The sequence below is a fragment of the Elaeis guineensis genome, chromosome 5 (genome assembly GCF_000442705.2).
Source record: "Elaeis guineensis isolate ETL-2024a chromosome 5, EG11, whole genome shotgun sequence".
NCBI classification, from domain to species: Eukaryota; Viridiplantae; Streptophyta; class Magnoliopsida; order Arecales; family Arecaceae; genus Elaeis; species Elaeis guineensis.
In genome coordinates this window covers 127,134,531-127,206,619 of record NC_025997.2, presented here as the reverse complement: position 1 = coordinate 127,206,619, position 72,089 = coordinate 127,134,531, and the positions used below count along the sequence as shown (strand labels likewise).

At 37.0% G+C, this 72,089-nt stretch overlaps 3 protein-coding genes across 4 annotated transcripts; all 3 read right to left on the bottom strand.

Annotated features, from left to right (window-relative positions):
- Window positions 1–871: 871 nt before the first annotated feature.
- On the bottom strand, window positions 872–3,679 carry LOC105045837 (jasmonate-induced oxygenase 1). The gene is made up of 3 exons (XM_010924258.4): window positions 3,107–3,679; window positions 2,618–2,948; window positions 872–1,251 (listed from the first exon to the last, which is right to left on the bottom strand). The coding sequence occupies exons 1-3, from the start codon at window positions 3,601–3,603 to the stop codon at window positions 1,006–1,008; spliced, it is 1,074 nt and encodes a 357-aa protein (XP_010922560.1). The 5' UTR covers window positions 3,604–3,679; the 3' UTR covers window positions 872–1,005.
- Window positions 3,680–19,732: 16,053 nt separating this feature from the next.
- LOC105045838 (calcium-dependent protein kinase 3-like) lies at window positions 19,733–34,155 on the bottom strand. 2 transcript variants are annotated; one of them, XM_010924259.3, is made up of 7 exons: window positions 33,072–34,149; window positions 31,648–31,791; window positions 31,266–31,418; window positions 25,244–25,359; window positions 24,962–25,129; window positions 20,348–20,584; window positions 19,733–20,266 (listed from the first exon to the last, which is right to left on the bottom strand). In XM_010924259.3, the coding sequence occupies exons 1-7, from the start codon at window positions 33,751–33,753 to the stop codon at window positions 20,117–20,119; spliced, it is 1,650 nt and encodes a 549-aa protein (XP_010922561.1). In that variant the 5' UTR covers window positions 33,754–34,149; the 3' UTR covers window positions 19,733–20,116. The 2 variants fall into 2 exon arrangements, with proteins under 2 accessions (XP_010922561.1, XP_073114571.1); XM_073258470.1 differs by having other exon boundaries at window positions 19,733–20,584; window positions 33,072–34,155.
- A 1,197-nt stretch (window positions 34,156–35,352) lies between these two features.
- Window positions 35,353–50,305, bottom strand: LOC105046171 (omega-3 fatty acid desaturase, chloroplastic). Its single transcript, XM_010924692.3, has 8 exons — window positions 49,933–50,305; window positions 49,762–49,851; window positions 49,534–49,600; window positions 37,546–37,638; window positions 37,197–37,382; window positions 37,026–37,106; window positions 35,903–36,040; window positions 35,353–35,789 (listed from the first exon to the last, which is right to left on the bottom strand). Exons 1-8 carry the CDS (start codon window positions 50,295–50,297, stop codon window positions 35,598–35,600), a joined length of 1,212 nt encoding a protein of 403 aa, XP_010922994.1. The 5' UTR covers window positions 50,298–50,305; the 3' UTR covers window positions 35,353–35,597.
- Window positions 50,306–72,089: the final 21,784 nt, after the last annotated feature.

Sequence of the window (72,089 nt, the reverse complement as noted above, 5' to 3'; positions counted from 1 at the left end):
AAAGACAGGTGGATCCCCTCATTTGTCTAATCATTCATATTCATTAGCGAGAGCAACGTGCATGAACAGTAATGAATGAATAAGTGAATGCCCTCCGTCATTTCAAGAACCATGAAAACCATGTCTGCAGAAATGGGTTAGGGGACGCGTCATTCACTAATAGCATATTTGGGTCCAAAAGCTGGCACTTCTTTCCTTGAGGGCTTACACGTGGAAGAGGTTTAGAACTCCAGCTCTGGTGATAGAATATATATTATCATCATATTTTTCAAAAGGAAGAATAGTTTACATGTTCATGAGCCTAACATGCATCTGTGATTTATCGCATCTTTGTAAATAATTCACCCAATCATAATGACTAACATCATCTCGAGTGCGCGAATATAGTGTCTGATCTCTTTTGAGAATGTGGAGTCCTTTGACCAGTATCTAGTGACGGAAAAGGAACCATGCTTTATTGTCCACCACAACCCAGCATGACACAAGCGGCCCCCATGCAAGCACAAAAGAAGGTATAGTGCTGAGTGGGAGGGGAGTTGTTTCTACTGTACTAAATGCCCCCACCATATTGCGTCCCCGTCATATTCCTCAAAAAAATACAGGCCATATAAAGAGGACAACGGCTAGTTCAAATTAAGGCCAAGCTCCACCCACGTGCCGTCCATATCTTCCGCCACATGGCTTGTATATTCATACATGGCAGGGATGGTTATGCCACCGTCAAGTGGCCTTACGTGTTCCCCAGTAACATGGTCTGTGAGTTGCTAGTTGAAAACAACAAGCGGCATATCCTGGATGCTCGTTGATCCCACCCTTATATTTGTTATGAGACATTTTTCTTTGGCTCTTTGGAGCCATGAAACACCAATCATAAGCTTGAATGGATGCATGTACTATGGAATGTACAACATCAAACTGATATTTTGTATACAGCCAATATATAGGATCAGATGCATCATGCAGAGATTTTGATATACATATATAATTGAAGAAGTGATCGCATGATTACATGGCCTTCAATGACTCAACCTGCGTTTTGCCCTTGGGGCCATTCTTCCTAATATATAGCCGATACTCATTATAGGTCATGGGTTGATAAAGAGGAGGTCGGTCTGGTGACACAAGCTCACGAGCCGGACCTAGCAGCAGGTCACACTTGGGGTTGTAGAAGAAGGCAAGGGATAGCCGGTCCGCCGATGCATTCGCCATCACTCGGTGCTCTACGCTTTTGTATGTTGCATTGCTCAGCACCTGATCCAAAACCATCAACCATCAATTATTAGTAGACATAATGTCACATAGATAGTTACAAGTTCGAATATTTAAAAGCTTATAAAAGCTAATCTATGTTATAGTCAACACAATAGTGCTTTTTATCATGGAAATTAAGAAATGGATAATGATGTAAAGTATCTTAGTGGTTTAGATGATAAGTTGGAATGGAACATGCCGATGTGTTTGATTGGGGTTCAGCCTTTCTTCTTTGGCTTTTTACAGCCTTGTGAAATGATGGAAGGGACGCAAAGAGCACGTGGCTGGAATTTGGACAGGATCCAATCCTATGCCTATCCATTGCTTGACTTATCCTGTGCACCAGGCCACTTTTCCAAGTAATATATACCTTACATGGAGAACAAGTAGGAATGGCAAAGCTGTTCATCAACACTAGTAAAAGAGATGAGGACACCTTGATTGTATTATATCCCGGAAAAAACAAAGACTTTGATGCTAAGCTGCTCTTTTCTAATGGAAAAGTGTCCTTCCGGTACCACATAAGACAAGGAATGTGGATTTTGATGGATGATACTTGAAGCTTCTAATCGACAGAGAAATCTTTGGGACAAAACAAGACAAGTGGTAACAAATGAGTTTTCTAGCAAAGGTGAGTTCAGCCTTTGGCTGTCATGGTTACCATCCAGTGTAAGGGTTCCAGCACACTTTAGTTACCTCATCATGCCTGTAAATTCCTCCTGTACTCAATGTATTCTTTCATTCTTAATTTAATAAGAGCTGGTGATTAGGGCTGGATCTGCTTCACCCTAATCTCCATTTCAATTAAAAAAAAAAATTCACAAAATAATATAATTATATACACCAAAACAGCTTTTATACGCAGACACTTAATATATTAAAGATTATTATTTATAAGAAATGGATTTTGTATAAGAAAGATCCGTCGGAAAAATTGCTATATAAAAAAATAATTAATCCATAAAATATAACTTTTTCCAGAAAGAAAAACAAGAACTAAAGTAGCATATTTATTCTATGGGGATAAGTGACGTCGTCAAATAAATATTATTACATTTATTATCGTCTTCTGTTATTCTTCATTATACAGGGATCAATATCTCCTTGGGCTTGGCGCAATATTATTTTTTTTAACCTTTCTCCTCGTGGAGGAGGCCTATAATTAGAGTCATGTGACTTATATCCATCAAATTTACAAAAACAAAAAACTTGTCGAATTTTGCAACAAAGAGTCCTTTATAACGGTTATTAACCGTTTTAATCGCGTTTTAAAGCCTTGCAGGTTATTTTGCTGTAGCAACTCGCAATGAACGGTAGACCACCAAAGGAAAGAGGGGAAGGTGGGTGAGAGAGAGAGAGGGATCACCTGAATCTGATCGCCGACGTTGATGATGAACGCATGGGGGAGGGGCTGGACGGTGATCCATTCGCCACCCTTTCGGACCTGGAGGCCCTTGACCTGATCGTCGGCAAGAAGCACCGTCATAACTCCAGGATCGGAGTGTGCCGAGAGGCCGAGTGTGAGGTCCGGCTGCGGGCACTTCGGATAATAATTCGCCCTCAGGGCAGCCCCCACATCATCTCCTCCAATTGCCTTCTGGAGGAACTCCGCATCCAAACCCAGACTTATGGACATTACTTTCATCAATATCCCACACAACCTCGCCATCTCATCGCCATACTCTTCTATAGTATCCCTGAAATAAATCCGAATCAAAAACGTTACATGCGTACCATTGGGAGTTCCAATTATGACATCATTACTATATATATATATATACATATGTGTGTGTGTGTCTACATATATATATATATATATGAGAGAGACATTTCGAGTGCATGCATGTTTTGGTACCTGATGGAAATTGGCAGGAGAGGCCATTTGTCATAGTTCTTCGCCGAGTGAGGAAGGTATTGGAGGTAGTAGTAGTCACCCCAATCCAGAATGGCGCCCTTCTGGACGCCGATGCGGCTGCCGTAACCCTCGTAGGTCGTCGGGGTGTTGGCGTAGGCCTTCTTGGCCTCCGTGGGGAGTTGGAAGAACCCTCTCCACACGTCCCGGATTCTTTCCCTGAGCTCATGGCTAACTCCATGGTTCACCACCTGGAAGAATCCCCATTCCCGGCATGCGTCGGAGATTGCCCGCATGGTGGCTCGGCACTCCGCCGACCCCTCCGCCAGCCCTCCGAGGTCAACGATCGGGATGCCAAGGATATTCTCATCGGCAGTAGAATCCAACGACGGCCGCTCCGATGGCGGCTTGACGTAGCGGTCGGGGATGACGGCGGCGCCGGTCTCGGACAAGGACTGCACCGGGACAACCGGCTCGGGCCAGTCTTTCAGGCAATCCATGGCAACAAATTTTGTCAGGAAACAACAAGTACGGTGGCGATTGGTCCAAAGGCGTGGCTTGTTGTGTTCCAAGTCCAGCATATATATAGAGAGATAGAGAGAGAGAGAGGAGGAGGTATTGATGGTGGAGGAGAGTAAAAGGTTTGAAAGCGAGAGGGCCAGGGGTGGTGGACTGTTTGCCTTGAACCACTGCAATTGTGAAAGGGACGTAGACGCAAAACGTGTTAAAGATGGGGCTTTGAAAGGCACCAACGCTTACCGAAAAAAAAAAAAGGCGAGAAATATAGTTGGTGGGGTCGGGTAATGAATGTATGGGTCGAATTTGGGTTCTTGAGGAGGAGGGTGCGGTTTGCATTTGATGGGAAAAGAATGGAGGGTAGGGGAGGTGGTGACGGGATTCTCTCGGGTTTTGGGGGGGGGGCTCGTGGTCGTGGGTGGAGGAGAGGAAAGAGGCGTGATGCGGGGGGTTTGTGCGGCGGGGATAACGGGATGCTCGTGGTCGCGGTGGTGGTGGTGGGCGGGTGGGGTCTTAAAAACAAGATTAGGAGGGAGAATTTTGCCGACATGATCAGATGTCCCATGCTTGTCTAGATTTATCGTCCTGTTTGATTGTTCGTCAAGATAATTTAAAAAATTAAAAATTAAAAAGATTAAGTTTACTGGTTGTTTAGATTATACGGCAATTAAAATGATATAGAAATAAATTTCTCGAATTTAATTAGGATTTTTTTTTTCAATGGTTTTTGAAACAGTGAAACATGTGAGCAATTATTATATGGACCAGGTCCGAGACATGCACCTCTCATTTGATCTTGAATTATTTAAATATAAAGGGGATAATGTGACGAGTGATTATTGGATTGGTCCATCTAATAATCAGACCAAACATGTTCTTACTTTGTTAGTTTCTTGTCAAGGCTTCATGAGACAATGATTTTGAGACATGGGAAGGTGGGAATATGAGACATTTGCTACTGCCTATGTTATAGGTTAGATGGATCTTGCATGCCATATTTTGTGACATAGATGCATAGTTCTTTGGATAACCTGGAAGTATGTATAAAATTCTTTTTGTCTAAAATTCTTTTTTCTAATTCTAGGTCCAACTGAATAACTTTTCCTACATCCCTGAAACAAATTCAAACGTCCGCGTTAATGAAAATGAAAACCATTCAGATGAAGGAAAAATATATCATAATCCGTGGAAAAATTTAACCACAAAGGAGACTCCATGTTACATGCTAATTGTCGAAGCAACTAAATATAAAATTGTAGTCAAAAAAAGCTGCTTTTTTTTTTTTTTCCCCTGTTTTGTTTCTTTAGCTATATTACAAATATATCTCATGCGTCAAATTCATGAGACATCCAAAAACCACCACTTTAGCAAGGTTACAAGCATCATATTGCTAAGTTAAATGCATCTATACTCTTCCTCGTGAAGTTAAGAACTTATTTGTTTGATAACAATAATTAAACTTAAAAGATAATCGGAGCCGAAGGAATCATGGTAGGTACACTTCCTTTTAATGAGTTGATTTAGTATATGCCTATCATCTATCTTAAATTATCTGTCTCCATTTCAACAAGGTAATCAAAGGGAATAAGAAAACATGGGCGATTGTGCTCGAAGAGTGTGACCTTTAATCGGATGTGGTAACGGGTAAGTAACATATATATTTCAAAAATATCAGAGAAGTCAAAAGAATTTTTAAGAATTAATTATGGGAAAATGGGTTGCTGTAGCATTTTATTAAAGTAGTGGTCCCGTAACAATTTCTAGAAGAGATTTTATGTAATGAAAAAGTATTTCCTTGATAATACATCCAAATATTCAAGATCCTCTTGTTGAAATTTATCCAAGAGGGTAATAAGCCTTGGTCGATAAGTATGTAGTTTACATGGTTGACAGAGGTATCAACATCTAAAATGCAACCGCATAGGAAGTTAATAAGCATCACAACGAAATAGTTGAATTTATCATTGTGTATGTGATATATTGCTGTCACGGTTGCCTCTTCTAAGTTCCCTTCTATAACATCAACTTAATTTGTAGCATTATTTCCTCCTGATGGTGGTATACATGGTCCTGATTGGACAATGTAGTCAAATGACCATATCATAAACCATAGTAAGAGAATACTCAAAAAAATAAAAACATTTACATGTATGCTTATTTATCATAATTATAGTATTTTAGAAATATTATTACAATATATAAATTAGAGATTACTAGAAAATATGATTTTCCAAATATTAAAGAGCTTTGAGTAATAATTAATAAAAAAAGCCCCCCTTTCCTTCCTAAAATAATATGATGCTATTTGTGCCCCCAATGAATTTATTAAGATAACAAGTTTTAAAATGCTCAAATCATTGATATGCTGCCAGATAACTTTTCCAATTGAACCCCTTGATATCCTTCAAAGAACCTATGTTAATCTCAACTTAGAGGTTATTTTGTGTCAGTTTCAACTACTCACCAATATAATTATTTAAATGTCAAACTTTGTTAATCTTGATTTTACTGTATAAATCAATATATATATATATATATATATATATATATATATATATATATAGAGAGAGAGAGAGAGAGAGAGAGAGAATCAGACTAGAATAAAATTGATCGGATTTAGATTCAGATCCAATCAGATCAAAATTCTATAATAAGGATCCTACATCGATGATCTAAGCTGTTGGATGTGATCTACTATCTTAAAACAGCTTACATACAAAAAATCATATGATTTAGAGATCTTTAACCGATGCATCAAGTAGTCAAAAATTAGACAGTCTAAATAAAATTAAATTAGAGATATTCTTTTGATCACTTGATGTATAGATTAGGGGTCTGCAAATCATATGATTTTTGGTGTGCAAGCAATTTTGATGTAGTAGATCACATCTAATAACTTGAATCATCAATATATATATGTATGTATGTATGTATGTATAATTTTGTAAATTAAATATTTCTGCATTTCAACTTGATCTAAATCAAGATTCTGGTTCATCTCGGTATTGGTCATATATCATAATGAGTGATACCTCATTGAATGAAATTCTTGCTTAAAACAACAACCGTGCATTTGCACCCCTAGCTTGGTACACTATGGTCCGGCCATTTTGAGTTGTATACAGTCCTAGGTTTGGCAGATTGCTTCTCAAATTTCAGCGTTACAGATGAATGTGAACAAAAGCCAAATTGACGCAGTGCCAGTTTTGCCATGTGAATGGTTATCATCTTATCATCAGCGACTTTAGTAGCAGTAGGTCTCCTAATAGCCCCAGGACAGCATAGATTATTTTATTCTGAGCACAGGAGTTGGGAACTTCTCCTGGATAGAGAGCAAAATGCCTTGATTAATAGGGCAACGAACATGCATGCATGAATGCAAGCTTCAAGGAGCAGGTGCAGTGCCATTGACTTCCAAGAAAGATTAGGTTATGGACTTCCGTTCAACTGTCCCCACCCTATCACATGGATAATATACTTGTCTAGCTTAGCACTTATTCTTGCCTTCTTGATTTGCCCACATGGGAGCTTTTACCAAGGTGAATTGATTCCTTATCGAAATTGTTTTTGAGTGAATTGGTGCAATCCTTGAGAATCCAGTCTCTTATTTTGCTTTGAGGCATCTGAGTAGAACGGTGCTTAATACAACTGCTTCAGACCATGGTTTTTGAGTAGCGGATTTGTGACAGTGTGAGACAAATGACATAAAATATGTGGATATTATAAGAGTTTGAACATAGCAGCATTTTTAGGAAAATCTGTACATGGTTCCATCATGTATATATAATGGACGCATACCTAAAAGTTGTGATCGTTGCAACAATATTTTTAAGATTGTAATGGTAAGGACCCACGTGGTGTGTGTTTAATCTCATATTTATCATGTATATTGGAAAGTTTTTAGATACTTATATAAGGATCAAAAAATATAAATGATACCTTTTCTATAATCTTAATTTTTCAGATGAGTTCCTGAAATGTTGCAATAACATCAATTATTTGATTGGTCAAAAAATAATAAATTAATATCAAAACATATACAATATAAGATAATGCTTTTATGTACAAATTTTTATATATGGAATTTCTTTGTTCTAATGTGTTGCTATTTGAGTAAGTCACTAGTACCAAAATAATGTCCTCTTTTTTCAAGAAAAATGAAGGGCTGATTCCCTATTTGGAACAAATATATTATGGATACTTGAAAATATGCATTAAGACCGGATTGGGAAGTGCCTCACTTCCTCTATTTCTCCTCAAATAATAATAATAATAATAATAATAAAGAAAAGAAGAAGAAGAATATAAACCAAGTCTTTTGGTAAACATCTCCAAAGCAATGCAAGTATTTTAGCCTCAAGAAACATCAAAACCTACCATGAATTGTACAAAAGATCTGGTTTGTCCTTTCCATGGTGTAACAATGCTATTTTGTAAAAACATAAAATCATAAACGGGGTCAAGCACATTTGCTAATAACCATATACCAGGTTATGATCGCATGGTTTCCAATTGTCAAGGCTTAGGACAATACACGTGGGATGTGGTATAGTTTCAAGTGCTAACGCATGCACTGCACGCGGGTGCAAATGTTGCTTGGTCTGATGCCGATGCCTGGATGGCGGAATTTTGGGCCTCTGGGCCCAAAATGATTGGTTTTATGCAACCTACATGTGGAACCTCCGCATACAAGTCCTTGTAACGGGATGACCTTCGAAATGTCTTGCACTAGTCTTGCCTATCATCTGGCTCGCCAATCATAGAAGGTCATACTGTGAATGCTGTAAGAGATACTGACTTTGCAATGACTAAGGATCTCAATCAAAATGGTTAGCTGAAAGGTATTATTTAGTTTTCTTGATTATGTATAAATTTTCAAGATTTATCCGATGCATAGTCGATCTAAATCCAAACAGATGTCCATACGGGTCTTCGCATTTATCATCATGATGATATATACACTGGGATGATAATGATTAAATTATTCGATGACCTAATTTCCTTGGGCCCACCAAATTGTGGGTTGGTCAGCCCCCTCCATCCACAATCATGAAACTTTTATCTCCCTCCCGTGTATTCTTTTATGTGGTCCATGAGTTCGCGCGTATGCCTCAGTGGTTCTCCTAGCATGCGGCGTTGTCACAATTTGTGCCACTTCAGGTGACGGGTGGAATGCCGCTGTTATTGGCCGACAATGATGAGGAAAAACATGAAGTGAGATGAGTCCGAATACGTCCCCAACTGGTCCTTTGAAGGGGTTTCCAAACGAATGATTGGAAGCTCATGTTCGTCTTGTGGGATTGGAGGAGCCGCCGGCTTACTTTTCTCCAGCCCACTGCCACCTTATAAAGAAATCCACTCTCCGCCCACTTTATGCTGTCACTTCCATCCAATTTGCAACGAATCACTTGTAATCTTCGATTATCAAGTCAGTGACATAAAAAAGACTATTAGATCCTATTTGAGATGGACGTTGGCAGTAGTGTTTTTAAAATTTTTAAAAATAAAATTTTTAAAAAAATAAAATTTTTTGAAATAGAATTTTTATAAAAAGTTATGTGCTGTTTGATAATCATATTGATAAAATATTTTGTCAAAAATAAAATAATTTTTTAATATTATTCAAAAATTATATTTAAAAAAAATAAAATATAATTTTTTTCAAATAAATCATTTCAATTTTCTGACAAAATCAAAACAACGTCTTAACATTTTTATCAAACATCACTGCATCACTCCAAAGTGCATTGTGAAAACAAAAAAATACTTTCTGACATTTTAAAAATTTAACCAAATAGAACCTTAAACATATGCGTCATGATAAACACCCAAAAGATTTTCTCGAAGAATAAACACTCGAAAGGCTTACGTGGATGGGCGCGGGTTATTTCGTGATATGCACAGTTCAATCATGCAATAGCTCCAACAAAATCTATGCACGCAAATGAAAGAAATAGTCTGAAATGCTTTGAGATCCATGCGATGGTCCAATGATTGGTGTTGTCAAAAAGAAAAAAAACCAATCATTCTTTCATGCAAAGAATACAACCCGAACTCTATGTGAATTGATGAGCCATCAAATTGTTAGGCCCTTGCTGCTGCCTCCACCATTTCACATACTGTCACAACCTGACTAAGATGAAGATTCGGGAGCCATTTACGATGGAACTGATTTATCCCGGCATCATTCATAGATTTTTTCTTTTTTTATCAGTCCTCTATGTTGTAAGAATGCTATGTGAATGATTTCCAAGTCCTTCAAGATTCTTTAGCTGATGCTTTCAGCTTACTGATATACAAGAACAAACAAATTAATGCACATCTAGAAACAATAACCTCGAATTTATCAAAACGCATAATCTAATTGTTAGAGCTTGGAAAAACATAAAAATAGTCAAAGATAAAGATAGAAGTCAACCAAGCAACCTTGACTTCTCCATATAAAAACCAAGCAACATAGCGATGCACATCACTTGGTGACCTTTTAACATATATTGTTGACTTACTAAAGCACTTTTGTCCTTGTTGAAGTGCTATAATGTATCCCCTAAAAATATGTAAGCTTGGGTTGGGGTGGAGCTAATTAAAAAGCGACTGTCATAATCCATCATGAGCTCATTCCTCTGCCTCTATCCTGATAAAAAGGAGGCATAGCCGCATATAGGAGACTGACGGTAGAAAAAGGTCACCTTCTCAGATCAAACGCGAGGCTTTACAAAGGAGAGAAGCGACAGCCTGCCGACGGAGTCCCGTAGGCAATTTGTCTTTGGCTTTTACTGTTCAAAGCATTCCAAAACAGTGGTCCAAATTTACCATATCTAGAAAAACAGCATGTCCAAATAGGAAAGTCTTGCTCATGAATTCCAATATTTGAGCTCTGACACACATGTTATTCAAGTAAGATTGTGCTAATTCTTTGATCATGGCATAAACATGCATGCCATCCATTATAGTTCTAATAAGAGAAGAACACTAATAGTTCTACATCGATTGTAAGTTAAGAGAGACTCATATTTATAAGAAAAAAATTTTTTTTCATATGAAGTATCTTTTAAAGGACAAAATTATGAGGTTCATAGACTAGAGCAGACAATACCTCACATGACGGGTCAAATCTTTATTCGCAACAATGGCGCACACCTCGATTGACTGTGGAGCTCCTTGGACTATATACATCGGAGTCCTCTTTGACTAGAGGACTCTGTTGTGATTCTAATAATATGGAGGATACTAATAGTTCCACATCGGTTGTGAGTCAAGAGGAACTCGCGCTTATAAGGAGTAAAAAATCTTTCCCATGTGAGGCATCTTTTAAAGGACAAAACCATGAGGCCCATGAACCAGAGCGGACAATACCTTACATGACGAGTCGAGCCCTTGTCTGCAATAATGGTGCACCAGATAGGGATCGAGGTCCGCTTCGATTTTCTGGGATCGAGGTCCGTCTCGATTCTCTGGGATCGAAGTCTTCCTCGACTGACTGTGAGGCTCCTCAGAATATGAATCGAGGTCCGCTTCGATTCTCTAGGATCGAGATCCGCCTCGACTGACTGTGAGGCTGAGGCTCTTCGAAATACACACATCGGAGTCTCCCTTGATTGGAGGGCTCTGTTGTGGTTCTAATAATATGGAGGGCACCAATAGTTCCACATCGGTTGTGAGTCAAGGGAACTCGTACTTATAAGGAGGAAAAAATTTTTTCCACGTGAGACGTCTTTTAAAGGACAAAATTATGAGGCCCATGGGCCAGAATGGACAATACCTCATGTAACGGGCCGAGCCCTTGTGCGCAACAATGGTATGTCAGGTAGAGATCGAGGTCCACCTCGGTTCCTTGAGGCTGAAGTCCGTCTCGACTGACTGTGAGACTCCTCGAACTATATACATCAGAGTCTCCCTTAACGGAAGGCTCTGTTGTGGTTCTAATAATGTGGAGGGCACCAATAGTCTCACATCGGTTGTGAGACAAGGAAAACTCGTGCTTGTAAGGAGGAAAAAATCTTTTCCATGTGAGACACCTTTTAAAAGATAAAATTGTGAGACCCATAGATCAGAACGAACAATACTTCACGTGACTGATCGAGCCCTTATAGTTTTAATAATATAGGGGATACCAATAGTCCCATATCGATTGTGAATTAAAAAAAATATATATTTATAAAAAAAAATTATATAAAATATTTTTTAAAAATAAAATTATAAAATTTATAAATTAAAATAAATAATACTTTACGTGGTGGATGGAATTCTTATCCGCAACACCATCTATGGCATCAGTCCTATGAATCTTACATCCATACACAGTAGTTTCAGCTTGAAGGCTGTGAGTGATCCGTTACCCGAAAGGAAAGAAAAAAACGGCGGCTGTAAGTGCTCTAAAAAGAGCCTCTTTAGTTGAGTTCCCACTGCCTCCAACAAATCCCCGTAGATAAAAATCAAACACGGAACTCGTACCTTGGGACTCGGCATCATTGCTGTTTCTAGTAGACCCGGATCCAATCATGCTCACCCCGTGATAGATCTCATGTCTATCAATGTGACATGACACGCGGCCAGTTAGAAGACATGCAAGTGGCTGAAATCCTGTGTCGATAAGGATCACCGCACTTCCGATTTTGCTTTTGGGATCTACGTGTCGAAACCGGGCGAAAATAGCCTAGACTCCCGGCCCACAACGGCATCATTCGGGCCACCAAGGGAACTCTTTGGCATCTCTAAAAGGTGCTTTCCATATTTGGAAAGAAACGGATCATGGCTTCGATACCGTTCACCTTCGGATTTTTTTTTAAATATTATTTTTCAATATTTATTTTCATATCTATTCTATTTTTTATCTAATTTTAAAAAATATGATATTTGGATGGGTTCAATTGAGACATCGTGAAATCGCATGTTGAATATGCGATTTCAATTGACGTAACTTCTCATGATGAAAAATTTAAAATTTAAATTTAATTTTAAATTTAAAATTAAAACCACATGTTAAATATGCGGTTTCAGTCAATAAAATTATACTTTCAAGATGCACTTTCATCTTTTTTTTTTTTTTTGTTCCCGTAGAGAAACATACAAATGAATCAGGGCAAATTCCAAAGCATATGCATGGTGGAGAGCACACAATCAAGAATCGGTGAAATACAAAGGATCGTATGGCGTGTTATCCATCGTGAGATTTGTGCTGTCCAATTGCACTTAGTGCATGCAATACCAAGGTCGAGCGGGAGCGGAGGCGTGGGTGCGGACTTCATCGGGGTCAGGGGGGAGGAGGGGGAGGCATGGGGTGCAGGCGCAGGGGCTAGGGGAGGGGGGCATGGGGTGCGGGAACAGGAGTCGAGGGGGTGGGTTTGTATTCGTGCGGAGTGGCAGGGGGCGTGGGGTGCAGGCTTCATCAGGACTGAGGAAAGATGTGGATGTATGCCCTAGAAGCTAATTGTTGGCAAACGCATATTGTAATTTCAGAACATGAATTTGTACTTATAAACTTTATTAATTAATAAAAATATATATTTTATTCTAATTATATTTTTATGTGTCCATGATTCGTCCAAGGGATTAACAGATGATAATGTAAATTCTCAAGATGTTAAGAATTTGAGACATGTATTGTTGATGGTTAATTTCTAAAAGCTCCCGATCGGAGGATCATCATAGAAAACGATGATCGATCCAGTTAGATCAGTGTATAGATCGCCTTCCTTCTGGACAGATTTATCTTTCGTCTGCAGTGTGAAGACACTGAGATGAAAGTGCAAGTGGTTGTTAGAGAACAATTTGTACTGAGCATGACCAACATGAGAAATCACTTGGATGTTAACTCACTCGTCAATAGTTTGCTCAATACTACAATGGTGTGAGTGATCTTTTGACCTACGGTGCTTCGACTATTCATAGTGAGGCTACTGTAGTTTGACTGCAGATAAACTTAGATTCTTAGCTATTTGGATCCTTGTGGTGTATGTTGGCTACAGTAAGTTCAGATTTATTATTAGGAGTAGGATGCACATAGATAGAATCTATCGACCTTGATAGAAAAAAAGAAGTTCTATGCGATTCGCAAGACTAAGTTTAGAAAGTCTTCGATCGAAACAAATATGAATACTGGAAAGGAGTCTTCACAGAATTCATAAATGAACTCGAATCGAACCAATCTAGCATATAACTGATGTTGAAATTTGACAAGTTTTTTTATGACCTCTGTTTAGTCGGAACTCATGATAGAAAGACTGAATCATACGATAACTGTACTTAGAGATTCAATACTTTTAGTCTGCTGGGTTACCTCTATATATTGCTAGGTGTCATTGGTGGATTGTGAGACTCGTCGAGTGCTGTCCTGATAATCGATGGTCCTTGACGGATAGAGTTGAAATCATTCCAATCCATTGAAAAGAGTTTCGATGATACTGTAATAGAGATCATAGTATATCTCAGTACCAGACAGAATAGAACCTATGAGGTTACACAAAGTAGAGATTCTTGTCTGATCAGATGATTGATTAGCTATGAATCGCTATGGGATCTAATCTTCAATATGATTGATAATTAATCCAATGAAAAAGTTGTAATAAAATAATTCACTAAGAGTTAGTGAATTATAGAAGGATTAATTAGTAATTAGATTGCTAATTGACTCAATCTGATTGAGTAACGGGGTTAAGATCAAGTCTAATTGAATTAGATTCAAGTTGGCTTGATTTGGGTTTAATTAAATTAAGCCTAATTGAGTTATAAGATAATTCAATCGTAAGGGAGACCAATTCCTTATTTGATTTGGACTTAGTTCAACTAATTTTCTAATTGGATTAGGATTTGATTAGATTTTTAGTTAGATTAAGATTATTTTCTTTCTTGGATGTAACTAATTCTTAAATTGATTAGAAATTAATTAAACATCAAAAAGAAGAGTCTCAATCTACTGGAACATTTTCTCTCTAGTGCCCCATATTCACGCCCTAGAATTGCGCATGCTAATTCTTTTTCATGCGCTTCTCATTTTTTGTGGGAAGATGTGCATGCCAAAATCCTTTCATCGCCCCCCTTCTCCATGCCAAAGCTAGATAGGGATAAATTAAATTTGGTTTTTGAATTTAAGTCCTTATCAAGATGAGGTTTGACCTCATCTAAACTCCCTAGGATGCCATTCATAAAAAGAATGCTTTTGTGCATGAGAAAGGTGATTTGAGATCAGATTTTCACCGTGAAAATGAGGGAGGGTTAGGGCGTGAGATCCTAGAGGGACGTGAGGGTTTTTTAGGTGCCTTATCTCTTGTGTGGCATTGGGATTTTGTGAGAGAAAAAAAGAAGAGTTCTCTTCTTCTTCCTCCACCTCTTCTTCCTCCAAAATCTTTTTCTTCTCTGAATGGGTCAAAGAGATTAAAAAAGATCTTCAATCAACCATCAGGAATGGATCTCTACAAAGGAGCTAGTACTCTAGGGAGATCAAAAAATCTTCGATCAGATCAAGAGTTTCGTATGGATATCTGTAGAGACCAAATACGTATGCGGCTCAAAGAATCAAGACATCTACGATCATTGACTCTAGTATAGATCGACCCACAAAAAGGTATAGAGATCGGATCTCCTCATGTTTATTTTATTAGGATCAATTTTCAAATGCATGAACATGTTTGCATAATACATCCTGTAGGTAGTTTGTAGATTAGATCTAATGCATGCTAAATTAAAATAGTTTTGATCTAGATTTATTTTCTTCTGCTGTAATAAAAAATTTTAAAAATACATGCATCAAACCACCTAATCCAACAGGAGGGGGAGTAAGGGCGCCATGGTGACAGGGGGCATAGGGTACCAGCACATTGACAGGGGGCATAGGGCACCGGCACAGGGGTCAAGAGGGATGCGGCACAGATAGGTGGCCATGGCAGTGGGGAGATCCGAGCATGGAGCTCAAAGCGGGGGGCGGAGGAGCGGCGGACAGACAGAAGTGCCACACCGTCGGGAGGGTGGGTGCAGGTCAGCCACCGGAGGGGATTTTGGGGGAATGAATAAATATTATTAAAATATTATTATTTTATTAATAAAAATATTATTATTTGATTAGTAATAACATATTATTATTTTATTAATAATAACATATTATTATTTGATTAATAATAAAATATTATTATTTGATTAATAATAAAATATTATTATTTGATTAATAATAAAATATTATTATTTGATTAATAATAAATATCAATATTTGATTAATAAAAAATATTATTTTTTGATTAATAATAAAATATTATTTAATTAATAAAAAATATTATTATTTTATTAGTAATAACATATTAATATTTGATAAATAATAATAAATTATTATTTGATTAATAATAAATATTCATATTATTACTTTATTAATAAAAAATATTATTATTTTTAAATATAAAATAATATTTTATTAGTATTCAATTAATAATATTTTATTATTAATCAAATAATGATATTTTTTTAGTAATCAAATATTTTTTTGTTTTTGTTTCTCTGTTCTCTCCAAAACCACCTCCCCCTACATCCCTCGGTGCCGTCCGCGGCACCTCCGCTCAACCGCCGCTCCTCTACACCCTCCCCTCCCGAGCCCCATGCTCGGACCTCCTCGTGACCATGGCCGCCTATCCGTGCCGCACCTCCCTCAGCCCCTGCGCCCGCACCCCATATCCCCCTCTGCCCCCACTCCCCCTCCCCCTAGCCCCGATGAAGCCCACACCCTGCACCCCCCGCCGCTCCATGCGAACACAAATCCACCCCTGGCCTCGATGCTCGCACCCCATGCCCCTCGTGACCCCACCCCACCCCACGTCTCCCCTCCAGACCCGACGAAGCCCGCACTCCCACTCCCGCTCCGCCTTCGTATTGCATGCACTAGGTGCAATTGGACAGCACAAATCTCACAATGGATAACACGCCATGCGACCCCTTGTATTTCACCAATTCCTGATTGTGCGCTCTCCGCCGTGCATACGCTTCGGGATTTGCATGTTTCTCCCTCGTGGGAATGCAGAAAAGAATAGGATGAAAGTGCATCTTAAAGTTGTGGTTTCACTGAATTCGCATGTTGAATATGCGATTTCAATTTTAAATTTAAAATTAATTTTAAATTTAAATTTTTTATTATAGAAGGTAAAGTCAGTTAAAATCGTATGTTGAGCATGCGATTTCAAATCCAAATTCGCATGTTGAACACACAATTTTTCCATGTCCGAGCCGAGTCAGCCCATATGCCGTATTTTCGAAAATAAATAGAAAGTGAGATAGGTTTGAAAATAAATATTAAAAAATAATATTTTAAAAGAAATTCATTCACCTTCTCTTGCTGCTGCAAACTCCGAAGACTCAAATCATCACAGGAGGGGGTGTTGTTCTTCTTCCTTTTTTTTTTTTTCTCTCAATTTAAATTATAAAAATATCCCTTAAATTTTTTGTAATTTATATTTACAATACATCAATTCTTAATTTTTTCACTTAGATCTCAAAACTTAGATTTTGGTTGTGATGTGGTCTAACCGTCCAACTTCATCAGAATGTGTAAATACATGATAATCACATAAGATAAGTTCCGATACGAATATCAACAAAACTTTTATTAGCTGGACTAGAAGAAGTGATATGTTTTGACAGGAACAAAGAAGATCGCATGGCGATCATGTAAATCCTTCTATTTCTATTTCTTTTTCTTTCTTTCTGAATAAGGGCTTCCCAATCTGATTGAGTCTGATAAAGAGAGAGAAAATGGGGGAGCAAAGAGAGAAGAGAGAAGGAGAGAGCATAGGGAGAAGAGAAGAATTACAAATCGTCAATGGCTTCAAATATGAACTCTCCTCAAAACTCTCTCACCAACATTGCTGTCAACTCCTTTCCATTTTTCACAACTATGAGCTGACGGTTTTATTGAAGACCTCATGGACCACAACCAATCCTCAACATCGGTTCAATAAGGGCTTCATGTACAAGGTAAGGAAAAGATGTAGTTTTTAACTACTTTTTTCCGAGCAAGATCTCTCTCGCAAATCTCTTGAATATGATAATGTAGGTAAGAAGAGGATATGATTTATTCCAATAGCATGACCCTCCATCCTCATCATGTTGTAGAGAGGTGATATGCAAGTTGATGCAGAACAATACAAATCTAGATAATGAGACCCAAGCTTTTAGATTTGATATGATGCCTAATTACTTCTTCGATGGTCATGGGAGATTTGTTAGTACTGAAATAAAGGAGTGGGTTGGGATGGTTAATATAAAGGATTTCACCCGATAAGTAGTTGTAAATGTAGTCATATGAGGGGCCAAGCGTAACTTTTTGAAATGATATTTCTATAATTTTAAGAAGTATTATCTTCAAATTAGATTTTAAAACAAGATGCTAGATAAGTAATTTGATAGTCATTGTTAACGGCATTAGATATCTAGTGGACGGCTGGACTATATTGTAACTAAGACCTAAGTTTTGAGATCTAATTAAATAATTAGAACTCTCGAGATATAAGTACAAATCACGAAAAGTTATAGAGACGTCTCTGTAATTTATCTTTTTTTTTATAAAAATAAAAGAATCATATGAATTTTCTATAAGTACATCCCATGAGACTCCAGAAAAGTGGTTTGCAATATAAGATATAACCCAATCTGCAACTCTATTGGCTTCGTGGTAAACATGAGCAATATGAAAAGAGCTACAGCTTCTGACTATCCTCCAAATATCTTGCAACAAGAGATGTCCATCAGGCATATGGTTTTGTCTTGTTATCCAACTCGTCATTGTCACGGACTTGCCCTCAAGATAAATAGAACCTGCTCTAGGAATGAACTTTGCATAGAAGATCTCTTCCCAAGCTGCTCTCAGCTCCACTCTGGGAACAGAGATATCACGAACATTACCACCACCGGCGGAGGGAGTGTTGTTCCTTTAGGATGCACAATGGGGCCAAGGAACACAGTCCTGGGCTTAGGCTCAAGAAGCACCGACCATACTACATGGCTTTATTCCACCATTATTTGTGGCACTTTTTGATTTTGGAGTTTGTTATAGAGTTTGATGACTTTCACATTGTAGATTTAGCATCGCCTAGAAACGGCAAATGCTTGAAATAATACGTTTGAAACTTCATCCTCTTGTTGGTCCTCAAAATTTACAGTTCACAACGTCAACTAATATGCATTGTTCTGAAAATTTGGATGGGATGGAAATGGATGCAAACCAAATGATCCAAATGTTGTTTAAAATAGGAGACATGTAATATACCAATACCAAATCTTTGCAAGTGAATATCACTTTCTTTATTTATTTATAATTTATTACTGTTACACTAAAACAACCGCCCTCGGCTTTAAGAGACTTTGTCATGCATCTGATGCTTGATGATAGGAATCGTCTACCCAGGGGAACACCCCCACTTTCAAAATCTCGCTTTCTAAACACTTGCTTATTTCAAATATTCTTATAATATCTGCTATCCCGTACCCGCACATGTTCCCAATTCTCGCAGCTGAAATCCAAAATGCTCAAGGGGAGCAGCATTCTGCCAGCCACATTTGAACTTCCACACGAGAGTCATCAAACCAAGTACCATACATCAGCACCTATATCGAGTCTAAACATCGACAGACCCCAGTAAAGGCATTGCTCATTCTAATCTTACCATTAAGGCTCAATTCGTCCAAACAGTGGTCTTGACAACTGCCACGGACTCAACCTTACCAGCATATTTCTTGAAGATAAGGGAGCTGATCAACAGGTTAAAGCAACCAACAGCTCCACCTCGTCCAATGTGTCTGCCAATTACTTCAGATTTCGCTAAAATTACAAACATTAGCTCGATTTCCTCCACTGAATTGACCTTGAAGCCTTTGATTACCTGATCTTTTGCTAGAAGAATCCCAGATGAACCAAATTGTGAAACAGCCTCGCAGAGGCCTTGGCACAGGAATACAACCTCAGCAGCATCGACAGTCTAATAGGACAGCTGATGCTGCATGGAACTTTCACCAGTTACGTCTCATGAAAGACATTTAAATGTTATTTTGGTGAATCCAACTACCATTATGTTAATGAAAGAGACATGCCACTACAGGTCCTATCGTGGATATCCCATAAAACCATTTGCATCCAACAAATCGGTTCATAATTTGTACGACATTTATATAAATGAACAATGGCTGTTAAAACCAATAGCGTGCTTCTGAAAATTACAACAAACCCAACATTGCACAAACAGCAGATACAGCATCAGCGTATCAGACAGCGGCATCTTCACATGCAAACACAGCAACGCAAATGCTTATCGTCCCAGCTGAAGACCTAATTACAGGGTAAGCCAACAAAGGGCGGCCACCTAACTAAATTCCTCCCAAAATAATGATGAAAAATATGGTTCAGTCTTGGAAGGGATCAGCTTTCAACAGCTAACAAACAAGACCTCTGGCTGTCACTTCACTCACCAGCCAGGTTTACCATCCTACATTACTCTGATGCTGAGACTGTTGAATCTTCCCGTCACTTCACTCACCACCTAGGCTTAGCGAACCATCCTTCATTAGTCTGACACTAAGACTGTTGAATCTTCCTCTCGAGTAGTGCCGTGATGCCTTCCTCCAATCTGTTCCAGTCTTCATCATCGCCACAAATTCATCATAGCTGATTCGTCCATCCTGCAAATGTACAAACATTTGGAAGAGCTTGTTAGCAATGAAAAAAGAAGGGATTGATTCCAGCAGCTGGTAAAGAATTACCTTGTCAGTGTCGACTTCCTGTAAGATATCATTTGCTACATCCATGCTGTCGGTAGCCCCAGTTCCATCTTCCACCAGAGCCTCTCGAAGCTCCTCCGGCTCAATGTAGCCATTGCCGTCCTTATCAAAGTATGAGAAGGCTCTGTGGAGATGCTCATCATTTGCCATCCTCTGTAAATGAAGAGATACTGCAACAAACTCCCCATAGTCTAGCTTTCCTTTTCCATTCGTATCTACCTGTTCGCACAAACTTGATCAATCAGAAACTGTGGTTCTTTTCTGTTTTTAAGCAGGTTTTAGAAGCAGAAGAGGATAGGCATCCATAAATCATCAAAGGTTGGCTACCAGAATCTGCAGTTTACTGTTCACTGCCGAGCAAGAAGCATTTTTCACTTGTGAAAAAAAAAGAAATCCAGAAAACCCAGTGTGTGATCAATACACAAGTACAATGCCTACTAGCATGGGTCTATAGGCACAAACATTGAGGGTATGCTTGGAAGCATGGGTAAATCATGACATATGAGACTTCACCTAAATCTTAAAATTACAAGTCAAGATTCTATGACATTAGGTCTTTGGTTGTGCAATCGGTCACTTTTCTTTTTTAACTTTTAAATTCATAAAAACATGATTTTGAGAATTTCCACTTTGAGTGAAATTTTTAAAATTCAAATATCCCATTACTATCTTACTTTTTCCTTTTTTCATTTTTGAAACTTCGCTTTACAGACAGTCAAGCACATTCTAGAAACCTCATCCTCCGAACTTCAAAAATCTCAAAATCAAGGAAAGAACAAAATCATGATTTTCGAATAAAAAACTATAATGCTTTCTGAATATGAAGTAATAAAAAAAAAAATCAGTTACTCTAGAAAACAACTGATATGACCGTGAAAGTGTTATTTGATATATCTTGAGTCTGTCCAAACAATTCAATACATGTCCCAGGGATCTGGGACTGATTTAGAATGAAATGGATGAACTTTGGAAGAGAATCCATAATATATTCACATATAAGAAGATAATCTGAGAGAAACAGATAGAAGATTTATGCTACTTAAAAGGCTAATGAATCAAGTTCCAAAATAGAAACTTTAAAATAAATTCATGACTCAGTACTTTTGATTCGCACATCAATCAAAACAGTATAAATTTTCACAAGAAAACATTAAGATAGGAGATGAACTAATGAATAATGTTGAATAATTTCCAAAAATTCTTGGAAGGAGAAAGCAATTATAACATCAATTGGAAAAGATCTTTTATTGTTTTATGACTTAAGATGATCTTGCTGATCGATGCGATGCAGTATAGAGGCATGGTATCCATATAATATGTCTCGTACATAAAAGGATTGCACCTACTTTGAGTAATGGGAAAATGAGACATAATTAGGTTTTGCAGGCTTCTTTTTTTCCCTAATCAAAACCTTTATCAAGAATTGTCTCAGTGTATGCAAGCCAAATTGCTCAGATGATATAATTTACATTACCTTTTCAGATCAGCAAAATGGATTACAAAGTCATGCTACAGGAGAAAACTAATACCATAAATAAAGTTAAATTACAATGACAAGGACTCTGAAGTTCCTACGTCCATCTTGCCAGAACTCTCCACACTGTCTGACAATCTCACTGTAACACCTTTTTTTTTTATTTTTGTTTGACTAGACTCTCTGCCACCACTTCATTACCACTAGATTTCACAAGTGCAAAGAATCAGTTCCAGGAGTGCATTTGCATGTAGTTGGGTCTCCTTTAAATGATTCTGGCGGTTAACAGATGACCAGCCACCCAGAAGGTATTGATGGGCTATAAGGTAGGACCATGGTGGAGCAATTAGGGTCAAATAATCCAGTAAAAACAAGAATTTGGAATAATCAAGTCGAAGCATGACACTAATAGTGGTGGGGCCTCTAATGCAAACAACCAAGTTATGGTGACCATACATCAGGAATAAGGGGAAAAAGGGGCAAAGAACCCACCACCCCCTCTTTAATGATCTGAAAGAAGAGGGAACAAACCATTCTTTTCACTCTTTCCAGATCCATTCAATGAAACTGGAATGGGATTGGTTGATACGTTTCAATCACACTTGCTCTATACAGGCTGAAATGACCAACTAGTCTACTGTCTTCATTTAATTGTCCTTAGAAGTTATTTCAGTCCCTAGATTTAGTAAACTCCTGAACCAAAGCTTTTGTGAAGGTGCAGCCAAAGGTCTCTTGATTGCTAAAAACCTCACAGTTATACTGTACATTAGGCATATGGGGGAGAGAACAAAACCTGCCTGGTAAGGCTATTAATTTTCCTAATTCAGAAAAAGAGGACATTGCCTTAACATCTTAGGAGAACATTTGGATGAAGGGAGTGGGAGTATGTCTTCATGCCATTGAATAGACAATCCTTAACCATTGCCTAGCTTATCGAATAATTTGGTTTTCTAGATCATTTACAATAGGTTGTGCAAATTTATCTTAAAATGACAAAATTGAGTGACCAACATTCTGTTTGGCATCATTTTCCATTTCCATCAAAAAATAAAACCTTTTTTTTCTGAAAGCCAAAACCAAAAACTTGTTTTGTAGTCACTTGGGTTGTGGCAGTGGTGCCGGTGATGAGTAGCGGCCAATGATCACCACGAGCTGCATCAGTGATGGTGCCAACAGCCAGCAGCAATGGCCACGGTAGTGGTGGCAAGAACCAACAGGGTGGCGGTGGCAGTGTCTATAGGCAATTTCTTTTTTCCAAACAAAAAAAAAAGTTAAATGCTAGTCCTTGGAATTTTCAATTTTTTTAGAAACTTGGAAAGAGTTCTCAAAAAATCAAAAATATTACATGGTAACCCAAAGAATGTTTTGCCTTGATTTTGGCATTTTCATAGACAAACCAAAAGTAGGAAACTAGCAGTGATGTCAAACAGACCCTTTGAGAAAATCCCGACCCCACTCATTTATTGTCCTCTCTAATACCCAAATTCTTTAGAAGGAAAGAAGAAGAAAAAAAGGAGGGAAATAAGAAGAAAACGAAAGAAAACAAGAAAGACAGAAAAAAAGAAGAGGAAAAAAAGGAAGGAAGAAACAGAAAGAAAAAAGAACAAAAGAAAAGCAAAGGAAGCAAAGAAGGATGGAAAAAAAGAAAGAAAGAAGAGGAACACCAAGTGAAGAAAGAAGAAAGGAAAGAAAAGAAAGAGGCAAAAGTTCTAGCGGAGCAGGTCAGCAAATGGGAGATCCCATCCGTGGAACAGAGGCAACGACGACGTCAGGATTATCATATGAAAGGAGTTAGGCTTTTAATTAGGCCACAACACGTGCACGTGCTGCCCATTTTAAAAAGACATAGTTACAGTCTAGTATCTGATCGGAATGCCAAAAAATGTTTAGCTCTTGTTGATTGAGTAATTTATTCCTACTCCTTGGCTTTATAACAATTTTAATTGAAAACCCTGTGTAGGCATGAAAAGATTTAAGTGTGTAAACATAAGGTTTAATTTGTACAAGGATTCAACATTTAGTGCTAACTATGCAAGGACTAACAGCAAAATAGCAACCTGGACAACATGTCCACGTACCGCACCCAAATTTTGGATCCTTAAAGCCAAGACATCATGTCTTAAGATTCGGGGATAAGAGAGGTCTGACTCCTGAATGCAAACCCACACCCGACATGCCGAACCCATGAAACATAGGCTAAATTAATTCAGGAATATGTCCATGGATTTAGACATTTCAATTTGTACTTGATCAACCTGAATTAAACTGGTAATGTCATCTCATCTTGAAAAAATCCACAGTTCTACAGTTGTTAGATGATCATTAATCTGAATCTAATTGAGTCACTGGAATGGAGAACAGGTTGAAGACTGAACGAGTAGTTGATCTATTGACTAGAGAACTCTGGAACGGAATACATACTTTGAAACAACAGAAACTATTATATTCCTTATGAGAATACGACAAACCCTCAAGTTTGTTATGAGAAAGTTGAGCATTGGAAGGATAGACCAACTTGCCCATTCACATTTAACCACTAGTACAATTTCTGATAAGTGAATGTTTATAATATTCTTTCCAATTGAATGTGTTCCTTCAAATTGAATGCGTGCAAATAAACAAGTCGGAAGTTTTCTGGGAACTTGCAGAATGAAATGGGAGCCACTATAGTAACCATAAGGAAGAGGCCTACATCAACTTGGTAGAGAGTGGTCAACTTATCCATCTCCTTTACCATTCTGAGTGCTTTTTCCAAAGTTTGCCACCCCATGGCATTCATGTAATTACTATTTTGGAATAACCAGGCATGAATGCTTTCATGTAAGACAAACTTATTTAATGTCCGGTTTGCTCCATTCCACTTAAACCTTAAAATATATGCTATCTTAATATTCAGAAATAAAAGTAAAAAATTGAAGGATATAGTTTAGATATAGATAATTCTACTACAAAGAAAAGAGGAGGCCTCCCTCATTGATACCCTCCCCCCCCACCCCAACCCCAAAAAAAAAACCCAAAAAAAGAACACCAAAAAGGAATAATTTTAAAAATGTTTTTTCTTTGCATTTTATATACATAGCTAAATTAAAATTTAGCGACACATACAAGTGAAGTATACTTACAGCTTCAATAAGCATCTGCACTTCAGACTCCACAAGATGGGAACCAAATTTTGCAAGTCCATTTTTCAGTTCCTCATATGAAACACTACCATCATTATCAGTGTCCATCATCTTAAACATATCTTTTATGTCTTCGACTTCTTCAATAGACAAATGATCTGCAATGACCTAATTAACAAAAATCCATTAAGGAAACGGATATGTTCAAATCAATCTAAGGACACAAGACAAGGTGTTGAAAAGGCATAGATATCAGGGCCAACAGCCAAAATGCCAACTAACCCTTAAAGCTCTCCTCTTAAATCTATTCATCCTTGAAAACTGTTTGAGCCTTGACTTGACAACATCTCCAAGAGGAACATTTGGAGCTTTTTTAGCATTTTGAAGCCAAGGATGTTCTGCAAGAAAGAAAGTAAGGTATGACAATGGTTCAATCTAGTTACTGATATGAAGAAGGAAGAGAGAAGATCTCTAATAGTCCAATACATCTTCATCTGATATGCAACATACAAAAAGAAAATTTCTTTTTTATGTTACAGCTGGGTGCTTGGTCATATACTTGGTCATATAACTACTATATCCTGACACGCTTGTAATCAAAGCAAAAAAGGTGCATATCCTATATATAACCATGTGCCCTACTATTCTCAAATGTTTCCCTCTTCTCTCTGTCATATCTCTATTTCCCTAGCAACTTCATTTTACCAGCATTCTTCAGGTAGTTTTGCATGATCTGGCATCCGCAGACAGCATGGTAGTAGACAGACTCTTGGGCCTTAGATAGGATAATGAACATAAATCTAGTGCCATGATTGATATTAGGCCTTGAGGCTAGATAGGTTTCCTGAGGGTGATGTATTATCTCAATATTCTACAAGTAATAAAAAAAATTTGGGGTTAGCATCCTACATGGCATCTCATTTCTTGTTTGTAAGGTATTAAAACACCTTTATCTTTGCTATGGGAGATATTATATAATAGCTGTCATGAGTGCGAATTTGCACTTGTTGACTATCCTTTGAGACAATAAGATATACACACAAAAAAATATATAGATTTAAGAAAATTATTGCAGATTCTAGCAAACAAATGTATCATAATTAGATCTATGGAAAGAAATTCCTCGATATTGAGTAGCATTTTTAATGATCAAAATGTGTTGTAAATCTAAAGACACCTATCACAAGCTTTTTATTAACTTAAACCTCTCAGAATAGGGTAAAACTATGCAATTTCAAGGGAAAAAGGAATAAGCATATATAAGAACAAGATCAAGAATATAAGGGGCAACAAACTAAAAATAAGTTTCCGCAATTACTACAATAGCAATAACTATCAAACACCTATCCATCCAAAGCCTAACAAGTAGTCCAATTACTCACACTTCTATCAATCAACCCAGCAACACCAGTAACAAATATTAAGGCAATTAAGGCATGTTAAATCAAAAGCTGCATAAGGTCCTTTGCCAAAATTCCAGTGGATTTGAAAATGAAACTCCCATTTTGATCATCCAATCCTTACATACATGGTCCAGACATTTATCCTGATAACCAGATCTAAACAGCTACGGAAAGTGTGGAAAGTCATGTAAACATGAATCACTGAGGTCCAAGACAATCAGTTGTTTGAATATTAATTGTTGATTTAATCATAACAACAATCCATATCACATGCCAAGGAGGTGAAAAACAATGTAATATGATCGGCGTCCATAAACCATTCCAAGGAGATTCCAGAGACAAAAACAATTTCACCATAGAAAATATTGGATAATTAATGATTCATGAATAAAACAAGGTGCAGGACAAGAATAAGGTTTGCACATGTTTGATAGAAGGGTTCTGTAAATACATAGAGGAACATAATGCAATATAACAGTAGGAATGCCAGTACAAGCATCTGGTGGTCAAAAGTTAAAAACATGACATTGACCACATAATTTTTACAAAATCAACAGGCTCAGAACACTATAATCCAAAGATATTGATAAAATGAAACAGGTTCTAATGGTAACACTAAATATAGAAGACAAACAAGATCAAAGTAGTCAAGAAAGCTCAGTAGATCCAACTTAATCACCAACAAAGAAAAAAGAGAGCTAGAAATAATTAGGCCATGTTTTGGACAGCCAAAGTTCTCTAAAACTTCTGTTAGAAAGAAATCATCACAACCTCAACCAGATAACCTCATTTTTCCATTGGAGTAGAGAAGCATGAGTTAATAGAATAATGGAAAGCTCTCCTAACATTCTTTCGAAAGAAATAAAATATGATAAGCAAATTCAAAAGAAGCAGTTGATGGATGAAGATTAAATTTCAATACTTTCATTCTCTATTAATGTCACTGAAAATTGTTTTGGATACAAAAGAATCAAAAAATTTTGAAACACATAGATAACTTTCGGATACTAGGAACACCTAATTAGAAATTTACACTTCTCTTCCTACTTGCTAGTTGCTATAATAGAATCCTATCTACAAACTGTGAAAAGTACTTTCCATTATCTAAAAATCTAGCATATGATATGATTGGTAATAAAATAATCATGAAATGCATTTATATGAACAGTGAGCAGCTGCTTTATCAATGGGATTATAAAACTATTAGGTGACAAAACTCACAGCTTGAAAAGATTTCAACAAGAATTTGATCCATCACAGGATAGCCTGACGAAGTATTCAACAAAATCATGGTCTAAGTTCTAGCTTGTAAACTCTATCTTCAAGAAATGAATGGTAAGTACCCATAAGGGCTAAAATATTTTTTCTAAATCCAGTTAAAACTCATGGCACAAGTGAAATCTGTAGAAGTTCCCATTCTCCCAAAAAAAAAAAAAAGATTGCAACATCCAACCACTTGAAGTCACCAGCCACACATTCAATCCAGTTCCATAACTGTGGGATAAGACCATATTAAATCCATAGCCAGCATTCACAGAGAAATGGGATCTGCAAAAGCTCTAGCAAAATCAATCTAATGTCACCAATATTAATTCGATTAAGCATTCAACACCGAACCGAGTAATTGAGGCAAATGCAGGCTGACAAAGCTATTACTTTTGAGTTCTAATTTTCCTTCTATGCAGTCTTTAAAATCAGTTATGGTACATAGGCAGCTAAAAAACCAAATTGCACTCAGGCAGTCACACTGATGCCTAAGCAAATGGCAGCCAAAAATCTATAATGTTCATAAACATATAAAAGTAACTGAAAGATAAATCATAACAAGATAAATAAATGATAAATCAAGGAAACAATATTTTATGTGCTTGAGAACTAGTCTTAATGTACTGCATGCTAGTTAGTAAGATAGCAACTTCTCTGACAAACTGTAATTACGTATCAAAACAGCATGCTTAACAATTGAGGTCACTTAATGCTCAAGCAGCACTAAAGAAGAATCAGTGCAATGTTTGCCCACCTAATACCCTAACGCGCACCAAAATAAAGTCCATTTGATGTTGCCACAAGCATAAGCATATCCTGGCTATGAGATACTTGGTGCTTTGTCAATTTAAGTAAAGGATCCATGTAGGCAGTCAAGCCCTAAGCAAGGCACTGAAGGCAGCAGGTGTCCATCTAAATGTAGGCATCATCTGCTTGCTGAGATTTTGCTTATATTCAAGCAACTAATCTTGAACAATTTGATCTTAATATGTCAAACTCAAAAATAATTTCCCTTACATCTGAATTCAACTCATCTCCTGCTATATGTATGCGCACATGCACATGCACAGACCCACACAAAGTGAACTCCAATGAAACATCCATTGGTTGTTCAGATTAGACATCCAACTGTCATGTACCCACAATGTAAGATGGAAAATCCAAGAAAGAAAGGTAAATTGGGATTACTGCTGTTACTGATAGAGTCCCAAACGGAGAAACATCCATCTGTTGTTCAGACTGGACATTCAAGTATCATGTGATCATGATGTAAGATGGAAAATGGGGTTCAACAATTACGAGTCCAACAAAGAACAATTGGGATCTATGTTACATGGGCACGGATTCGGGTGTTAGGTACAGGGATGCATCAAATTCGTCTTATCCCCAACTCTTAGGATTTGAGGACAGAGCTAAGAAAGAATCTGAAGTAGGATACAGGTGTGTGGACACATCACCTCAATTATATTTTTTTAGTCTGAAGGCATATTTATACAAATAAATTTGTTGGTTATATATATATATATATATATATATATATATATATATATATATATATATTCTATTTATACAAATTCATATTATGTTTTATACATAACATAGAAGGCAAAATAAAGTTTCATCAAATAAGGGATATATATTTATACAAATTCATATTTTGTTTTATACACAACATAGGGAGCAAAATAAATTTTCATCAAATAAGGGTCTGATAGTTGACAATAGCGTTAATAAGACCTGACTGTAGATTGAATGTGAAGCAGAAACTGAACTTGTATTTTCTTTTTAAGTAGATGAGATCCCAGCCATGTCATATTCTCCTCTATTTAATAATCCACATGCAATGGGTGTGTCATTGGCCTATTAATAAAAATCCCAACCTTACACCTTTTCCCTTTCTCATGATTCTCGATGGCCTTGACTCAGCAACGACCTCCCATGACATCCGACTACAACATCCTCTTCGTCCATGCCAATCAATCTGTCGGTCTTCTCCTTCATCCACTGATAAGATCGTTAGCCCAAACAAGCCTATTGGCAGCTTTCCTCATCACATGTGGCCACATGAAATGGATGTGTTGTTGGCCTATTAATAAAACCCCCAACCTTACACCCTTTCCCTTTCTCATCATTCTCGATGGCCTTGACTCAGCAGCGACCTCCCGCAACATCTGACTACAACATCCTCTTCGTCCATGCCAATCGATCGGTCGGTCTTCTCCTTCATCCACTGATGAGATTGTTAGCCCAATCAAGCCTATTGACATCTTTCCTCATCACATATGAGCGCCTTGCAATTGCTCCCCTCCCGTCCTCACTTCTTCCCTCTCCTCCATCCCTACTCTTGGAATTTTAGGACCCAAGTCTGTAGGCATTAGCCATGAGTCAGACTCATAACCTGTAGCCATACCCATGTCAACATTGGTATGTGGGGTTGATTGACAAGTCTGGGTATCAGAGACTGGGTCCAAAAAAGCAGGGGGCAGGGGGCAGGAGGCAGAGAGAACCAGAATTTAAATAGATATAAGAATATATGCAAGAATCCATAATACCCAAAGCATTTTCATAAATCAAGGGGACAAGATCATCATGGAAGGAGCCATGTCAACAATGGTTTGGCATAAGGGATAAAATGAGATCTAAGAAAGAGGAGTAGAGAAAAATGGACAGACTTCCTAGTACACCATGCTCCCTGTATCTCTCCATATGTTTCACATATCTCTCCTCATTCTGTACCACACAAATATCCTTTTTATTTGATCACAGCCATCAATCTTTATCTCACATGCATTGCACCGCACAACACAAGCAGTAAATAATAATTAGAGACCTAGAAAGAGAATTGCGAGGATGACCAACACACCATCCATACCACACAGATAAGCATACTTCTGTCTCAACAACTGTTGGCTGTCTAAGGATGGCAGGCAGTAACACTAAGGGTCATTTCTAGTTCTATAATGAATCTCTTTCAGAATTTCTTAGATGAGAATCTTGGACAAACAACTGGAAGTAACACAAGCTCTACTGATCCACAGGTAGAATTTGCCCATCATTTGTTGATCTTCATCAAATAAGAATCATCACTAAGCAGCATTAGGATTGTTATTGTTAATAAAAAATCAAGGGAAAAAACTGTAATGATAGCAAAACTAATAGATGGAGATGGAGACTTGCAGCCAGTAGCCATATTCATGATTTTTTTTTTTTTTTTTTGAGGAAAAAAAAAGGCAGAGCCCAATCCATTCATTAAAATAATGAAAGAATATAAATAAAGTTTTGCACTTCATATTCTACAATGATATTGCATATACTTTATCTTCATTCTGACATTCCTAATTTAGTTGTCAAGGAAATATAATGCACTATGTTCCATTGGTTCCAGTAAATTCCAAGTGGTTATAAGATGAATGGATGTTAAGCAATTGAAAAGTAGATTTTCTAACAAGATTTAGTAATACCACCAGGAATTAACCAATCAACAGGCAAAAGCAACCAAATCAAGGCGAGTAAACCATGAAGACTTCTAATACACAGTCTCAACTAAATTCTGCTTGATGATTACAAATTTCATTCAGCAAAAAAGAAAGATAACTTCAGTACATGAGCCAGAAAAAGAACAAGATATAACATACCTAGAACTTGCTTTGCTGTTAGTCTAAGTTTTGGGTCAGGCTCCAACATCTGTCGGACCAGATTCTTAGCATTTTCTGAAACACTTGGCCATGGTTCACGCTTAAAATCTATAATCCCCCGAAGAATGGCTTGTGCAACCCCTTGTTCAGTTTCTGCAATTTAAACATATTATATTCTTCAACGGAAAATGGTTTTTTTTTTTTTTTACAAAATTATATCACAATTAAACTAAACTAAATAAACTCTAGTTAAGAAGACCTTGTTCTGGTAAGGCAGAAGGAATATCCCTTTCTAGCAGAACAGAAGGAATGCAGGACTGGATATAAAGATAGCGGAGGACAAATTTCTTTGGCAAAGAAAGAGACAAAAAGAAAAACTTACCAGCCCAAAATGGGGGAACTCCACATAATAGAATGTAGAGAATTACTCCTGCACTCCATATATCTATCTCTGGCCCATAATTCCGCTTTAGCACTTCAGGTGCCATGTAGTATGGACTTCCTACAATCTCAGAGAATTTTTCTCCTAGAATGACAAAAAGCAAACATTAGCAAACATAACAAAACAAATGTTAAAATTAGGAAGATTAAAAAAGAAGTCCCTAATATCTGGCAATTTACTAGTTTAAAGGATAATGACTTTAAGGTAGATAATGTGACTAGTCATGCCAAGCAACTTAAGCATACAAAGGCACATGCTTGAGACAGCAACAAGACCAGGATGACTTGTAGTTCACCTGCTCAAATAGGCAAGCTGTAGATCAAGTCCTATCAAACAACCTGGCTGAGATATGAGCAGACATGCTAAAAATACTTGTTGCAAAACTAAGAATAATAGGATAGTGACAAGTATGCTAAAGGAGGTTCATAAGTTGAAATGGTCAAGGATCAAGTCATGGGAAACTAACTTAGATGTTATACGAGAATGTAAATAGAAGGTCTAAGCCCACACAGGGAGGTGCTCGTTTTTATGTCCAGGGGCTAAGAAAAGAGAACAGGACTTAAGATCAATTGAGTGGCATTATAAGAAAGGATATATGAATATCTAGTAGTGAGCAGTGACATCGGAGATAATCCTTAACAGGAAATTAATGAGAAATAATTCATCAAGTTAACGCCAAAGAGTTGGGCCAAGGATTATTCAACACATGGTTATGTTTGTACATTATCTTGGTAGTTCTAAAAAAGACCCTTATTTAAATTAAAAATTATCTTTTCAAAAAAAATAAATTGAAGCAAATACTGGCATTGAGCCATTGACACATCATATTTCACTCAAATCATACCACAATATCGTTTACCAAAAAACAACAATGCCATGCTACTAAACAAATTTCTCCTTAATACCGAAACCTTGTCAAGAGAAATTGGTAAAAGGGGAAAAGAAAAGAGACATTGCATTGAGTTTCCACTTCTTTGCGATCACAATTCACAAGCAGCCACTGCCAGACCAACCAGTCTTCTTCCTCTTTCCTCTTTCATCTTCGTCCTCATTATCGTGCACCAGGCTCCTCAGGATGGCAAATTTGATTTTATAGCATGTTCCAGTTTCTGCTTCTCTTCAGTGTATGCGTCCAATTACCACAGCTAAGCAAATGCAATCTCATTGCAGCAGTTACTGTAGCGGCAAATGCTTCCATTACAAGCCTAACGTCCTAATTAGGCAGGCATTGTCTCCAAAGTAATGATAACATATTCCATCAGGAAGTAATATCACCATAATTCATCGAAAAGGAACCATACTTTTGGCAAACTCAAACAGATCCAGTGGAAAAGAAGAAGGAAGGAAATCGCGCCCGTACTCACCAGGCTTGAAGAATATAGACAACCCGAAATCGATCGCCTTCAACGGCGAGTTCTCCTTCTTGTTGGCAAAGAGGAAGTTCTCCGGCTTGAGGTCCCGGTGGATTACTCCATGCCGGTGGCAGAGCTGGACGACCTCGACGATGGTCCGGGTGACGGCGGCGGCGGCCCGTTCGGTGTAATGCCCCCGCGCCACGATGCGGTCGAAGAGCTCCCCACCCTCGCACAACTCCATCACCAAATGCACCGCATTCTCGTCCTCGCACGCCTCCTTCAAGCTCACAATGCTGGGGCTTTTGGGGAGGTGCCGCATGATCGCCACCTCCCGCCGGACGTCCTCGACGTCGATGGCCGTCCGGAGCTTCCGCTTCGAGATCGACTTGCAGGCAAGAACCTCCTTCGTATCGCGGTCCATACAGAGATAGGTGACCCCGAACTCCCCTCTTCCAAGCTCACGGTCAAGGAGGTACTTCTCCTCGATGCCACCGGCGAGGGCGGCGTCGCAGGCGCCATCGATGAGGACGGTCAGCCGCTTGGGGTGGACGCCGCCGGCGCCATTGTGGTGGTGGTGGTGGTGGTGGTTCTTGGCGCCGGCGCCGGCGGCTTGGTGGTGGTGTGCGGCAGGGAAGTGGGACTTGACGTCCTCCCGTGCGACGGCGGCCGGCGAGCGGCAGCAGTTGCCCATCTCCCGGCGGCGATCCGGCGAGCCCCACTCCTGACTCTTCTTCTTCTTGGAATCTGAGGCCGGAAACCCTATGGGCGAGACGCTAGGGCTTCACATCATGGGCAATAGAGCACCTAGAGAGAGAAGACTCCTCACCGACCCAACTCTCCAAGAAGCCTTATTTTTTGCGCTGGATTAGGCTTTTAGAGAACGAGAGAGAGAGAGAGAGAGAGTTGGGTTCATAGCTTTAGAATGGAGAGGGTGGGGCTGAGACGTTTGTCGGATAACTCACTGAACGCAACGGAACGGGGTTTGGGAGAGCAACTGCTGTTGGTTGGTAGTTCTACCACCCAAATGGCTTCTTCATTCACATGGGAATGCACCTCTTGCAACTCCAGTTTCTAAACTTCCCTCTCACCTTTACATGAGGGAAGAAGAAATTAAGGGGATGATAAGTAACCCTCCCTCTCTCTCTCTTGGTGGGGTCCACCAATGAATGGAGGTCTTTAGGCCTTGGGAAGAGGATTTCATTTTGTATTGGTGAAAGGAGGGGGGTGGGTGAGGGAATATGGGAGTTTGGAAAGGTAGGATGGGGATCGAGGGGCAGGAATGGTGGTGAAAAGGTGTAGTATAATACGGTGGTATTCCTTGGAGCCCGGGTTTCGACTCAGACTGCTGGGTCCATCTTGCTTCCTCTTTTTGTGGTAGCTATCATGTATGTCCTTTTTTTTATTTTTTTTGTTTTCCTTTCTTTCTATAAAAACTCATTAGAAATCTATGTTTGTTTGTTTATTTACTTGCGGAAGTAGAGCGATCACATCAAAGCATGGGCTAGTTTTGTTGTCCTCGATAGTAGAAGGCTAGCTTTTTGAATTCTTCTGAAGAATTTACTTAATAAAATTATTTATATATAAATATTTTGGCTCACCAATCTTTTTCAATTTCCTACCTAGCGATTGCTTACTCTTTAGCTTTTTTCAATCCTTTTCATTTGCGTGCGAAGCAGTAACATATTGAGATCAGCATAGACCAACAATGGTGAGGAAAACCTGATGGCATGCCTGTGGCACCAACAATGGTGATGATAGGTGGTGGCAACAACCATAGAAGGTGTCAATGCTTCATTGGTAAGGAGAAGAGGCTAAAAGTCAAAGAGGGCAAAGAGGAGAGCTGGATAAAAAGAGGTGAAGATTGATGTAGTATGAGGTGAAAGCAAATGAGGCCATTTGCTTAGTTGATGATGATGGAAGAAGAGGAGGAGGGGGAGAAAGTTGAGCAAGAGGAGCATAGTGAAGGAGTCAAACTTCAAGTGAGTGAAATAGAATAATATAGGGAAGAATATGACCCCGAGAGCGACGAAAAGAGGATTTGGGTCTTTGAACTGCTTTGGGTATCGGAATAACGTTCATCCTTCTATTATTGTATTGTACGTGCAACCTGGGTCCTTACTTGACTTGAAACAAGACAGCCCATACGTAGCTTGAAAATTACTGGGGCTTTAGAATCCAAGTCAAGCTACACCGTGGCCAGTCTGATAGTTTATGCTTAGGAGTTGAGTAGAGACCTTTCATAATTGTTATAGGTTTCCATGTAGATTACTATTTCTTTGTGGAGCTTGAATTTGACTAACTGGACTATGTCCATCTGTGTAGCTTTTACAAACCTCAATAGAAAATTGTGAACCATGATACATATGAATGGACCAGAAAAGAATGTAGAAAGCATTAAGTCAATAAACAAAAGGCTTAATTATACTTCTGTTACAGCTCCAATTAATGGAATTCTTTGATATAAAACTCATTCAAACATGAGTTTTTATTTCAGTGCATAACCTATATCTTTTTGCCCGAGCAACATCCGATGCTTCATTCGGACTTATCCTGCCAGCCACCATGCAGTTGAGGGTCGGTCTGGTAGCAGATAACATCTCCTACATCACTCACAAAATGATCAATTCTCAAGCTCCTTGCGAGAATGCCAAATAGGTGAAATGGAAAAGGACCAGACTTCTGAGGTTCTCGATAGTATTTTCCAAGCACAGGTCTAGCTGCTTCCGTCTGAAACATGAAATGAACAACAACAAGGAACAACAAATCACAATTTGAGGCCTCAGATTAATTAGGAATGGTTGGAGAAAATAAAGCGGTGACGGATTTCTACTACTACTCACAGCTTCTACTAGATTGTAATGGGGTATTTGGGGGAAGAGGTGGTGTATCACATGAGTTCCAATATCATGGTGGATGTTGTTGATCCATCCATAGTCCCGATCGAGCGTCGTCAGCGCTCCTCGCAGGTAGCTCCATTCCTAAAAGATGCAACAAGAATGAACTCAAGAACAATGCTACAGTAAGTGATTGCAGACCACCTAATTTTCTTTGACTGTATAGGAAATCACTTTAGATTTCTATCTTTTGTTTTTCTTTTTTTTTTTTCTCTCTAAGAGCAGAGTATTATTTCTTTATAAGAGTGGATTATGTAGTTAGACTGTCAAAATACAAATTGGCATCTAGGGAGGACCCCAGAGTCGTGTCAATGAGCCATGCTATGATTGGGGGCCTCGACCCTCCAACTCTGCTTGCCAATTCGTGCCCACCACCTCAAGATAGGAGGTTGCAATCTGAGATGTGACAAGGGCTGGAATTAGGATAAATCTATCATTGTAGCTTAGTTGTCTTGTCTTATATGATGCTTGCTACAAACTCAATCTAGCTGGCACAGGGTGACACAAAAAGACTTTTTGCTGTTTCGATTTATGCGTAGGACAACTTACTTGCCTAAGACATGCATCCACCATACAATGGACCACATGTAACTCCTCCTGTGATCCTAAGAATTGCACCATTCCCTCCCAAAGACAATCAAAGATGTCTTAGAGGGTGCGAGCGAAAGATATTTGAAGATTAATTAAGCAAAATATATTATAGAGATATTTATCTTTCAGGATATAATAATTTCTTACATTTATAGGTCACCATGTAATCATTTTAAAAAATATAAGATTTTTCACAAATCAAAAACAAGCAAAATTAGATCTTAATGAAAGAAATAATGAAGATTATTTTTTTTTCTAATTAAAAAATAATTAAAAAATTTTCTTCCATACATAATGTCCTATCCGATGGATAAAATATATATCATAGGAAAGAAAAGTGTAACAATCTCATTTTTAAAATTTGAATAGATAATTTCAATTAGTTGAAACTATCCTTCTCTTTTCACTAATAAAATTTGAGCGGGTTCGTATGCTCAACAATATTTAAACTCATGTATTTGTAAGAAGACATGCATACCTTGCCTCGATACCATGGGATCTTCTTGGCGTGGCCATGGTGATGCAAATAGGTGACAAAAGCCAACCACATAATGAAGACCTGCACTCAGAGAGTAACACATTTATTAGACCTACTTCAATGATAATAATACAAACACTTGCCTGGTGCTAAGATTATGAGATCACTTACAATATAGGGTGCACCATAAAGTTTGAGCATTGGGACAGGACCAATCACCCATGACAGACTTAGAAGCATGGCCACCATTGCCAACCAGCAGATGGTAGATGTAATGACATCACTTCTCTCATTTGGATGGAACAAGTCGCTGCCCGGGTGGAAGTGTGAGCCTTGCTTTCCAGGGCTTCTCGACCACTATGGTGCAAAAAAGAGAGCAAACTTTAGGTAGATGGTGTTAAAATAATTAAGGAGATTGGTAGGTAAAATTCAGTAAATGTATCTCCCAAAATCCAAATGTTGATAAGGAATAAAAATTAAATTCAACGATATCCAATTTATTGAAGCTTGTCGTTCTTACCAAATAAAGAGGGAATGCGAACAAGGGAAAAGGTTTGGAAAACCGCAGCTTTCGACTAAGAGAGCCCAAATCTCTGTAGGTCTTCTCAGATAACTGTGAAGATAAGAAAATTAGAAAGTTTTTGCAAATAATTCAACTAATTATTTAATGTGGTCCTCATCAGATAGAAGTCTTAAGCAGTCACTCTGGTCTAGAGCTATCCAAAGGACAGGCTTCCATGAGTTTCGAATGAAATAGAGCAATCTAGTGTCACCATAGCAAAGTATTGTGATCATTTTTTATCCCAATAAGGAACGCTTTGAAAGCTTTCTATTGATAAATACGTTCTCAAAGATTCAATGTGATGAATGTTAAAAGATCTGATTCCATTGCTTTTTTCTCAAACAAAGTCAGCACTTCAAAGACTGATATTTAATCAGAAGTCAAAGCCTCTTATTTTAGGTGCATTTTGCTAGGATAATATTGGCCTTGAAATTGAGAGGCACTCTAACCGGGCAAAAAGTTAATGACGGTTGAGACACACCTCATTTTATAAATCAACTACGTTATTGCCCATTTTTCAAATAAAATATTGGTTATTAATGATCATTATTAGCCATTATAACAAGATAATCGGTAATAACGAAAAAAAATAGCATCATTTTTTTTTTGGTAGAAAAAAATAGCATCATTATTGCTCAGGCCAATGTTCATAAAATATCGTATGTGCAAAAGGTGAGTAATGCTGCTAGAGAAATCTTTGTTATTTCCAAACTAATGAATTACAATTTGAAATAATGAAATGGAAATTTGCCATGAGAATTATTAAAAAAAATTATAATAGCCATTATAAATAATAGCCTCCAAAAATATTCATGAGTTGTTATATTAATTCATGATATTCAAAGTGTATGATATTAATGCCCAGAACCAAAATGGCAGGGGTATCATGAATTTATTTTTTTTTAAAAAGTTTTTTTTTTCTTGGAGAGAAATGCAGGAAGTTCCATCTAAATTATACTTATATAGATCCAAATACTCATAGATGCACCATATTGAAATCTAACATATTTGGTTGTTAGATACTGAGTACAACCAGGGATGGATTTGGGGATGCGGTCCTCTTAAAAATAGACAAATATAACTATGTGTTTTTTCTTATTTTGGATAAAATATAACTATCCTAGCCTTATCGTCAAAAAATGGTCTTTGGCCTGTGGAAGCCCCTACACATCCCTTATCTGTAAGTCAGTCAAGAAAGATTTCCATCGCTGACAAATTTGGAGCAGAAAGTGAAATTCAAAGAGAGAAAAAAATCTGTCGATAGGAGTGAGATTATATATCTTAACATAGGATACATTGAACCCTAGATTTCTCTATCTAATTTCCAATTACTTCTTACTAAAAAAAAAAATTGTGTAAGTCAAGAAAGATTTCCATCGCTGACAAATTTGGAGCAGAAAGTGAAATTCAAAGAGAGAAAAAAATCTGTCGATAGGAGTGAGATTATATATCTTAACATAGGATACATTGAACCCTAGATTTCTCTATCTAATTTCCAATTACTTCTTACTAAAAAAAAAAAAAAAAGGCATACCATAGATTTTAAGAAAAATACATTGAAATGAAAGTTCGAGGAGTCGGCGCCTGATCAAATACCTTACGTGATAAGGGCTTCGAGGTCCAGTGTACATAGCACCGTTGGCTCTTGCAATAAATCCTGGGTGGTCTACCTTTCAATTCATTATTTAAAAAAAGAAAAGAAAAGAAAGGAGAGAGTGAACGACTATCCTACTGAATCCGGATTTTAACATGGAAAAATAAGCTTGCTCGGAAAGATCCCTCCGTCACCTATCTCACTGTCTTATAAGCAGTTTTAAAGAATCCTACCAAAAAATAAAATCTCACTTTCCATGGATTCTAGTTTTTATTAATTAGGCATGCATAGATCAGAGTCCTCTACTTTTATCATCATCATGTGCGTGCCAAAACTAATTTTATGCACGGTTGCAATGCTTAATCATTTAATCTATTTCAATTATATATTAAATTAGATTATTTATTTAATAAAATAATCAAATTTAAATATAAATTTTTGATTTATTTAATAAATAAATAGAATTTGAATCTATGAATTTTTAATCTATCATATATCCTATCCAGTTTGCGTCTCAGCTCAATCTGATCCAAATTGTACTTTTAGAGGATATTTGGGACCTAAATAATAATTTAAGATCACTAATGATTTCTATCTTACTTTTATTTTATGTTCGATTGCGGTCATTAAATGAATGATGAATGAGATTGAAAAGATGGATAGTCTGAGGATGTGTTATCCACTTATTTATTCTAGCTAGCAAGAAAAGGGCAACCAAGATTTGTTATCCAATTGGTCTACTTACTCAAAAGGATGTCAAAGATTTGTTATCCAGCTGATCTACTTACTTATTTTAGCTAGCAAGAAAAGGAAAAGATTTGCTATGAATCCTTTCTTAATATGTACAGCTTAGCTAGCATTCTAGATCATTCTTTTGAATTCTAGATAGTCCTTTTCATTTGTATAAAAAAAAAAGAAACCTCCTTATTAGTTTTTCAATCAAGAAATATAAAGATAATTTTTTCTTCATTTTAGCTTTCTCTGTTTGCCTTGTTTGCATGGTATCAGAGCCACGATCATTGTGGCCTAGAATATTCTAAGTTTTGTGATGATTAAAACTCATGGAAGAGGAAGCTCAGTCCGGTATTCAGATCGACAGAGTTCCTACCAGCGATCCTTACAACCTTCCAAATTCTGATCATCCGGGCATGCTCCTGGTAAGCGCTCCCTTAACTGGATTGAATTACTTGTCATGGAGTCAATCGATGAAAATCACACTCAAGGCTAAGGATAAACTTGGCTTTATAAATGAAAAATGTGTCATGCCTAATGTTGAATCACCGTTGTTTGAGAAATGGCAACGAGTCGATAGCATGGTGCTGTCATGGATTTTGAACTCGATCTCTAAAGATCTAGTAGAAGCATTTCTCTATGTAACTACTGCATGTGAACTCTGGAATGAACTTGAACAAAGATTTGGTGAAAGCAATGGCCCGTTGCTTTACCAAATTAGATGAGAAATTAGCTCGTTCTCTCAAGGAAATATATCGATGATGATATATTTTACAAAGCTGAAAAAGCTTTGGGATGAGTTATCTTGCTTGAGGAATTTTTCGATCTGTACATGTGGGGCTGCAAAAACTATTGCAAGTATTGAGAATGAAGATAGGTTGATACAATTTCTTATGGGTTTGAATGATAGCTACGATCATATCCGCAACCAGATCTTGCTGCTCAATCCATTATCCATCGTGAATAAAGCATATTCCATGGTGCTTCGTGTTGAAAAATAGCGTGAAGTTCTCTCTACTTCAGATTCGATGGATCACACCGGGGCAATGATGGTTAAAGGATTGAAGGCTGAAGGTACAAAAGAGGCTAATATTCAAAAAAATCAGAATTCTAGTAGCAACAAAAAGCGTGACTTTGCTAGAAAGGATGATCGATTTTGTACCCATTGCAAGGTACAAGGTCATATGCATGACGCATGTTTTAAACTACATGGCTACCCAGATTGGTACAAGGAGCTGAAACAAAAATGTGCTAATCAACAGAATCAGGCATACACAGCCCGAGTTCATGAAACCCCTATGGATGATGATCCACTCAATCCTCCATCTCAGCTAAATGATCGGAGTGCTAATCTGTCTACCGTAATTCAGCAAGAAATAGCAAAGTATATGAAAAGAAAGGTGACCATGGAGCCAAACACTGTCAATTATTCGAACTTTGCAGGTAATGAACCTCATTGGTGTCTTCTTAGCAAAGGTAATGAGAATATTGGTACCTGGATAGTTGATACAGGTGCAACCAGCCACATATGCTCAAATATACAAATATTTTCTCAACCATATAGACCACCTAACCCCTCACCCATATACTTATCCGATGGGACCAAACAAAATGTCACATGTATAGGCACTATTTCTTTACATCCGAAAATAACTCTCACAGATGTGTTGTATATGCCCTCTTTCAAGTACAATCTTCTTTCAGTCAGGAAACTTCTACAATCTACTAATACTATGATTTATTTTTTTCCTTCTCATTGTACTTTGCAGGACCATTGGACTAAGGAGATAATTACTATTGGAAAAGAACATGCTGGTTTATACAAGCTTGATTCTTTATCCTTCATCCACAATTTCTGTACCCATCATACATGTGACTACACAAAATGATTTTTCCATCCCTATTTTCAATGTTCCAGGTGAGTGTCCACCGCCATCACCTCATCAAGAGTCATGTCCTACACCACCTATTGTACCTCTTATTGCACCTTTTCGTAGAAGTACAAGGACGATCTCAAAACCAGCTTGGCTACAAGATTTTGTAGCACAAATTACACATGACAATTCTTTACCAATAGTTTTATCTCCTAATCAAGATGGTTCTGTAGGTACATCTTTTTCCCATAACCATTTCATTTCTGCTCCTATCTTTAATCATGATTATCTTACTTTTATTGCTAATGTATCAAGTGTCAAGGAACCATCTTCTTATCATCAAGCTAAGAATGATGTCCAGTGGGTTCAAGCCATGAATCAAGAATTGGATGCTCTCGAATGTAATAATACATGGCAGTTGACTGAACTTCCAGCAGGAAAAAGACCCATAGCTTCGAAATGGGTATATCGTATAAAGTACAAGCCGGACGGCACAGTAGATAGATTCAAGGCTCGACTGGTAGCTAAGGGCTATAACCAGATTGAAGGAATTGATTATATAGACAGTTTTTCACCGGTTGCTAAAATAGTTACGGTGCGTATTTTTCTTGCCATTGCTTTAGCTAAACAATGGCCTATTCATCAAATTGATATCAACAATACGTACCTTCATGGTTTCATTGACGAAGATCTTTATATGATACCGTCGGAGGGTTATACAAAGGCATGCAATGGCCAGGTATGTAAGCTTATTAAATCCCTTTATGGGTTGCAACAGACGGGGCATCAATGGAACAAACAGTTTACAAGCAAACTCAAGGAGTTCGATTTCACTCAGTCATCTTCTGATCATTGTCTATTCATCAAATCCTCTGGAGATGATTTTCAAGCTCTTCTTGTTTATGTTGACGACGTCCTTATCACCGGTACAAATGAGCATTCCATTTTCTCCACTAAGAAGTTTCTTGATACTGAGTTCACCATTAAAGACATGGGATATGTTAAATATTTCCTAGGTATTGAGCTTGCTCGATCATCAGAAGGTTTGTTTATCAACCAACGCAAGTATATACTTGACATGCTACAAGACGTTGGGCTTTCTAATGCTAAACATGCCCCTTTTCCCATGGCAAAAGTTCTTCGTTAATCACCAAATATGGAAGATTTAATGCTAGACCCAGAAAAGTACCGAAAAATTGTTGAAAAATTATTATACTTAAGTCTGACTAGACCAGACATTACGTACTCTGTTCAACAACTCAGTCAATTCCTTCAATCACCAAGGATTCCTCACTGGCAAGCTGTTGTACAAGTTCTCAAATACTTACGAGGATGTCCTTTCAAGGAAGTATTTTTTCCAGTAGCATCATCTTTCAAGCTTCAAGCTCATTACGATGCTGACTGGGCAACATGTCCAACAAGTCGCAGATCAATCACGGGATTTTGTATCTTTTTGGACTCTGCTCTTATCTCATGAAAATCAAAGAAACAAACGATCGTGAGTCGTTCTTCAGTTGAGGCCGAATATAGAAGCATGGCCAACACAGCTTGTGAGCTCAAGTGGATTTCATTTCTTTTTCAAGATTTTCAGATTTTCCTCCATACTCCCATTCTATTGCATTGCGACAATCAAACTGTCATTCACATCAGTAACAACCCAACATTCCATGAACGTACAAAACATATCGATATAGATTGTCATGTTGTTTGGGATCATGTAAACAGCGGATTTCTTCAAACTATTCACACTCCATCTCGTCTTCAATTGGCAGTTGTATTCACTAAATCTTTGTCTGCTGCTGCCTTTACATTCATATTGTCCAAACTTGGTCTGGTTGATCTTCACCAGCCTCCAGCTTGAGGGGGGGCTGAAGATGTATTATCCACTTACTTATTCTAGCTAGCAAGAAAAGGGCAACCAAGATTTGTTATCCAGTTGGTCTACTTACTCAAAAGGGCGCCAAAGATTTATTATCCAGCTGATCTATTTATTTATTTTAGCTAGCAAGAAAAGAGAAAGATTTGCTATGAATCATTTTTTAATCTGTACAGCTTAGCTAGCATTCTAGATCATTCTTTTGAATTCTAGATAGTCCTTTTCATTTGTATAAAAAAAAAAGAACCTTCTTATTAATTTTTCAATCAAGAAATATGAAGATAATTTTTTTTATTTTAGCTTTTTCTATTTGCCCTGTTTGCATAGTCTCTATCTATCATTTGGTTTAAAAAATTTAAAAAAAGATGAATAAAAAAGATAAATTGTTCATCCACTTGGGCTCACAAATCTGCATCCTTCCGATTCGAAAGGATACATGAAGGATAGATGAAGTTTGTAATGAATAATTTATCATAATAACAAATTATTTTTCATAAATATTTTAATTAAATTCTAAATATTTTTTAATAATTTTATCTTATATTTTTTTTCTCTCTCTTCTTTATCATTCTCCTTCTTCTCAACATATTGTCATTGCCAACAGGTACAATTTTTTTTTGTACTTTAATTTAGATGTGAAGCATTCTATTGTAAATAGGTTTCATTCTTTTTTTTTTTTACCTGATCTAATATTTTTTTATTATTCATCTATACGGTGATTGTTGATGAAAAATAAAAATATAAAAAAAATATTATAAATGGTCTCGTACTTTTTGATTAATGATTTTGGGTTTTTGCCGGTTGTATTCGATTTCAACAGACTACGATAGAAAAATATCAAGGCCTTCACATACTTTTTGACGATTTTTTTTTTTAAATTTTGGATGGTACGGTGGTTGACGGTGAAGTTCCTTTTTGGTTCCTGTAGGCCCAAAACAAAAACAACAGAAGTTTTTTTTTAATTATTTTTTTGTTTGATTGTACGTCGGGTTCTCAGGTCTATAAAATAAAAAAATAAAAAATAAATTAAAAAAAAAAAAGGAGATGTCCCCTAAACATTTCCACGTTGATGATGCAGGATCTTTTATTTTTTATTAAATTAAGTTTTTAATTTTTTTTAAAAAAATTAAAATATAAATAATAACTATAAAAATATAATAATTAGAAATCAAGATAATTCTAATTAATTCTAACTTGCCATTCGTATTCTTAATTTGCACTTCAAATTCTTATGTTAAATCATAAATAATATTTTTTTACTACCAAATATTTTATTTAACAATAATGCTTAATATCAATCATTCAATTAGCATCCAAATTTAGGAGAACTATATTATAAAAATATTTAAATATTATTATTAAAATATTTAAATATTCAAATATTTAAATTTAAATATCTTAAATATTATTATTATATTTATTTATAAATTATTTATTTTTTGATATAAAATAAATATTATAAATAGATATAATTATAATATTTTTTATCAAAAAATAGTTTAGTAAAAAAATCATCAATCCTCTGTTTCATTCCTTCCATAACAAACAGAGGAAAAAATTATTTTCATTCATCCCCCTATATTTTACCAAACATTGAAGATGATGGATGAAAGATTCATCTATCTTCTCTCCCATCCATCTTTTTTTATTTATCTATTCTTCTTTCAAGCCGTCCTTCTTATCAAATAAAGAATAATGGGTGGGCAAGCCTGATGCCATCAGGACTGACAACATTATTTTGGTTCCTTGGGAGACTAAGACGGACTCTTTAAATCATAAAAGCATAACAATTAGAAATAGAGACAATTCTAATTCTAGCTTGTCATCTGTCTAGACTGTTAATTTACACTTCAAATCTTTATGTTAAATCATAAATAATAATTTTTTACTGTCAAACATTTTATTTAACAAGAATACTTGATATCAATCATTCAATTAGCATCCAAATTTAGCAGAACTATGGTACGAGGATATCTAAACATTATTATCAAAATATTTAAATATTCAAATATTAATATCTTAAATATTATTATTCTATTTATTTATAGATTATTTATTTTTTAATATAAAATAAATATTATAAATAGATAATAATAATAATTTTTATCAAAAAATAATTTAGTAAAAATATTATCAATCCTCTCTTTCATTCCTTCCATACGAAACAGAAGAGAAATTTATTTTTATTTATCTTTTTATATTTTATCAAATAGGAAAAAAAAAAGATGGACAAAATATCTATCTTTTTTTTATCTATTTTTTTTTTTATCCATCTTTCTATCAACCTATCTTTCTCGTCAAATAGAGAACGATGGGTGGGCAGGTCTGATGCCTTGAGGACTCACAACATTATTTTGGTTCTTTGGGGGACTAAGACGGACCCTTTGTTACATCATCATCACCGTCACTTTGCCAGCCATCCTTGACAGAGTCGTAGGCCCAGAATCCAGAAATAGCTGCGCCCACCGCTCATGCTCTATAATTTTCACATTATTTTGGAGCTGTTGTTATTAAGTGGCAGTCAGATTCTTGGTTATGCAGGAGCCAATTTTAAAACAAAGTGAAGGCAATTTTGGATCCGGGCTCGTTGGACCACCTTCGTCGGCCAATCGGCCTCTGCCGTTGATGTCTTCGCAGAGGGGAGCACCCACAGCAATGGTCGCTGCTCAGCGACGTACGGATCTGCCCTAGATCTTGGCCTGCCATGGTCCGTCACATCTGGCTCCAATGTATTGGGATTCGTGAGTGGGCCAGGAATTCGAATCACGAAAAATTGCTACGAGCCCAAATACTATTACCAAATAGAAAGCCTCGGTCATCGTGTAAATTCTTTGCACGACCGTTGCCATCGTATAGTATTTTTTTTTTTTCTTGAGACTATTTGAATATTTCTATAGAATTTGACCTAAAATCAACACTTATAAATTACATCTAATATTATCTCTTTCAGTTCATCCCAGCGAGGTGGGGAAAAAATGAATTTAATGAGATCATTCTTTAGATCTGTGTTTCGGATGATATTTTTTCTCGAATTTTAGATCACATTTTACTCAAAAGAAAAAACATTTTAGATCACATCATTTAGAAGCTATCTTTTCCAACCAGTGTGGGGTGCATTAACAGCCACTCATGCTATGGTAGAACATTGATGAGAAAGTTAGATGTACGATGGTTGTCTCTCGAAATAAGTATATATCCTATCAAAAAGTACCATGAAGCGACGTGTTTGTCTCACGTTTTATTTCATATCATTTTGGAGATGTGTTGTCCAACGTTACTACCAGTATGCATGCATGATAGCCACGCATATTATGGTAGAATATTAATGTAAAGGGCCTTCTAAACGAGTTAGATGTTGGTACGGTTGTTGCTCTAAACAAGCATGCAGAAAGTGGCGTGTGTTTTTCTCACACGGCTTGCAGCCATTTTTTTTTTTTTTTTTTCTTTTTTCCCACCGGATCACATCTAGATGAGCAAATACTGGAAAAACTTGGTTCCATCATCAATACTGTAGATAAAGATGATCACCAACCACCTCAATATATCTACTGTACTGCATTAATGTATGTGTGCATGATAGCCACGCATATCATGGTAGAATATTAATGTAAAGGGCCTCCTAACAAGTTAGATGTTGGTACGGTTGTTGCTCTAAACAAGCATGCAGAAAGTGACGTGTGTTTTTCTCACACGGCTTGCAGCCATTTTTTTTTTTTTTCTTTTTTCCCACCGGATCACATCTAGATGAGCAATAATTGGAAAAACTTGGTTCCATCATCAATACTGTAGATAAAGATGATGGCCAACCACCTCAATATATCTACTGTACCATATTTTTCATTGGCTTTATCTATAATGCTTATGGTGGACTAAATCTATCTAAGAATTACTCCATCTAGACATCTAAAGCATTGATAAAATGGATCGAAAAAATTAAAATTTAATGGATGGTATACAATGAGATGCAACAAAAATAATGAAAAGGTATATACGTTATTTATTGTATAAACTGTTAAGTAACCATTTGATCTCAAAAATTGAACCAAATAGAAAAAACAATAATAATTGAAATGAGTCAAGATAATAATTAAAATAATTAAATAAATAATTAGGAGATTCAAACTTTTGATTTTTAATAAACCTAAGCTCTTTCAGTAAAGAATGAATATAAGCTTTGATAATATATTGAGAACTAAAATTATGTGATCGATGTTCAAAATTTTGAATTAGATTTAGACTCATTGTGTATTATAATTATGGGTGCAAATATGTTGGATCGAATCGAATCATGAGTGATCCTGATTTGATCTAATTTTTTGATCTGATCTAAATATTAGATCCAAATCCAGCCTAACAGAAGATCGGGTTGGATCAAATTGGATCTATGATCAAATTTTTTGATCCAATGGATCATTCGGATCAGATCGGATCCATATATAATCTATCTCTGATCCATGAAATACAGATCCAGTTTGGATCCTGATATGGACTGATTCGGATTTGAGTTATAAATAACAAGATCAATAAATAGAAGATCTATAAATAAACTTTATTCACACTATAAATTTTAATCTTGATATATGAGACTATTAGAGTCTTCTGTCTTATACTCTTCATCCAAGAATCCAAAAAGTCTAATCATATTTTCTTCACCATGGCTCCGGACTTAGTAAAATCAAATTCAAAATATTTTAACAAAATTTTAAAAGATAAGGATCTAAAAATCAATATATCATATCTTTTCAAGAACAACAGATATTAAAGCAGGCTCAATCAAAATTAATATTTATGTAATATAGGAACAAAGAGAGATAAGAGATGGGTTTGGATCGGATTAGATCGAATCATTTATCTCAAGATCCAAATCAATCCAAAAGTCTCTACAGATCGGATCGAATCAAAAGTTTGTAAATCCAAAGAGTACCTGATCTAGATTCATGGATATTTTAAAACGGTTTGGATCGGATCTACGCAGATCAGATCACGAGTCAGCCCGACCCATTTGCAGCTTTAATTATAATCATGAAGCCAATAAGTAAACTAAATTTCTGATATATCTAATCCAAAAATCTATTAATAGAAGCTTAATTTACATTTTTAGATTCATCACTATACTAGAAAAATTAATCCGTGCCTGCCCCCCAACCCCAACAAAATCCACTCTTTCTTGAGAGTGGGGATCTCCCATCTATGTTTTGTATTGTAGAGGCTACAACACATTTAGATGGATGGGCGATATATTGCCCATCTCTGAGATGGATAATTATTACCTCTCTCTTGATCTATCATGTTTGGCACACCAACACGATGGGCAACATCCATCCATCTTTGAGATGTGTAGCATGTTATTCATGGAGATTTGCACTCGTCTTTCTAGTTCTAAACATGCACATTAGAGGAGGATCCACACTTCTTACCACATACCTTTATAATCTTTTCTCTATGAATGAGTGATATATATGTATATATATAAGGAGCAAATAGTAAATCATCCCTTGTTGTACCTGCAAATAGCACTCTTAATGTTGAATTGTTCTCGATGCAGTTCTAGTATTATGAAAAATATATCATATAAATAATGATTCAGATTATATCTTTCATACGAAAAAATGATTGGTTGTCTTTCATGACAACAAATGATGAACCATCTTATTTGCATAGATTTTGAAGTGGCTATTAAATGATCCAACAATAGATGTGCACCAAAGAAGATGTATTCTTCTTTCGCTCGAAAGATACAACTTGTGTCCTGTAAAGGGACATATGCCATATCTAGTATCTACAAAAAAAAAAAAAAAAAAAAAAAAAAAAAAACACACGAAAACAAAAACAAAAACAAACAAACATATGTCATGTGGTAATTTACTAACCGGGTGCCATGACTCGTCCCTGTCCACGTGCCCATGGTTCTGGTGGTGCTTTCTGTGGCTAATCCTCCTGCAGTTACAGTCCAAAACACAAGTAAAAAATTAATTCAAAGAGCCTTTAAGCCTCAACTTGGTCAGACATCACATCTGACAGCAGTAAATCAAATAAAAAAAAAAAGAAAGAAGAAGAATAAAAAAAATAAAAAAGACAAAAAGAGGAGCCAAATATACCATCCATGGTACGGCACCAGAATGCCAGTGTGAAGGAAGTGTCCCACGATACTGTTCAGCCTTGCACTGTCCGAGAAGCTCCCATGTCCACTGTGCACTCATCCATGTTAACACTCACATCGTGTCAAAATAGAAAGGCCGAAGGAAAAGGACTGAGAGACAATTATATACCAGTCATGGCCGAGCACAAAGATAGCCCAGAACATGGTCCCTTGGGCCAGCCAATAGAATGGCCACACCACCCAACTGTCCAAGAGCATCGCCATGGCGACAAGCCCGACGACGGCGACTCCGTCCCTCGCTACGTAGCTCATCGACCGCCATGGATCCTTCACCCAGCAATGGGTTGGTATGGCTGCCCGGATCTCCCCCAGCCGGAATGGTGGTGGGTTCGCCGGATCGAAGTTTTCTTCCTCCTCTTTTCTCGCCGCCACCTTTTCGGCCTTGGCCAGACCCCAGCCCCAGCCCCAGCCATAGAAGAGGGAGGCTTTGGGGAGCGAGAGGCAACTCCAAAGCCTCACCATTTGTTGCGCCATGGACTCTGGGGTATGGGGTTGGGGGAGGCGTTATGGTGTATTTATGGACTGCGGTTGAGAACTTACAGTGGTGTCTTTCAAAGTTACGGTGGTTTAAGGGTGAGTGCAGGTGGGACCGTTTGGCTTTGATTTGGGTTAGCAGTCCTCCTGGCTGAAGGGATTTACGTTCGCAGTAAACGGAGGTACGTATCGGTTAATAAGTTCTAGCCAGCGCCCGTCTTGTAGCCAAAATAAAGTATTACCAAAGAAAATGTAACAGGGAATCTTGAAACAAAAGTCATGAAGTGTTGCAGCGTTTCCATCAAAATAGCAAAGTGTGCCGCAGGGAATCCGAAGAAGGCTAATAAAAGTTTCCGATTTATTTAGAGGATGCCTTCAGTTTAGTGAGAATGGGACGGGCTTGTAATTTTGATGGCTAGGATCATGGCTTGGTGAAGATATTGTTTCAAAGGAAGAAAATAATGCTGAATTAATATGATGGATGGCTAAGATTCTTACTAAGGTTCAAATTTGTGCACCTATGATTTTGAAGTTCTGACAAGAGAGTGCATCAAATGCACGATGAGGGAGACGATGGATTTTAGAAAGAGCATGAGCATATGGCCAAAGGTTACATTAGAGGATGAGAAAATGGTGGAGATGGGCCAAGATTACCAAGCCTAGTAGGTTGTCAGTGAGATATTAGGATCAATCTTGATGTTGGGAGATTTTAACGATCTTCCTTGGAGGATTTTGTTTCGAAAATACTATGGAGGAGTGGCTGCTGAAGGGGATAAGCATGGACGCAACTACTTCCTCGTTTTAAAAGGGAGGCAAAATACTACATGGCTCTCCTTTTTCGTTCTAATTTTAGAACAGAAACGTCAGTAAGAAGATCTTATTGGCTGCTATGATCTTCCGGTATACCAAATAGGATGTCTAGTATGGAGTAATCCACCCGAGATTTAGATGAAGTGATGAAATCAACGTATTTAGCTCCATCTCGATGATTCTATATGGTAGTGATCTCTGTTCACCCCTATTTCTCAAATTATCACTCAACTGAGTGATGGAAAACCTATCTTTGAGGATGCATATCTAAGATCATCCCAATGCGGTGATTTTCAAATAAAATTTTGAGATAATCTTACCTCTCAATTTAGCAGTTGAGTATTAGTCAAATCTCCACATGCTGGATATGAGAGATTTTAGAAAAATATCATCTGAGAAAATATGTCCACGAGGAAACATTATTCGTGATCAGAGATTTGGATTCTCATTTTGTTTCCTCCTCCTCTTTTTCTTTTTCCATAGTGATTTCTTGATTTTGTGAGATATTAATTTCTTTATTTATTTTTTTTGATTTCTTGATATTTTAATCTTTTGATTTCTTTCATTTAATTGAGTACTTCTTGTTTTTTTAAATATTGATGTCTATGTAAAAAACTATTTTTTTTTGTTCCTATAAATCTGCTTATATATCTGAGACGTATAGATTTATTCTATACATATACATACACACACACACACACACATACTTATTATTGCCATTCAATTTGATGAAAATCATGACTGCATTAAAAGTGAAGAGCCGTATTCCTAAAAAGGGGGCCCTCTAATTGGTAGAATAATTGGTGAAGGTAGAAAAATGCAATGGAGATTTTAAAATTTGTTGTTATGGTAGTTCTAAATTTATATACAGAAAAAAAAAATAATAATAAGTACATGTTGCAAATAATTGATGCTATGTGGATTGAACTACAATTTAGTTTGTCTGGACTTGATGTCAGGGAGGGTATTTTTCATCCATCCATTCTTACCCCATATCATTTTTAACCCATATGGGATGAGTTTAGTTTTTTTTTTGTTTGTCGGTGTCAGCCAAAACTTTGATCTGAAGGTCAAAAACGATATCATCATTTATACTTCGTTATGTATGAGATAATTTATATTCAAAACAAAAATATAATCTAATTTTCTAGAGGTAATGGTCACTAAAAATAAAGCAGGTAACAAAATAATAGAGTTATTAAAAAAATCAATATATTTACTTATATTCTTAATTTATGAGAATTTAATGATACATAAAATATTCACCTAGCTTATATTTGGATATTTTTGAAATTATATGATCAATAATTTTGAATTTTTTTGACATACAAAATAAGTTGTTTATAGACGCCGAGGGATTTTTTTTTTCACTGAACTATGATATAATAAATATAAATTTTAAATCATCAAAGATTAAATTTCTTTGATGACAATCATCAATAATTTTAAATTATTGTGATGATTTTATTTAGGTCATCAAATATCCTCAAAAGGACTTCAATGGGTTGGTTCGTATGAAATGGCTTGTTAGATTCGCCACAACGTCACTTTCTCGATCCTGAGCACTATGCCCTCTTTTTTTAAACAAAATTTGGTTCAACCTTTAGCGAACGAGAGGGAAAGAAAAGCAGTAAGCTTGGAGAACCTATGTACGTCAGAAAAAAAAAAAAAATAAATGATGATGTTGGGATATACCGACCGATGATCCCGACGGACGACTCCGACTGACGATCGACGGACGATCCCGACCGACGATCGATGGACCGATCCCGACGAACGACCCCGACCGACGCCCGACTTTGCCGACCGACCGACGGCCGTCGTGACCGACCAATCAACGGCTATCGACCGACCGTACGTCGGTCGGGCAGACCTTATTCACTCTCCCAATCGACAGTGCTATGGAGCCCGATGCCCGACTCCTGCAACGCGTCCGACTGACTGTCGGAGGGACCCAAATTTTCACCCGACGTCCCTCAGCTAGCCACCGACCTACGGTCGATCGGCTCCTCCAGACGCCGTACGACTGTCAGAAACTGTCAGTCCTGACAACGGCATGCGGCACTGCCGCCTAGGGGCATTATCCCACCTAAGGTATGGGTCAATCCTGGCGATTTGACAGCCCCATGGTGATTTGACACCTTTACGGCGACTCTGACAGTCTTCAGTGAATTGACAATTCTTCAATTGTCCGCGTCATTAATGACGGCGCCATACCATGCTCCACTATATATATCGGGGAAGGCAACAGTGCTAGAGGTCCCTTCGAAACTCTAGGGTTTGCTCCCTCTCTCTCTCTCTCTCCCTCTCTCTCGCTGAGCTCCTTGTTTTCTTTTCACTGTTGCCTAGTCTCCTCTCTGACTTGACCGTCGGAGGGTCTCCGTCGGAGCCACCTCCGGTCAGTGCGAACTTTCTTTTGCAGGCGCTCGTTCCCGGCTACCAGACGACGAGGGGATTGGCCGCAACAGATTGGTGCGCCAGGAAGGGGGGTGAAGCGACGCTCATAGTGACAAGTTAGTGCTTCATCGACAGCACCAGGGATTGTAACCCCTACAGAATTCAAGATGACAAAGACAAGAGCTCAGCGATCGAGGGTCACCGGATCGGCGAGGCGCTCTTCCGATCGGGAAGAGGCCTCTCCTCCACCTTCCGCGGCGGAACCTAGCTCTCCGCACCCCGCAGTGACCACGGAGGCGCAAATCGCAGCGATCGTGCGGCAGATGACCGTGCTGACGAACGCGGTCAAGAGCCTTCAGTAGCGACCGATCCGGTTGCCGCCCTCGTCGGTGGAGCAACCGGCGGCACGACCGGCGCCGAACTTAAGGCACAGGCCGAAAGAAAAAATGGAAGAAAGGTCGGGCCCATGCTGACCCAGCAGGCCCTCCACCGATAGACGGGTCTCGCCCCGACGATGGAGTCCGAGACCGACGCATCGCAGGTATGACTCCTACACCCCTCTCTCCGCTCCTCATGCGCAGATCCTGATAGAGATCGAAGGAGCGGAGAATCTACGACGGCCTCGGCCTCTGAAGGCAAAAGGCCCCGACCAACATGGCCGATTGTCGATCGCCGAATCAACGGCTCGATCACCGATCGCCGAACCGACGGCCTCGACCTCTGAAGGCAAAAGGCCCCGACCAACACAGCCGATCGTCGATCGCCGAATCAATGGCTCGATCACTGATCACCGAACCGACGGCCTCGGCCTCTGAAGGTAAAAGGCCCCGACCAACACGGCCGATCGTCGAATCAACGGCTTGATCACCGATCGTCGAACCGACGGCCTCGGCCTCTGAAGGCAAAAGGCCCCGACCAACACGGTTGATCGTCGATCGCCGAATCAACGGCTCGATCACTGATCGCCGAACTGACGGCCTCGACCTCTGAAGGCAAAAGGCCCCGACCAACACGGTCGATCGTCGATCGCCGAATCAACGGCTCGATCACTGATCACCGAACCGACGGCCTCGACCTCTGAAGGCAAAAGGCTCCGACCAACATGGCCGATCGTCGATCGCCAAATCAACGGCTCGATCACCGATCGCCGAATCGACGGTCTCGGCCTCTGAAGGCAAAAGGTCCCGACCAACACGGTCGATCGTCGATCGTCGAATCAACGGCTCGATCATCAATCGCCGAACCGATGGCCTCGGCCTCTTAAGGCAAAAGGCCCCGACCAACATGGCCGATCGTCGATCGCCAAATCAACGGCTCGATCACCGATCGCCGAATCGACGGCCTCGGCCTCTGAAGGCAAAAAGCCCCGACCAACATGGCTCAATCATCGATCGTCGAATCAACGGCTCGATCACCGATCGCCGAAACCGACGGCCTCGGCCTCTGAAGGCAAAAGGCCCCGACCAACACGGCTGATCGCCGATCGCCGAATCAACGGCTCGATCACCGATCGCCGAACCGACGGCCTCGGCCTCTGAAGGCAAAAGGCCCCGACCAACATGGCTCGATTGTCGATCGCCGAATCAACGATTCCGTCGTCGGCCTGATCGACGAATCGCCGAACCAACAGCTCAATCTACGTCGAGGACACATCGGATTCTACGACGGAGATCGAAGGGGCGGAATATCTACGACGGCCCTCACCTCTGAAGGCAAAGGGCTTCGACTAATGCGGCTGGCTAACTTGCCGACTTAGCTTCGACTAAGAAGGGCAAAACGTCAAGATGACCGCAGTCGCATTCGCGACATACTGATCTGGTCACGACCAGTCGAAGGATATTCGGCTTGCCACCGTTTATCATACATCCCGACGCATACGTCCGACCAAGGGCCGGACAATGAATATTCGACTTGCCATCGTTATCCTATCCGAATACGTCGGACGCTACTCGACTATCAGATTCTGCGGAATGATCGTATCGACGAGCAACGTTCGGAGGTTGGCCGACCTCCGACCCGATGTGCATGCTCGACCTACAGTCGGGACGACCGATATTGGATCGTTCGTTGATGTGATCGCCAAAGTCGGGGCAAGACAAGACGAAAAACCACTCCTTTCGTCCGAAGCCGTCGCCCACGTGTTCATGCGAGCCAACACGACATCGGACTCAGGAGTGGGGGGGCAACTGTTGGGATATACCGACCGACGATCCCGACGGACGACCCCGACGGACGACCGACGGACGACCCCGACCGACGACCGACGGACGACTCCGACGAACGACCCCGACCGACGACCGACGGACCGATCCCGACGGACGACCCCGACCGATGCCCGACTTTGCCGACCGACCGACGACCGCCGTGACCGACCAATCAACGGCTGCCGACCGACCAATCAACGGCTGTCGACCGACCGTACGTCGGTCGGACAGATCTTATCCACTCTCCCAACCGACAGCACTATGGAGCCCGATGCCCGACTCCTGCAACGCGCCCGACTGACTGTCGGAGGGGCCCAAATTTTCACCCGACGTCCCTCAGCTAGCCACCGACCTACGGTCGGTCGACTCCTCCAGACGCCGTACGACTGTCAGAAACTGTCAGTCCTGACAACGGCATGCGGCACTGCCGCCTAGGGGCATTATCCCATCTAAGGTATGGGTCAACCCTGGCGATTTGACAGCCCCATGGCGATTTGACATCTTTACGGCGACTCTGACAGTCTCCAGTGAATTGACAATTCTTCAATTGTCCGTGCCATTAATGACGGCGTCATATCATGCTCCACTATATATATCGGGGAAGGCAATGGTGCTAGAGGTCCCTTCGAAATTCTGGGGTTTGCTCCCTCTCTCTCTCCCTCTCTCTCGTTGAGCTCCTTGTTTTCTTTTCACTGTTGTCTAGTCTCCTCTCTGACTTGATCGTCAGAGGGTCTCTATCGGAGCCATCTCCGGTCAGTGCAAATTTTTTTTTATAGGTACTCATTCTCGACGATCAAGCGATGAGGAGATTGACTGCAACAGAGGACATAAGAGCAAGAAGTGCTTCGTAGGTTAGAAAACCAAAAGAAACAAAAAAAGGAAAAGTTTGGTTGCATCCAATTTCGGGGAGAAGAAAAGTTATTCCTTCCAAACAAATGCACGAATTTCACCGCATAAGTTAAATTTTCATAATTTTGATGTTGAAAGATGTAGATACTGATCAATCAAAAGATATAATATAATATAATCATGTTCACTATGCATTAGGGCTAACTTGCAGTGAGAAAACAATCTTATTAACATCACTTTAGGTCAATCTCTCCCTTTCTTTTAACAAACAAATTAAGCACTGAACCTGGATTATTTGATCCCTTCCCTCACTTGTGTGGTTTGGAATGTTTCCGTCCTCACCACGCTTATACTTTTCAAGAAGAAGAGAAATGTGGATGATAAAGAGAAAGAGAAATATACCACCGTGACGGTCGCTTATGCTGTACACCGTATGCATTACATTGCGGTGCATCGTGAATCACCTAGTCTTACTCTTGTACGTCAAAAAAAATCACGAGCATATGATAAATGGGATTCATAGAAATGAGATGAGATGATTGGCCACAAAGTGCACCTACTACGTAATATTTAGCAATGCTGATTGTTGGTGCAAGAAATTGCTCGGTGTCGGAGACTGGAGTTGATGATAAAGTTGGCCTCTTAGGTGCGCGACCTGCAAAAAAGTTTAAACTGAAAATAGATTTGGCAAGGACCCTCCGACACTCAAATTAAAATCTCATTCAACAGAAGGAGAAGCGTGAGAGGCAGAATTATTATGTACCATTTTTTGGAGATCTTTTTTTATCTCCTTTATGACGGAGAGTTGGAGCTTCAGTTGACAAGTTAGTTGGCACGATTTCTACGATCAGGACGTGATTCATTGAGCACAAGATTGTCGCTCGATACTTTCGAGATGTGGTGCTTGTGGTTGTCTTATCAATCCAACGATAGCTGTTACCTAATGGGTACTGTATTTTGAATGGAATTGCTAACCTGAGTACTGTAGAAGCGAAGACTGATTCGTGACGACTAGGAGTCGGTTGCCTTATGCCATAGTCAAAATTGGTTCAATGACACTTCAGTAATCGGTCGGCGAGGAGTCGTCAATAACGGTGTGCAGGGACCATCGAGCCACCGTCGACGATCAAGGCTCCAGTCGGATGGCTGCAAAGGGCTATTTGATGAAGACAACAACTGACCTTAGATCGGTGGAGAAAGCTGTAGCCGATCTTGAGTCGGCGAAGGCTCCAGTTGATGGGCCTATTGGACGCAGTTATTTTGGACTCTAGGTTTGTTCATAAAATCGATCCGTACGAAATTTTTTTCAACACATATCTCCTACTCTCGAATCTGACTTCAGTCGGGAGAAGAGAATACACCTGTTATCCTAAGACTGATGATGTGAAAAGAGTTCTGTGACTGATGGAACGTACACGACTTTTCAGAACAGGCTCGAGGTGGTACGATTTGAGTCATCATGATAAAATTAAATGGTCGTCAGCTCATTGCCTGCTTTTGAATTATGGTGCCGATTTGTGTAACTAATGATAGTGGCTGGCCGAACAGGGGAATGACATGTATGTCACGTTCTTCGATTTGTTGGGGAAGAACTGATTCGATATCTGGATGTTATCTTTTTCTGATTATAAATAAAAAAGTGCTTGTCTTTAACTTTTTCAATTGCTATCAGAGTCTTCTATTCCTTCTTTCTCTTGCTTATTACGGTAGCTTTTTGGAATAAGAGGTGTTTCTTTTTCTTCACTTTGTACAAAAGTAATCACTAAGGAGATGATATTTCATCCTTTTCATATTTTTCTTCGCTTGTCCAGTTCCGTCTGTGCGCTTTTATTGAATGTACTCCTGCAACTCCTATCGCCAAACCTTTATCAGCAGTATCTGCAGCAAAGATTAGGTCCCATATAGGCGATCTTGAAAAAACTATTAGGAAATTAAATAAAAAGACTTCTGCTCGAAATAAGTTGTCAAAGATCAGAAAAACTCTAGACGAGATCTTGGCAGAAGCCAACCGACTAAAGACAATCAATCATCGGAGTGTCATGGCATACTCTGCCAAAAAGATCCGACTTACCGTCGAGTCTACATGACTGTCGAAATTTATCGAGGATGTCACTTGAGATGTCGCTGTTTGGAAATAAGATCTCTGTGTCAGGCTTCGTTGGTCTAAAAATAGAATTTCTTCTACTTTCTTTTTCTTCTTGCTTTTTTTTTTTTTTGAAAAGTGGTGCTGTGGGCACCACCTCCAATTAAAATTTTTTTTTATAAGTTCTATCACCATCGTTCGATCGTCATTGACTTACCGTCACTATCCAACTTCAGCTAATCCAATTTTGAGATAAAAATTTGCAACAATGCTAATGAATTAGACATATTATCTATCCTTTTCATTGCTCAGAAGAAAGTCAATAAAATTATAATCTTTCCGTCTCATTCACTCTCAATTAGAAAATGTGCCTTGCAAGAAAAGAAACGCAAGGAAATAGAGCACGAATTTTCTACAGCAATCACGATGCGTTTTTGTACTGTGCATTGTATTGCGTATATTATTTATCATATGATGGATGATTGCATTGCATGTTATGTATTTATATATAATCTATATATTATCATCTATTACATGATGGATAGTGCGTGCACGTATGCCATCCGAAATTATTGCTAAATTGACTTCCTACAGGCATAGCCACAATGAGATCCGTGGACGTCTAATCTATGATTTGACACTCACGTAGCAGGAAAGCACCCACTCCATGGAAGGTTGTGAGAACCCTTTCGAGCTTTGCATGTTGGCCGAGACTTTTGGGTGCGAAAGACATGTTTCAATAGTTCGATCCAGATAGCTTCGTTACAAACGAGGAAAAGAATCATTGAAAATCACAGCATTTTTTTTCACTTTTTTTGGTGAGGTAAAATTGAATGTGATGTGATTTCTTTGGTTTTTCTCGATTCTTTGCAACAATGTTGGTGCCAATGAACAGCTTAGGGCCGTGTAAGATTTTGAAATATTTTATTTAATTAATTTTTAAAAAAAATTATTTATAAAAATAATTTAATTTTTAATTTATTTATTAAATTGATTTAATCGGATAAAATATCATTCAAAATGATGTTTTATGATAGTCACGTCACCCATCTTTTTTCTCCATTTTTCACGTAGACGACGAAAAAAAAAATCATTAAATTAAATGATATTTTTTAAAACGTCATTTAATTTGATGATTTTATTTTTTCTCAAAAAAAATAAAAAAATAAAAAAATTATAATTATAATTTTAAATATATAAAAAAATAAAATTTATAATTTTAATTAAAATAAAAATCATCATTTCAGTTGAGTATCCCTATTTCAAATTATCTTTTTAAAAAAATATCTAAAAAAAATTGATGTAAAAAAATAAAAAATATCATAAAAAAAGAATTAAAAAAATAAAAATTATAATTCTAAATTTTTAAAAAATAAAAATTTTAATTTTAATTCGAATAAAAATCATCATTTCAAATTACAATCCCCTTTTCAAATTAAATTTTTAAAAAAAATCATAAGAGAAGAAAAAATGAGAAAAAAATGAGAAAAACTAAAAAAAATAAAAATTATAATTTTAAATTTTAAAAAATAAAAATTTTAATTTTAATTCAAATAAAAAATATCATTTAAAATTATTTTTCTCATTTAAAATTAATTTTTTTAAAAAATATTCCTAAAAACTTAAAAAAATTAAAAAAAATAAAAAATACCATAAAAGAAGAAAATAATGAGAAAGAAATGAAAAAAATAAAAATTATAATTTTAAATGAATTTTAAAAAATAAAAAATTTAATTTTAATTCAAATAAAAAATATTATTTCAAATTATTTTTCTCATTTAAAATTTATTTTTTTAAAAAAATATCCCAAAAAATCATAAAAAGTAAAAAAAATAAAAAGTTCCATAAATAAAGAAAAAATGGAAAAAAAATAGGAAAAAAATAAAAATTATAATTTTGAATTTAAAAAAAATTAAATTTTTAATTTTAATTAAAATAAAAACATCATTTCAAATTACTTTTAAATAAAAGAAAAAAATACCTAAAAAATATCATAAAAATAAGAAAAAATGATAACAATATAAAAAAATTAAAATTAAAATTTTAAATTATTAAAAAATTAAAATTAAAATTTGAATTCTAAAAAAATAAAAGAAATAAAAAATACCATTAAAAAGTGATAAAAGAGAAAAAATGGGATAAAAATAAAAAATATAAATTGAAATTTTAAAAAAAATAAAAATTTTAACTTTAATTCAAATAAAAAATGACATTTCAAATTACTTTCCCCATTTCAAATTATTTATTTAAAAAATATCTGAAAAAAATTAAAAAATGGAAGAAAAATGCTAAAAAGGGTAAAATGGGAGAAAATTAAAATTAAAATTTTAAATTATAAAAATTTTAATTTGAATTCCAAAAAATTTAAAAAAATACCATAAAAGAAGTGAATAAAAGGAAAAAAATGGTAAAAAAATAAAAATTATATTTATAAATTTTTTAAAAAAAATTTAACTTTAATTCAAATAAAAAATTATCATTTCAAATTACTATCTTCATTTTAAATTAATTTTATTTATTAAAAAATTACATAAAAATAACTAAAAAATTAAAAATATCATAAAAAATAAAATAAAATAAAAAATTGAAATAAAACGTCAAAGGGAATGGTATTTTTCAAAACGCCATTCCTTTTGGCATTTTTGAACCATAAGACCCCAAAAAAAAAATCCTCTTCTCCCTCTTCTCCGACGTTTCTCCGGCTTCTCCAATGTTTTCTCCTCTCCGACGGCACGGCAGCGAGCTCCCGACGGCGGTGAGCTCTCTCTTCTCTCTTTCCTCTTCCTCTCTCTCCCTCTTCCTCTCTCTCTCCCTCTTTTTGCTTGGCCCGTCGGCGACAGATGGCCGGCGGCGGGCCCGCGTGCCCTCCCCAGTTGGTCCGCCGGTGGGCCATCGGAGGCTGCCCCGCCCCTCCCCTTCCCTTGGCCGGCCCCCTCTCTCTTTCCTCTTCCTCTCTCTCTCTTCCTCTTACTTCCCTCTTCCTCTCTCTCTCTCTCTCTTTTTCCTTGGCCCGCTGGCGACAGCCGGTCGGCGGTGGTCCCGTGCACCCCCCCATGTGGTTGGTCCACTGGTGGGCCGCCAGCGGCCGCCCCACTCCTCCCCTTCCCTTGGTCGGCCCCCTCTCTCTTTCCTCTTCCTCTCTCTCTCCCTCTTCCTTTTCTCTTCCTCTCTCTCTCCCTTTTTTTCCTTGGCTCATCAGTGACAGCCGGCCGACGGCGGTCCCCTTCCCTTGGCCGGTGAGCCCCTCCCCTTCCCTTGGCCGACAGCTGGCCCCTTCCCTTCCCTTGGCCGGCCGCCCCGCCCCATCCCCACCCGCGGTGGCCCATTCCCGCAGCGGCCCATCCCCAGCAGCGGCCCCGCGGCAGCCCCCGACGGCGGGCCCCGCGGTGGGCCCCCGACGATGGCCCCCCGGTGGCGGCCTCCCGACGGCGGCCCCACGGTGGCCCCCGACGGCGGGCCCCACGACGGGTCCCCGACGGTGGCCCTGCTGCGGTCCCGTGGCGGCCCTCCGATAGCGGGCCCCACGACGGGCCCGTGTGGTCCTGCGGCGTCCTTGTATTTCAATCTTTTTATTTTTTATTTTCATTTCATTAGATTCAAATTTATTTTAAAATTCAATTCGATCCTAACTTAAAAATTTTAAAATATATTGTATTTCATAAAAACGTAGACCTCTCAGTTGACCAATGTAAGATATTCTACGATATCCATATAAATATATATTTGATTATATATTTTTGTACGGATACCATAAAATATATACATTGGTCAATTGATTGTCCAGTTTGGACAGTTTAGGATTTGCATTTAATTCTATAGGTAATTACATTATTCGAACGATATGTAGAGGATTCGAGAGAAATTTCGGATAGTATTTTTCTTTAGTTCTCCTCACACATTTTCAATCATGTTGGGGGAACTAAGGGGAAAGACTGTCGAAATTTCTTTCGATCCCTTTTGCGTATTGTTTGATTAATGTAGTTAACCTATAGAATTAATGCAATTCTCGAATGGGATTTGGATCTATCTGTACCTATTTATTGATGATATGATGCATTTATCATGTAAATCTTTTAAAACGATAAAATAATTAGTAATATTAAATTTTTTGATTTTGATTTTGTCATAGGTTTCTCTGAAAAAATGGTCAGTACTCGAGTTCGTGTACTATTGTATTATGATGGCATGATACAGAATGACGAAACTGGTATGCAGTACAGTCACCCTGCAAATCGGATGATTAGAGTATCTTCATCATTATCACATCAAGAATTATTAGACCATTTATACAGCAGTATTCCTATAGACAAAGAAAAATATGAAATAAAATTGAAATAAAAATCTCCTAATCTGTCGGGATAGTTAATGTAGAGCAAGTATATCTTAGTTCCAATTGATGACGATGAAGATGTTGAAAAAATACTGACATTTTCTTTGAAATATTTAGAATATCGATTTTTAAAATTATATATTGAAAAGGAAGATGTACCGAGTTTTGGATACTATAGTCGGCTTTTAACTCAAGCGGACAATAATATTGGGCCTTCCTCACTTTTTGTAACTCCTATGGTGTAAATCGATAGTGTTGAGGCCATATTTGCAGAACAACATTCTACTACTGCCGGTCCTAGTTATCCAATTATTCAGAGTCCTATGGTGACTTCTCATGTGTCTTCTGCTATGGTGACTTCTCCTTTGCCAGAAGTAGTGGTAAGTGCGAGAGACGACACTCATATAGGGAACAATGACTGAATAGTCGGTGGAATAAATTCTGATAATCTAGGCTTTGAGTTAGATGAAAGCGGAGATGAAGACTATTGGATGGATGAGGACAGTAGCAGTAATGATGATGATGGTGAAGATGAGAATGATGATGAAGATGTTCAGCCTAATATTAATGTGGGAGAACCTCAACCTCGTTTGCACGAACCCCCATAATTTTTTAACGATATAAATTTAAATGATGGTGGTTGTATTAGTGCTGGTCGAAGATTGAACTCTAACAATCAGTTTTGGGACTCCTCGATGACTGAATTTTCTAAAGGTCTAATGTTTGAGAGTAAAGATTATGTAAAGAGAACCGTTGATCTTTATCACATTATGAAGCATCGGACATACAATGTAGTTCAGTCACATTCGAAATTATGGTCCGTACGATGCGCATCATCAGATAATGTTCAAAATTATAAATGGAGGCTTCATGCTGCATTGTTGAAAAAATATGGATATTTTCAAATCACAAAATATAGGGTCCTCACACATGTTTGTTTACGGGGTTGAGTCGAGACCACAAACATGTCAGTGGAAGGATGATTGGCATACTAATCCGACATATTGTTGAGAAAGATCTCGGTGTTAAAGTTGAAGCTATTGTGGCAACCGTTAATGATCAATTTCAATATACAGTGTCATACAGAAAAGCATGGTGTGGAAAGCAGAAGGCATTGGTTGATATTTATGGAGAATGGGAGCCATCTTATGCTAAATTATCCTATTATATGACTGTACTTCAACATGCAAATTCTGGTACAGTTGTTTCATGAATTTTTTTTTCAAACTGTGAATTTCAATATCTGATTTTTTTTAAATTATATTTTTTGGACTTTCAAACCATCCATCCAGAATTTTATGCACTGCCGTCCTGTAATCAGCATTGATGGCACGCACTTGTATGAAAAGTTTAAAGGTAAGATGTTAATTGCAACAAAAATTGATGCAGAGAATGGGATATTTCTATTAGCATATGCAATTGTGGATGAGGAGACGACTGCAAGTTGGAATTAGTTTCTTTTTCAACTCAGAACACATATCATCAAAGATAGAAATGAAATATGCTTAATTTCTGACAGGCATCCAGGTATATTAAATGCAATCGCAGATGAGTCTATTGGATGGAGTCCACCACGTGCCTATTACCGATACTGCTTAAAATATATCTGCAGTAATTTCAACACTCATTTTAAAAATGTGCAGCTGAAAAGAGCAGTATGGCAAGCAGGAAGCACTCATCAAGTTCGCAAGTTCAACTTTATCATGGATAGGATCAGAACAGTGCATGAAGAGGCTTGAAGCTGGTTGTTTGAGATAGAAAGGAGAAGTGGACATTGGCACATGATGATGGCCTGCGCTATGGTGTCTTAACTACAAATTTATCGAAGATTTTTAACAGTGTTTTACGAGGAGCTAGAAATGTGCCAATTACAGCTTGTGTTCAAATGACATTTTATCGTCTTGTGAAATACTTCAATACGAGGCATGCCCAAGTTTTGAGATATGTAGAGGAGAATCCAAATAATTTTTTTACTCCTCATATTGCAATTAAGATTACTGAAGATCATATTAAAGCTAACCAGCATCGAGTAACAGCATTCAACCTTCAAAGAGGCATATATGAAGTGCTTACGAGGAGAGCAAGCGCAGGGTTACGAGGTAGAAAAAATTTTCATACTGTTACTTTAGCTGAAAAAACATATTCTTGTGGAAAGTGGAGCATGTACAAATATCCATGTTCACACATTTTAGCTGTATGTCAAGAAATTGCTGTACATTTTAGTAGTTTTATGGATGATGCATATACAATTACAGCATATATGAATACTTGAAGTAGTGACTTTAATCCATTACGACATGAAGATTATTGGATGCATATACGTATGTTCAAATGTATTCCTGATCATCATCGTTTGAGACCCAAGCAGAAAAGTAGACCAAAGTCAACAAGACTACGAAATGAGATGGATGATAGGCAAATAAGAAGTAAGAACCACTATGGCGTTTATAAGGATCAGGGTCATGACCACCGTCGCTGTCCTAGGATACTTCAACAAACTTCAACTTCAAGCAATGAAAGAAATTAAAAGCTCTGAAGCTGTATTTTCGTTATTATTTTATATATTTCTGTGAGATTGTATTTGAATATACGTGTTTAATATCTAGAGATGAACTGAATTGTGTGTTTAAGTTGTATTATATGACAATATTGTGTTTAAAATATATTTCTCATAAAATGAATGGCTATCATATTTCTTACTTTTTAATACATTTATGATAATATCATTATTTTAGATTCATTAGCGTATTATGGTTTACGATCCACGGCATCCCGATCCTCGAAATAGCAGTATTCTTACATTGCAAGAGCACCATAGATCATAGACTATTTTAGATGGCGGCGTAAGCATTCCAATCCTACTCTTACTATTTAATTTTTTTTTTAAAAAGTCATATATATTATCTAATTATTATATCTTATTGCAGGAGCCCAGACACCTTCGTCTACGATGATCCAATGCTGACTTCTGGAGGACAGAGGACATCCCACATAGAGTGCTGGATTATTTACGATATCTTAGATTCTATGGAGTACATCGGATTGGTCGTATACAGATGGACGTTGGTCTTATTACTGCTTTACTTGAGAGATGGCGTCTAGAGATACATACATTTCATCTTCCATTTAGTGAGGTGACCATCACTTTACAGGTTGTCAGCATCCTTACTGGACTACCAGTTGATGGCGATCCAGTTACCAGAGTTGATCTCACACTTACCATTCCGAAGTGACAGATTTTGTACTTGTGATTGCTAGGGTTTGAGCTCGACATCCAATTTTTCGATCATTCACGATTCAGGATTGAATGTTTGGATGATCGTTATCGATATTTTCATACTGATGATAATGCACCAGAGGAGATGGTGCAGCAGTATATTAGGGGTCAGGTGTTGCGGTTGTCAGGTGGTCCTGTTATCCGATACTTCATCGAATAAGATGAAGTTGATATTTTTACCATTATTAGAGGATTTAAACTTCGCTTGTAGATTCAGTTGGGACAGTGCAGTACTAGCTTGCCTGTACAGAGTTATGTGTCGGGATTCTTATGCTGATCAGAGCGAGATTGGTGGTTATCTTGTATTATTACAGGTATGTGAATTAAAAATTTTTATTTTTAATATTCAGTTATAGTTCACATTGGATATATCATATATGATTTTTTTGAAATTTGCAGATTTGGGTATGGAAGCGTATGCCGACTATCAGTCCATTACGATGACAGTTGTTCGAGATGCCATCAGAGCAGTATGATCCTGATATTTCATTCAGACTAGACGGACCATTGAGATATAGGTATAAAAATATTATTTTTTTAACTTGAAACTTACTGTTTTAAATCTGATATAATTTATTTAACATGAGTAGATTGTGAAACAGATGGAACGTTGCATTCAACGTTCATCACGTATCGACGAGAGTGGCACGGATTTATAGGTGTCAGTTGGATACATTAGTTGATACATATAGATGGATAAATTTGATTTTTTTATAAATATCATTTTACAGTATTCATAATCTATTAAAATTTTATCTTACTAAATTTTTTTATTTTAACTCTATCAGTTTTTGTGGGAGCCATATACAGATGAGATATTGACATATTGCCGCAGATGTGTACAGTTAGACATGACATATGGACTGCTAGGGTGCCACTTATTTGTTTTGATATAGTAGAGTGGCATCTTTCCGATCGTATCTTGCGACAGTTTGGTCAGATTCAGGGCATCGCAGAGCAGTCTGATACCAGCCAGAAACTTCATCGTATTGATCAACGAGGGAAAGCTCGTATTGGCTGGCGTATTAGACATGCAGAATACATCGATATTTGGGATGTACGTCGAGATCACATTGTTCATGGTGATCCCATTTTGAGAGGCCGTCCATACCCGAGGACTACATGGCTTGATTTTTTAGCATTACAGTGCGAGTCATTGGACAGCCTCGGTATGCAGTTCTCGGATACGAGGACGAGAGTTCTGCTGTGCATTTTTTGATAAGACTACGAAAATTAGTTTATGTTGTTTGTGTTATATTTTTATTTTATATTTTATAATATATTGACTGTTTTATTTTTATTATGTAGACTGATTCTATGTCGAATTTTGTATTGGACGCTCATCGTGCTTTATCTATTGCTGATTTATTTTACACCAATTATTGTATTTTATTTTTAACTTTAAACTTACTGTTTTCTCTTTTTTCTTTTTTTTATGGTATTTTTTATTTTTTTTATACTAATTTTTTTCAGATATTTTTTAAAAAAATAATTTGAAATGAAGATAGTAAATTGAAATGATATTTTTTATTTGAATTAAAGTTAAAATTTTAATTTTTTTAAAATTTTAATTTATAATTTTAATTTATTTTCCCATTCCTTTTTTTCACTTTTTTTATGGCATTTCTTATTTTTTTATTTTTTGAATTTAAATTAAATTTTAATTTTCTTTATAATTTCAAATTATAATTATAATTTTTTTCCATTTTTACCATTTTTTCTATTTTTATGGTTTTTTTAGGTATTTTTTTTCTTTGTTTGAAATATTTTTTAAAAAAATTAATTTGAAATGGAAAAAGTAATTTGAAATGATATTTTTTATTTGAATTAAAATTAAAATTTTTATTTTTTTAAACTTAAAATTATAATTTTTATTTTCTTTCCATTTTTTTATTTTTTTCTTTTTTATGGTATTTTTTATTCTTTTTTTTAAAAAAAAATTTTTAAAGATTTTTTTTATAAAAATTAATTTGAAATGGGGAAAGTAATTATTTGAATTAAAATTAGAATTTTTATTTTTTAAATTCAAATTTATAATTTTTATTTTTTTTTCATTTCATTCTGATTTTTCTTTTTTTATGGTATTTTTTATTTTTTTAATTTTTTAAGATTTTTTTGGGATATGTTTTAAAAAAATTAATTCAAAATGGGAAAAATAATTTAAAATTATATTTTTTATTTGAATTAAAATTAAAATTTTAATTTTTTTGAATTCAAAATTATAATTTTTATTTTTTTCTCATTTTTTCCTCATTTTTTTCTTTTATGGTATTTTTTTAAAAAAATAAATTGAAAAGAGGACTGTAATTTGAAATGATGATTTTTATTTGAATTAAAATTAAAATTTTTATTTTCTTAAAATTTAGATTTATAATTTTTATTTTTTTCAATTTTTTTATGATATTTTAAAATTTTTTTACATTAATTTTTTTTGATATTTTTTTAAAAAGATAATTTGAAATGGGGATACTAATTTGAAATGATGATTTTTATTTGAATTAAAATTAAAATTTTTATTTTTTTAATTTAAAATTATAATTTTTATTTTTTTCTCATTTTTTTTGGAATTAATAATTAAAATTATCATTTTGAATGACGTTTTAAAAAATACCATTTGAAACGGTGATTTTAGTTTTTTTCGTCGTCTACGTGAAAAATGGAGAGAAAAAGATGGGTGACGTGGCCATCATAAAACATCATTCAAAAATGTATTTTATTCTGTTTGCATCATTTTGATAAATAAGTTAAAAATTAGGTTATTTTTGTAAATAATTTTTTTTAAAAATTAATTAGGTAAAGCACTCTAAGAATTTGCATGGAGCTCTTACAACAGTCTTTTCATAAGAAATAGCTCTTGCAAAATATCCCTCTTTGGTTGACATTCACATAAGCCAAACATCAATGTGCTTCTTCAAAGTTCAGCTAGCTTGTAGTTGTACTCGAGGCACAATGTATTGCAAGTGTGTTGCCATATGGTGTTATTCTGGCTCACAACGTGTAGTTTTTACTTGGTGATGTGCATAGAATTTTTTGTTATGTGCTGCATGCCAAGATCCTCTAATTTGGTTGCCACATCTCTGACTCGAGATCATGAGCCAAAGATCGCGACAACTATCACATACTTATGAAGAATTCTCTCCATAAACATATAAGGCATCTCATCACAATATCAATGCATCATAGCAGAATAAAATTTAAATAATTATTATTCAATTTTAATTCAAATAACTAAATCAAATATCTTACATGCAATAAAGTTTCATTAAAAATAAAATAATAGATTTAAGTTCAATGAAGTTGACATAAATCTTCCCTCTATAAGTTCTGTCCCAATATTATTACCCACGCTTGCAATTAATTATCTGAATCTGAAAAAAATAAAAAGAGAATTAATGAACTAGATAGTCAAGTAAGTAACAAATATCTCAACTAGACATTTCAGATAATTACATAATTTTTAAGAACAATGCATAAATAAACAAAAAATATATTTTATACTAATTCAATACAAATCCAATCTTTTCAAATATTTATATATAATATAATCATAAATTTGATTCAAATCAAAATACTCATAACTCAACAGCCAAGACTATGATCAATATTTAACCTCCATTGACGAGGTCCACTGCATACCAGCGTACAACCCCCACTGACAGGATCCACTGAATATCAGTGCACAATCTCTACGACAGAGTTCACTAAATACCAGGGCATAACCCTCAGGGTCTACTAAATATCAACGTATAATCTCTATTGGCAAGGTCCACTGAAACATAGTTAAGCTGAGAGCATAAATCAGAACTGTACCAAAATACTTTTGTATCATAACAGATCATAATTTTTACTGAACATATGCATAATTAATAAATCATAGTATTTTAGAATCACTTTTTATTCAAATATAATTTTATAAATCATACATAATTTTAAAGAATAATAATTTACTTTCAAAATAGATATGAAATATATCGAGAAGATAATTCATTACTTATCTTTCACCGATCACTGAGTAAGCAGATCGATTAATCTTTAAAAAAAATTTTAGTTTCTATTATTTAAAATTATATTCTTATATTAATTCTAATTCAAAATTAGATCTAAATAAATCTCAAATCAAAATCTCACTTAGAATCAAATCCTTCACTAAACTTGATCAAAATTGTTAAAAAGAAAGTCCTTCACTGGGCAATCTTAGAAAAATAACTTCAAGAGAGAGAGATCCATCAAGAGAGAGAATTAATCTAAAGAAAAAAATTTTAGAGAGTGAAAGTCTATAGAGAAAAATTAGAGAGAAAGTAGGATTTAACACAAAAAAAGAGGATAAGAAAGAGAGAAAAACTCTCTCTCTCTCTCTTTTTCTTTTCTTTTCTTTTTTTTCTTTACTTTTCTTCACAGGAGAGAGAACTTGTGCCTCTCTCTCTTCCTTGTTCCACGGAATAGAGGATCCTTTGATCCCCTTGTTCGCAAGACAAGGGAGGTCCACTCCCGACCGACGACTACGATGGCCGGAGGAGAAGGCTGCGGTAGCGATGGTATGCCAGGTCCGGTGACCAGCGATGGCAACCAGCGGTCGGAAAATCAAAAACAAAAGAAAAAATAGGGCATCCAGAAAATAAAATTTTCAAAAAATTTTTGGCAAAAAATTTCAGCAAGAATTCAATGGCCAAAATAGAATCAAATCACCGATTAAACAAGACGAGATGAAGGAAAAGAAACATCAATTTAATCGATGATTTTTGATGATTTTCTGGTGAGAAGAAATCAAAAAGTTTGAGGGCCTTTAAATAGATCACAAAAGGATGAGTTTTAGTTCGATTTTTACTCGGATTTTTGAGTAATTTTGGGACTTTGAATCGGAGAAGAAACTCCTTCGGGAGTTCATGTGCTCATTGCCCCCCTTCCACGCTATTTTCCAACACATGCAGTGCACGTGCTAGTCCTTTTCTTTTTTTTTTGCTGCTTCAAGATTTGTGCAGGGGCTTTGGGGTATCACATTCTCCTCTCCTAAAAAAGAATTTCATCCTTGAAAATTTTTTTATGTGGATTGATAGTTGTAATCTCATTCTCAAACCTTTCAATATTCTAGTTCTCGATATAATTTTAAATTATCTAAAGAAAATATCAATGCCACAAGGGTTGATCTGAATCAGAACCATTTATTCCTAACAATCAAATCAATATTTTAATTCCAAATAAGGATATTGAGTTCGTCGTGAAAATATCATCTACACTTATCCTAATCGATCTATCACAAGATCATAAACAAATTTTACTGTCTCTCAATAGATAACCATTTGAGTATAAAATCTAAAATTGATAAACAATCTCACATTCTTCCTAATAGATAGAGGAGTATAAGCTTCAATTCTAGGAGAGAGAAAATCTATTACTAAATATTTTTAAATTTAAGATCAAAAATTGATGGTCCACTTATGCAAGACTCAGGATGTTAAAAAATTTTTTAGTATGGTAAATAGAAGATCTACTTATAAAAATCACATAGAGATACTCGAAACAGTCTAGAATCAAAAATATTATCATTTTCATATAAATATTTTTTTTCTATTAAAGAATATCAAATCATGTCTTCCATTATAAATTTCTTATCAAAGATTCAATATTGTTGACTATGTCAAAATAATCCAGATAATCCAAATCATTATGCTTCTGCTGCGCACTCTAAGTCAGATCCATCAATGCATTTATATTAAATCTAAGGTTTCTATGTTATCGCAATCAATATCAGTTATCATCCCACTGTCCCTAGTGTCTACCCACATACACTCATGTCTAATTTTATATATTATAATTCATCTACTTATGCTCTGATACCATATTA

Coding starts and splice junctions, on each gene's coding strand:
- LOC105045837 (XM_010924258.4), bottom strand. CDS start 3,603: ATGGATTGCCTGAAAGACTGGCCCGAGCCGGTTGTCCCGGTGCAGTCC. Junction 2,949..3,106: donor CTCCTGCCAATTTCCATCAG/GTACCAAAACAT, acceptor GATTTATTTCAG/GGATACTATAGAAGAGTATG. Junction 1,252..2,617: donor ACGTCGGCGATCAGATTCAG/GTGATCCCTCTC, acceptor GTTTTGGATCAG/GTGCTGAGCAATGCAACATA.
- LOC105045838 (XM_073258470.1), bottom strand. CDS start 33,753: ATGGGCAACTGCTGCCGCTCGCCGGCCGCCGTCGCACGGGAGGACGTC. Junction 31,419..31,647: donor AGTTCCCCCATTTTGGGCTG/GTAAGTTTTTCT, acceptor TTTAAATTGCAG/AAACTGAACAAGGGGTTGCA. Junction 25,130..25,243: donor TTAAGAGGAGAGCTTTAAGG/GTTAGTTGGCAT, acceptor TTTGTTAATTAG/GTCATTGCAGATCATTTGTC.
- LOC105046171 (XM_010924692.3), bottom strand. CDS start 50,297: ATGGCGCAACAAATGGTGAGGCTTTGGAGTTGCCTCTCGCTCCCCAAA. Junction 37,107..37,196: donor TTTATGGTGCACCCTATATT/GTAAGTGATCTC, acceptor CTCTGAGTGCAG/GTCTTCATTATGTGGTTGGC. Junction 35,790..35,902: donor ATTACAATCTAGTAGAAGCT/GTGAGTAGTAGT, acceptor TTCATGTTTCAG/ACGGAAGCAGCTAGACCTGT.